A 71,322-nucleotide genomic window follows, 5' to 3' on the forward strand; every position below is an offset into this window, starting at 1 on the left:
AGAGCAAGGTAAAGGGTAAGAGAAGGCAGGAGGTGAGACGCTGCAGTCTCTGGGGAAGGAGAGGCTGAAGATGGCAAGCACTTTTAAGCTTCTATAGCAGCAGTGCCATGGGGAGATGAAACACAACAGGCTCCTTCAGACACCTGGGATGTCTTCTCAAATGTCTTTTGGCTTTGAAGAAATTAGCAAGATTCCAAGTTGGAGAGCATTTTGAGCAAAAAACACTGGATTCAGCCACAGGACCAGAAAGATGGAAGAACAGAAGTAGAAAAAGATAAAATACTTGCTTTGTTTGATTGATTATTTTTTTAACCTATGTCCACTGGACCCATGCATTAATTACTGAAGAAAAACAAGATCACGTAAGGGAGTTCACAGCCAAAAATAAGGTTATGTTCATGTAGATTGGCTCAGTCACAACAAAGATAATCCTTTATGCTGCTTTATTCACCATCCAGATTCATTGGGTGTTATCCAGCTAAGAATTATTAGTTTTAAAACTAATCCAGATTTAAGGAAGCCAATAGTAAAACTTCAAAGGATTAGATCAGCCCCTTTAATGAAATATCTGAGTGCAACCCTATCAAAAGAACTGAAAAAGCAAAATGTAGGTATTGACTCCACCATAAACAAGTGGCTATTTTGTGAATCACCTTGTTCGGGAACAAAAGAAGAACACTGGGAAGTGAATGCCTGTGTAATAATCACCATCTCCCCAGTTAAAACTAATTATTTGGAAAGAAGTTAAGACAAGAAAGGAAAAACACTTCTGTGATTAATTGCATTTGCAGTGTGTTAGCTAGCATACAAGCAAAAACCTTTCGTACATGGAAAGTACAAAAATAAGTGTAGGGCGTTTGTAGCCATTTTGATTCAAAATACTTTTTAATAAATGCAGCAGTGACTAGAATGAGTAAAAACACAAGAGTGTCTTCCATTAAGATATTTAGAATGAGATCTGTTAAAGCTGTTAAGGTTTCCAGTGAAATGTACTCTGAACAGCTAACAGGGCCATGCAGAACCAGATACGGCTTTCAAATGTGCACGAAGCTCATACATAAAGCTCATTCTTCTATTCATGCAACAACATAAGTAAAAAATTTGTAGTCTCTCAGTCATGGAAATACATGGTACTTAATTCTAAGGGCTATATGGAGGTGTATTTTAAATGGTCATCCTTATAAAGTCCTATTATGGAATATCCATAGCTGACTGCTAAAGCTGACCATTAATTTACTGATTATCACATTAATAAATCCTTTTCCAGCCTACTTTCAAGCAAACCGCGCACAATACATAGTCTTAATCCTCCCTGCATACATACACACACCTATTTTCTGGTTTTATTAAATTAGTAATCAGCAGACTACACACCACTCTGATCTGTTATAGCAGTCTCTTCTCCCCAGACTGCTTGGCTCAAATCCTCTGTAAACATTATTTAGATGGTGTCTTTCAATGTCTTTATTTTTCTAGGTGAGGCAGCAAACCCAATCCTTTAATAAAGTCAACAGATTTCATGGACCACAGAGTCAATGTCAGCTAACCAGGTAAAGTAATACAGGCAGGTGTCACTGATGACTTCCAACTATATTCAAGGCTAAAAAGGTGTGCCATATCTCACTAGGCAGTCAACTGGCTCACTTCCACCTGAAATTCAAATTGGTCACTAAGAAAAAAGACTCACAGTGTCTGGAAACTTAATCCTCATGTCTCTGGTTTGTCAGGTCAAAGAGAACAAACAACAGTGTCATTAAGTGTGAATAGATGCAGGTCATTTGCAGAAAGATACAGACTGCTGCTACATAGCTGCAAAATTAAATGACTTCTGGATGTCATGCCAGGGGTTTAGATTTACACCATGAAGGAATAAAAGACATCCTAATGCTTCTCTCTTGAATTCCCTGCTAGGTCAGCTTGATTTGATTTTTAAAACAAATTTTTGGAAACAGGGATTGAGAAACAAAACAATGCCATTTTTTTTAATTTATCCCTTTTCATTTCTCTTCAGCCCACATATCATAGGACTGACATACAAGGTCAAAGAAGTTGAAAAGCTGACTGTTTCTTCAGTGCATGCCAAGAACAGTGCCTTATTCTGTGAGGATTACTAGAGTGGTGATGTACATGAGAGTACTGGAACATAAACCCCACTGCTACAAGTCAGTCCCAGTTCTTCCCGCCTCTGATGATTGTTGTGGTAAGGTGCAGGATCCTCCACCAGCATCTATGCCAGAATAGACATCACATCTAATCTCCTGGCTGTAGTGAACTGAAGCATCCCACGTTTGATCAGATGAAGCTTGAAGAAAGTTTAGAGTACAAAAGAATAATAAATATTTAACTGTGATGATAATGGAAGGTAAGTACCTGTCAAGGTAATTAAAACTAAGACCTTTTACCAAGAGCTGCGATGACTTCTCCGGTAATGGACCTTTGTAAATTCAGGTCAGGTTTTTTTCTCCTCCCCTTTCCTAAATGTGCACCTGTGGTCAAAATAGAGTCAATTCAGGAGTACAGTTTAATGGCTGTGTGATGTAGAAAGTCAGAAAAGATGACTACGGAGTCTCTGTACAACCTATGAATCAGTCCAGGACAGAGATCCCTAACACAACTTTTCCCTAGCTTCTCTGCAGTCGTTCTGGTTCACAAGTCTCTCTTGGAGCTGTTTGCCCATGTTTGGGTGAAGTTTCACTCAGAGCTTGCACAGCAGCATTAATATTGCCCTGTCTTCACCAGAAATCCCAAAGTACATGCCTAAATAACAAATACTAGGCACAGGAGTGGAGGAGTGGTGACAATGCTTGACTCGCTGCCAGGAGATCTGCGTAAAAGCAGGGCGGCTTAAGGGTATTCTGATTTAAATTAGAACTCAAGCATAATTTTTCTTAATTAACTAAAAATACTCTCTTTGTTTCCAAAGTCTGACCCTGGCCCTCATCCCAACCCATAAAATGACCAAAAACCCCCACGATAGGCCAAATAAGCAATAGTGATGTAAGCTAATCATTACCCATTTACAAGGATTTTCTCCATGCACATTTCATTACCTTCACACAAATACCTTGTGGCTTCTGCAACTGTAAAAGGAATACTAACAGTGGTTTCCCTTCCTACCATGCACTGAACATCCCAGTTTCTATGTGGGTGTCAATCAAGGCAATGAGTAGCAGCCATCAAGCACTTACGGTGTTTCTTTGAAAGGCACAGCACACGCACAATGCCATTCAGGTGTTCCAGAGGCACTGTCCTCCAGTAAAACTGGGTCCCATAGCAGTAGTGCTCCAGGTTAAAAACCTCCCAGTGAGTCAACAGCATGAGCTGTCAGGCCAAAGGAACTCCCTGACAAGTGAAATTGCTGTTTGTGTTCTGCTCAGCACGCCACACCCAGTCTATGTTACTTGGAAAAGACCGTGTGAGCAGGAGATCACATTGCCTGGGTACGAAGGTGGTGGTGGAAAACAAGGTAAGAAGGTCAAGAGTACAGCCAAGCAAATGTTACTTTCTTTGTGTCTCAAAAAGGGGGTTTTGAATGCAAGGAATTCTACAAAGAGCCTTGCTTGCATGCCAAGAGGTTGGAGAGAGTAATGTTAATCAGATGGAGAAAAAAAGCTAGCAGCAGATAGGATCACTAAATGTTCCTTTCTAGCCCACTTACAGTGACTGGCACTTGGCAAGCATTTCACCTTCTGCATAGGTCACTTCATGGAACTACATGTTCCATGGGCTCATCCTCCATATAACTTCTGTTTTCAAGAGAAAAAGGACAGAAAGATAAAGGTAAGCAGTAAGTTGAGGAGAACTATGCTTGCTGCCTCCCTAGACCATAGTAACAGAAAATGTGGATTCTGAATGATCTCTGGAGATCATCTGCTACAAACCCTGTTCAACATAGGGAAAAACACAGAGTTAGATGAAGGCACTCACTGGAGAAGGTTGCTGTGTACAACTGAGTTTCACCTCCAAGGATGGCAATTTCTCAGCTGTCCTGGGCACATGCTTCAGCACTGACCCACCATTGCTACCTGTTTGGTAGTTTAAGAACACAGTCTGTACAGCTGAGGAAAATACAGTGTATAAATGGGATGGGGAGGTAAGTTTATGTACAGTGTGCTCCCCAGCAGGTTGGTCTCCAGCCTGTGCTGATGCCTGGATTGTTCTGCCCCAGGTGCTGAACCCTGCACTTCTTGGTGAGTTTCAAGAGGTTTCCACTGGCCCAGCCCTCAGGTTTTTCGCTGCTGCTCTACCATCCAGCTTAGCCTTCTCCTGCCCAGCACACAATTTAATGCCATCCACAAAAATGGCTGAAGGTGCGCTCTGGCTCATCATCCGAGATCAGTGATGAACATACCAAATAATACTGACCCTTTGCATTGACCTTAGGACACTCTTTTTACTATGCTTTGCCACCTGGACATTGAGTCATTGATTATTACCTTTGAGTCTGGCAATCTGGACAATTTCTAATCCAACTTCCCACTCCCTCACCCACCCTGCATTTCATTAGGAGAGTCCTGTGGGACACCACATCAAAAGACATTTTAGAGACAAGATAAACGATACCCACTGCTCTCCCCTTGTTTCCAGAGCCAGCTGTTCCTGCACATCCAGGCTGACCAGGTGTGACATGCATGTGGTGAAGCCATGCTGACTGGTCCTGACTGGCCACCCGGTACTTCATGAGTCTGAAAATGGATTCCCAGGGCATGTGCTGTGTGATTCTTGCCACCCAAGGGACGGAGAGAGGCTGCTCACCCTGCTGCTCCCTAGATCCTAATTCACTAGCATTAGTCTTTTTCCCCATCATCAGAGAGGTCTCCATGATTTTCCACCAATGATCAGCAGCAGTCTTATACTCACACCACCCTCCAGCCCCAAGTATTTGTGAGGAAAACTCATGCAGTGTATGAAGACTTGTGGAGTGCATTAATGCACGTACCATAACAGACTCACAGAGACAAATCCTTCCTGGAATTCAGATTGAGATGAATGGCAGCCCTGGCATCTTTCACAGGTTCTTAATGCAAGTCTTCTTGCACAGTCAGTCCCTTGCTTCTCCTCCATCTCCCACCCTGTTGGATTTCAGTCCTGTTATTTTTCTCTCCCAAGCTTTCCTGAAGTGGTCAGTCTCCTTATCTATGCCTATATCCCAGATTCTGTACTGTGGCTCTGGTGCATGCCCTTCACGTATTCACCACCAGAGCAAACTAGTGTGACTGGCCCTTAAGAAATACCCTGAGCCCATGCCCACTGGTGTACATCCTTATTCATACCAGCCCCCTTTTCCCCAAAACCTGAGTATCAAGGGTGCAAAGCCAAGGTCAAAAGTTCAGTAGCACTGAAGTTAGAGTGGCCTGAACAGGTATGAATTTACTAAGAGAGATCCTAGGAGCCGATCTGCAGAGCCAAGGGCGCTGGGGACACTACATCCATACTCGAGGGGTTTCTGTTCAGCATGGTATGTTAGATGCTCACATGCATCTGAGGAGCCCAGTTCTTGTGCCCCAGGAACAAGACATTTGAACCACAGCATCAAAGGAATGGCCAGTCAGACCTTTATTTCACAGGAATGCTCCTGACCCACACTGTAACTTCTATCATGAAGTGATAGATAGTCTGTGGATAGATTGCTCTGGATATCTGTGATTTCATAGCCAACATTAATACCAGCAACCCTGGGCTCCAGGGAAATGTGCCTGCTAGTCCTGGCTCCCTTTCACCTTACAGCTATGCATTATGCCTGGTTCTCCTCCTTCATGGCTGAGCAGCTTTTCTCTGCTTAGTTTTGTCCTTTCAGGGCATGTTTATATGACACTGCTCAGAGCAGGACTGAGAAACTCCCCATCTTCTCTTTTTCCAGCCAGTAATTATTTTTCCAAAATGCCTGTTATCTGCTGCACAGAAGGCCTTAAGAAAGAAAAGCCACCCATTTTGGAGTGTCAGCTGATGTACCTAAACCCAAGTGTCTTATTGAGACTCAAGCCTTGCCTGACTTCAGTTGCAGCTGTGAACAAACAGAGCTCATACATATCATATCTGAAGGTTTGTGGTTAAAGAATGAGGAACCTGTAACCAGTGACACGATTTGTGAGAGTCAGGGTTTGGTGACATAATAAGCATTATGCAAAACTTTTGCAGCAACTGCTGGCAGATTGTAAGATCATAATTTTTCTTCATGCAGTTCTCCCCTCTCTTAGTATCCACCTTCTATTTTCTGAGAGAGGTAACAAAGCAGAACCACAGGCATTTTACTTATCTTCAAGACCTGCTCAAGCCAGGAGCCTCATTTCTCCAGTACAATGAATGAGACATGAATTCTGTGGAAAAAATAATGTGACAATAGAATGAAAATAACTTTTATGCTAAGAAGTGTGGGCAAGAGGGGCACAGGGGAAGCCTCTAATATTGACATTTCCCAGCCTTTTGTACCAGCTGTTGCAAACTCATCACTTCCTGAATGTAAATTTCTAGACATAGGCTAAAACAAACAAACAAAACAACCACACAAACCACCACCACCAAAAAACCAAGCAAACAAATAAAAAATAAAACAACTTCCCCTCCTCCCAAAAAATCCACAACAGAAAAAGCAAAGTAAATCCCATCAGCTTCAGCATCATTCACAGGTTCTTAGTGCAAGTCTTCTTGCACAGTCAATCCCTTACTTCTCGTCCACCTCCCACTCTGTGGAATTTCAGGCCTGATTTGTTTTACCTCAAGTAACAGGTGTTAAACAAAGCAAAACTCAAGTAACTGCACAGAAGTCCAGGTTCCCTGACTCTCAGGTAGAGCAGACTACACTAAATCTTTCTGTTCCTTTAGCTCAAGTAAAGTGCCTAGCAGACTCAGTATGTTTCAGAATAAAACTTTACAAAGCAAGCCCTCAAATACATCTTAGAAGTTTCAGATGGCAAATGAAAGTACCATTCGCAGTCTGGAGCATTAAGTTGCTGCACCCATGGCAAACACATACACCTCAGATGGTTTGTGTGTCAGGGAAAAACTAAAACAATGCATCAGATTAAGCTCCTGACAGTATTTGGTGTACCCTGTGTTAGCTGTAAGCACTGGCAGGCTACATGCTAAGTTCACTCTGCATGACTGAACCCAGAGGTTACAATTCTCTTTAAAGGGTATCTGCTGATAATAAAGCCATAAATATTTTAGTCCTGCTCTGTCTCCTACGGGAACTTTTCACCTTTTCTAAACATGTTACAAATACCTTCAGCACTCTTACCCTCATAGCACAAGTTTTGTTTATAGGATTCAGTCATCAATAAAGCTTATTTAATATGCTGTCCCCCAGCGACAGCTTCTTCATGTCTGATGATGGCAGTTCCACTCTGCAGAAAGTGCTCCTTATTCTCCCCTTCAGGGACGGGAAAGAGGAGGTGGCTTGAAGCTTCATGATTCATTTTCTGGAGGGGATACCTGTTTGAGTGGGATCAGAGGAGCCTGCAGCAGTGATGCCTTGTAGAGGTCCTTCCAAGCTACGACACCTGCCTGTACTGTGCCATGCTGACATTCAAGTCAGTCTGGCCAGTTAGAGATGGCATATCTGGACTTGGAGCAGAAGTCTAGTTTTAGCACACAGCCTCTCCCTTGGATTAGGAAGGGAGAGAGACCGGGGATCCCAAAAATGAAGAAGTTACTCCATGAGACTCTTTACCTTCTGTCTTGTGTCCTACCAAGTCACTTCAGTTTGTCAGACATCAACTCAGACATGGACAGGGGGAAGCACTGTAAGCTTTTCACAAAAACCATAAACTTTTCACCAAAAAACAAAGCCAGGGAATTGACTCTGTGCTCCTGGGTCCTTTGAAAATTTGACATTTCTTTCATCATTTTCAAATGTGATGAACAAGAGCTAAAGATGATGAGGCAGGAGATGGCAACATCTCTTCATATATATATATCTCCAGATATATAACCCATCCCTTGGCATACAAGACTGAACTGAATGTACATGGCTGTGTGAGATTGGCCCCACTTGCCTCTGCTGATCCTTTTCCTCCCAGCTGGATCACCCAGCACACACACCAATGCTGCTTTGCTGTCCTCTCACAGCCACAGATCACTGGGCCTCACTCTGCAACTACATGAAAGGAGGCTGCAGTGAGGTATTGGTCTCTTTTCCCACCTAACAATGACAAGACAAGAGGAAGTGGCCTCAATTTGTGCCAGGGGACGTTTAGGATGAATACTAGGAAAAAAATTCTTCACTGAAAGGGTTGTCAAGCATGGGAACGGACTGCCCAGGGAAGTACTGGAGTTACCATCCCTGGAGGTATTTAAAAGCCATGTAGATGTGGCACTCATGGACGTGGTTTAGTAATGACCTGGCAGTGTTAGGTTAATGGCTGGACATGACCTTAGAGATCTTTTCCAACCTAAATGATTCTATGATTCTATGAAGTCAAGGCCTCTGCTGCTTGAATACAGTGGCACAGCAGCCTGTTATTATTTTGCTTCCTTTGTATACACCAAAATGACAACACAGAGCCTCGGGATAGGAAATCTCCTCCCATTTTCCAGCTTCAGCTGGCTCCTAGCCAACTCAGACTGGTTTGTCTGTGACTGCATTGTCTTCTGGCTCCCCTCCTTCTCTGGATGTGAGCTTCTCCCACTGCTTCATTTGTCCCAGTACAGATTTAGACAGGAATTATACCCCCTCTCCTTTCTTAGGCTGAACAGTTTCTGGTTGTTCTGCTCAAATGCCAGCAGCTCTCTGCATCTCTGCTAGTTCCCCCTGGTCACACCTGATGAGAACTGGAAATGAGGTCAAGGCAAGGCCTCTCCACAGCCTTAGTCACCTTATTCATATTTACTGGCCACTACTGGAATTATTTATCTGGATGCATGTGGAATTGAGTTGTAACTTTCTCACAGCCATGTTACACTGTTGGCTTGTAGTTCTTCATGAAAGCCTTCAAACTGCCCTTCTGGTGTACCTATAGTCCAGTTACATACTTTTCAATGCAAAGTGTTTAAACCTGAAACAGCTCCAACTAGTAGCTGAAGAAAGAGGCCCTAAAATAATGGAGGTATGAAATCTCTGCCAGTATTACTTTAGAACAGGAGAAGACTGCACAAGACAAATCTACCATGCTCTATCTTAAAGACTCAAATCCACAAGTAAGAGGATTACAATAAAAAAATATCACTATCTAATGAAGTAATTTTTTTCTGACTGGCAAGCAATCATATGACAGACCCTTACATGGAGATAGTAGCAATGCAATTAAGTTGTTTTCCATCAGAATGGCATTTCCAATGATCTATTAAGTCAACTCTAAACCCACAAAAACCAATTGCAATTTACTGCAGTACCTTGCTGTCACACACAGATAGACGTATTTAAACAGTGTGCTGAGATTAAAACCTGATTAAAACACTGCTGTTATCACTTGTCATCTTCCAAAAAAGCAAAATTATGTTTATGCTGTCTAGTAGTCAAGAGAAGTAAAACAACACACTGGTACTGGTCAGAAAGTGAGGAAACAACACCTTTGCTCCATCTTTGCTATGCAGTGCTGTAACGCTTGATGGGACAAAGGTCTCGCCTATGAGAACCTATCTGGCTTCTACCAGGGAAAAGCAAGCGTGTGCATGTGTGCTACTAAGAAAGACACCAATGGGAAACACACCTACAGTACCCACTACACTTGACCATAAGGCCAAGAACCCAGGTCCTAAAAGCAGTCAAACAAGAGTATACATGATGGAGCAAAAGGTATGTGAAAAAAAACTGTGAAAGGGAGTGTGGAAGCCCCTTACTCGTGCTATTTCTTTCTTGCTGCAACTCTGTTCCTAATCCCTTTCCTCTCACGCATTTCTAAATCTGTAATCTTAACCACAGATATATACCCCAGTGGGTTTTACAGCAAAGAGCTAGACTGAAAAGATAATGAAAGGAAAGCAGATGCTGGCAGACGAAAGCAGCATACAAATAAAAGTCCACTTTGGAGTCCTGTTCTCTCCAGAGTATTTGCTGAGCCTTCTTACTTTTCACAAGTACAAATGCTACAGCATTGCAAAGAACAGTCAGAAATCAAGAGTAAGTGCAAAGAGTCAACTCTTATTCTACAAAATGCTTAAAGTAGAATGAGACCAAAATAAGTGGATCCAAAGGGAAGATTTGTGATGGCAGACTTCAAATTTTACTTGCTGTAAAACCTTACTGGGAGCTATTCAAAACATAAGAACAAAGATTCCAAATACAGAACAGAACAGTGATAATTTTTCCATAAGTGAACTCCTTCCCAACTCATGAAACATCTAAGAAGTAGGTCATGCAATCTTGATATTCCACAGTCACCACAGGTCATTCATGATTGATAACAACTCCCTCAATTTTCTCTTTGTATTCCTCAAAATTATGGAGGACATTTTGTATTTCCTACAGCCTCTTCCGCCCTTCTGACAAGAGAAAAATGACATGTCATACTGTGCTATCATCCAAAGACCTCTCTGGGAAAGAAAACTGAATAAAACAGAACGGCTGTAGACAAGAGGGAAAAAAAAAGATGTACAAGACAAAATGTTCCTATGTCTTAAATCACAGCAGGTGCATAACACTTAGTTGTTGAGAGAACCAGTTGTCCCACAAGAGCTTTTTCTTCTCTCCTTGTATGCTTCCAGCATAGCTATACATTTTTCCTAGATGAGATCCATTTACTTATGCACAATTGGGAGCCTTGGCCAGGTTCTCAGTATTAAATCACTTTCCAGAGCATGTACAGATGCCCTATGATCCATGTTTACTCTCCCATTTGCAGATTTGCATTTGTCCCTCAAACTGCTCAGAAATTATTTGTACACATTTAGGGCAGTGTGTTTCTGGCAGTTAGGAGTAGGTATTGTATTTCCATGGGTGCAACCTTCAGGAATATTTTTTCATTACTTCCTTCCCACCTTCTTTTTTTAATCCTTTCTGTGATTTCAAACAGACACCCATACCAGATGCTTCATGCTTTCAGCCTGCCATGTGCATGCTGTTCCATCAGCATCTGCTCCTCTGGCATGCACACATATCATATGGGGGAGCACACTTGCTCCTCTGACACCTCCCATAAAGCTTCGGCAACCTTCCTTCAGCATGGAGTCCAGCATCTCTGGGGGCTTTGAAACAACTGCCCATAGCTTTTGTCAGCATTGCTCTCCCAGACATCATGGCCTTGCCTGGGTTTTCCAGTCTGGAATTTCTATCAGCATGGCTCTTTTTTATGACTCAAAGCAAACACACATCTTTCTTTCCCTTTCACTCCTGCCTGGGTTAAAAGGGAAAATGATGATTTTACAGCAGGAAGCCCCAAATAGCCCCAAAAACCATTTCGTGCTTTCACCAGCCAGCTGCGACCAGCTGCATGGCTGCAGGCTTAATGCTGCTCACTTCATAAGGGAAACATCTCCTGCTGCACAGCAAAACAGGCTGCAGGCCTATCAAAGCTGCTCTGGTGGCGATGAGACAAGGCACCTCAGGCTACTGCCACACACAGGAACGAAGCTGACAGCTCAGCTGCACACAATTGCATTAAAAGCACAAAAATAGAGATTTATACAAGGCTGCACCAAAGCTGGCTGCACACATTAGCAGGTGCCCAACTCACTCCTCCTCCAGGAGGGAGGCACTCCACTCACCAGCCCAAGCACTGCAGGCTTTGCTGCTAATAGGATCATTTCCTTCTAAAACCTTCCCCAAGGCAGCAGCCCAGGAACACGCACAGCTAACTTGGGCTGAAAGGGAATTTTCCACCACCCACAAGCCTGTTTCTACCTTCCATAAATCTTCTCAAGCACAGGCCACAAAGAATCCACATCAGCCTCTGCAGATGACATGTAACAAGTAATTGGACATGTTAAATATTCAGGAACCAAGTTTCCTTTACAGCTTCATGTTTAAATTAAGCACACTTTGAATTTACACTTCCTTCCAGATCCCTTCACGTTTCTGTAATAATAGGATGGGGGCTTAGCGTAAATCACTACAGGACCATTAAGGAGAAAGATCATTCACACTCTCTCTGTCAATTAAGAGATATCAGATACAGGCAGATATACTGACAAGACATCCCTTTTCATCTGAGAAAATGAGCTTAAGCAATCCCTATACAATCACTCTTTTTCTCAGCAAACTTTCTGGAGCACAGATAAGATCAAAGGCGGCTTTCCCAACCAACAAAGTTATTAAGACCTCAAGGAAAAAGTAATGTTGCAGAAAATCCAGAGCTGTCTGATGGCTTCCTTGATCTGAAGATGGAGACACATGGAGCAGCAGGTAGCCAGTACAAAGAGGGCAGCAGCTGCGCATGAATCAGAAAATAACATTTTTTTTGTGAGAAATATACATTTTCAGGACATTTTTTAATTACTACTTGTTTGGCAGAACAGATCCCAAACTTAAAAAATGCATATATATTTTTAACTACAGAAAAACATCTTTGTGGCATGCAACCAGAAAGCACGCCAGTGGTAATGCATTGTGTGCTGAAGTTAAAAGAAAAGGGGACAGGTATTGCCATAAAGTTGTTTCACAAGCAAGTGAACTCTGGATCCATTTTCACAAGGAAGACAAACCCCCACCATCAAGATACCAAAAAAACCCCCAATCAGTTCAATTTTATTAGGAATGTCAAGATAACAGACCCAAGGAATACATTTTGATTTAATGTTTGTCTTTGTTAGCTGATATAAGAGGCCAAACTGAGCACTAGCGAAGGGAGTCCATTAGAAACAAGGAGCTCCATATGAGCAGATACAGTAAAACTGTTTCCTGTCTATATTTTACCTAGAGCTAACATATAGCATGGACTCTGTGATGTACAAAGAATTTTCAAGAAAATTGCTGCAACTCACTATCCTTCGACTTTCCTCTGTAAAATGTGGTTAAAATGGGCCAAAGGAGAGACAATGAAGAGACAGAGATGCACAAAGTCAAGAGATGAATTTGTTTTCTGAAGCAGTAACAATAAAAAAAGAGAAGGAACAATCCGGGCCGGCAGTTCAAAGAATATGACATAAATATCATCTGAAAGTGGTATGCAAATGGCATCTGAACAGGCAAAAGACATTCATGCATGCCACTGAGACTACTTTTCTAAAAGCCTTGTGTAGAGTACAGTCAAGCTAAAACAAACCACAAGGACCTAATTCATCATAACTATCATGGCAAGAGCCTCTTCCCCAACACAGTGTGCTCTGACCACCCTACCTGAACTGGAACGACTTAAGGAGAACTCCACCATACCTTGGCAAGGACCTTCGTGGTATCCAAGTTTCCTTAAGACTCACACGAAAATTGTGCCATTGTTACTTCAGCCATGTAAGGAAAAAAGCCCCGCACTTCTAGAAAGAAAACATAGCTCAGGAAGGTATCATTGAAAGGAGAAACTCTGCATTTGAATTGAAGAAACGATAACAAGCGTTGCAGCCTGAAAAGTGTGGGAACACAGAGAAGGGAGAGCAGTACACACCTCTGCCTAGGTCAGTCCATAGCTCTCTTCATAGATGTCCAAGAGAACTCAGTGCAGAAAAAGCTATTAGTAAAAAATATTATTACTTAATATTTATGTAGCACTTTCCACCTGGCAATTTTTAAGCAATCAATACATTAAGTAATTTACCAAGAAAAATAAAAACATACATTGGCATTCTGTGTGATCAGTAGCTTACGCTTTCAAAGGAAAAGAAGTCTATTTTATCTTTATTAGAATTAAACTTTAAGGCCTGAATTTACTATACATTATTTACTGTTACATTTTGAATTGGCAGCGAGGTAATCAGTCAGGTCATTAGCTCCAAAATGCATTTAACAGTGCATTTTGCTAAGTTCCCATATTAAGAAAACCACAGAAAAACCTGGAGATGTTATCATTGGTTAAGAACTAACAAGTTAGGGCACTGTAATTGTCGCGGGTTTTTTGTTTTTTTTTTTTAAAAACCCTCACGAAAAATATCCTACCTTCCAGCTTTGCCACCCTGGACTATTCTCATGCTAATGATGCCCAGTTAATGATTCTCCCTTATTTCAATTTGTCTTTTGAGATCTTTCCTAAATCATTTCCAGCTCCAACAGGGCTTCCTTTTTGTGGGTAGCAGCACATGTCAGCTTGGCACAGCTTTCCTTTTACACAAGTGCAAGATGTTTCCTTGTGTTAATACAGGAAGCTATCAAAGACATACTATGGCTGGATATAAAAGCAGATTCCATAGCACTGGCCATCATTAGCATTTCTAGCCACCAACATTATGCTGATCTGCGAACAACTCTATTGGGACTATGATTTCAAAAATACATTCACATGCTCACTGCGACAGAGCAATTCCTGTATTTCAGATCTCTCTCTCTCTCATGGCCTGCAGGATGAGGGGGCAGCACACCAATTTTTCTTGCTGGTGAACTCAAACAAGAATCTGCTCTTTATGAGACATAATGCAAGCACAGGCAAATATGATGGCTGCATCCACTCAGTTCTGGGTGGGTTTTTTTTAACACATAAAATGGGTACGCAAATTTAAGTGACATTCAAACTCCTGGCAAATACCCAACCCACGCCACTGGTAACACAGATGTTGGGCATTTTTGAGTTGGGACATCGTGGCAGTGAATCACTGAAAAAAATCAGTGATTCATCCTGTCTTCTTTTCTCCCTTAGCAGTAGGGAGATGGATTTTCAGAGAGGGATAAACTTTCTATTCTCTGAGGTACTGAACATTGAACAAGGCTGGATATAAGAAAAAGGCAGATGGTTAATCCAAGTAACTCTAGCAGCTCTTTAATATGACATCTTGCTTTTGTGACTTCTTTATTAATCTTAACTGTTAAAAATAAAAACAAGTTATATTGTGTGAGAGCATCTCGTGATTACTATATGTGCTCCCACAAATACAGTGGATACTTTATTTTTCCTTGAAGTTTCCCTTGCAGTTTCATATTTCCTCTATGTTCCATTTGCATCTGGTGTTCTCAGATAACTTACACAGCCAGGAATTATATAATATCTCGAAAATCAAAAGCAGAATTATGAGGCTCAATAGATCAGTAGTAAGTACAGTAAACACTTGACAAAAATACGGAGACAACTGGGGTCTGGAACCAGTCCCATTTTTAACACCTCTAAAGGGTCTGTCTAATTAGGTTCATTTTTTGACAAACAAGAGTGGGATTAGATCAGCATTGCAGTTATAGCAGCCACATGACAGAACCTAGACAATTTTGTCAATTTTTAGTCCTATACTGGCCTCTCATTTACAAAGCTCACGGGAGACTACACTACTTCCTCATGAGCATGAATCATCATGTTTACCCACATGTCAGAGTTAATCTACAGTGAAACTGCCATCTTTATAAATACTTCACAACATTTCAAAAATGGCATTCTGTCTGGGAGAAGGAGAGCAAGATCACAGCCCATTTATTCTCCCTCTTTTTTTCCTGGAGGGGAGAAGGGCAAAGTGAAATTCTGTATTTCAGATAACAGAGACACCATTCCTAACATATTGCAATGTCATATACTGAAAACATGGTCAGTAAACAACAACTGTAAGCCCCTACTTGTTCATATGACAAATATTTCACTGAAAAATGGAGCAACATCAAAAAGCTAGAAAACAAATGGTCATTCTCTGTCAACGTTGCAGCTGGTATTCACGCAGGTTTAGATGAATCCATGAGACACTTCTTCAGAGCTTATCCCAGGTGTCAGTTAAGCAAGAAATCTGGCTCTCGATAACCAAAGAGTTTAAAATCACCTTCAAATCGTGCATAGAGGCGTCTTATGTCTCTCTTGCTAATTCCTGAAAAATACCGCTCTACTTTTGTTCTGTTGTACACTGTTATGCCTGGTGGAATGGTGGGGTATGATACCAGGTGGTCTATGCCGGCTGCTTTCAAGATATACGGAGCATCGTCCTCCAGGGTTTCATGGTGTCCAATCACACTGTATGTGATTTCACAGGGAGCACAAAGTTCCACATATGTTACCCAATGAATGATGTGGTCACCAAACTGAACATCCAACCATCGGTGATTGGGATCACCTAGGTAGCGCACAAAATCCTCAAACTGCAGCCCTTTGGTCTCTGTGCGGTTCTTTCTGTATTTACGAATGATGCCTGGAGCAATTTCATGCCGGTACCAAGGTTCAAACCGAGGATTGTGCACAAACTTGTCTTTAAATGCAGAAATAAGTCTTTCAAATGGATCTCTAACAATAAAAAACTTGAAGTATAAATTCAGTCTAAACAGAGGAAGAAAAAAAAAGAAATAATTAAGGAACGTGTTTAGCTAAGTGTTTAAGTTCTGTTTAGCATATACTTACAAAACATACATAAACTGACCACACACATGGCAATGTGAATCATACACTACTTGCATAGTCTAGCAATATTATAATCAATAGGACTAGAAATACAATTTGTGTCTTCTTACAAACAGTTTTTGTATACAGTACAAAGAGGAAATAGTTTATCCTAGTTTTCACATTTTATTCAACTGGAGGAGATTAGCTTATCTCAGAACATAAACAGGAGATAAAAGATGCTGAAAGCTCCAAGTCAAAGGTATTTTTAATGCCATGTGATTAAGCTCAAAAAGCAAAATACACAAAGACAAGGGGAAAAGTCCCTTGGTGCAGCTGAATGCATACAGAGGGCTGCATTTTTCACTGGTAGGCAATAAGACAAATCGCTACTTAAGTAAAAAAAAATCTACCATTTTATTTACTGTTTTGTCATGCTTTCAGTAATGACTGACAACATCACTGAAACATGAGACTACAGTTTTCAATAGAATTTCACATTATTATTGTGATACTGTAATATGTAATATTCTGTAATCAGAGATTATCTGTAAAAATACATTGAAAACAAGGTTTACCTTAGTAAATAGCCGAAAAAGGAGACTGAGAGCCCAGCCCTCACTGAAATAAGTGGATGGACTCTTTCCAGCCTCTACAGGCACTTAAATCAGTCTTCAGGTTCTCCTGACTTATTCCTAGCCAGGCAGGGCTAGAGGTTAGCAAACTAAATCAACAAATCCACACCATCCCCTCTCTCTACACTTAAATTCTCTGATAAATTCAGAATTCCCAACCAATCCCACGTTATGCATCTCCAGCACAGCTTCTGTCATAAGCTGAATGCAACAACCCAAATCATAATGGCATTCAACTTCAAATATCCTAACTATGGCTCATCCTGCAGATGAACAGTTACTTTTATGCAGGGCTGTTCACAGGGAGGGAGAATGATCCATGTTCTCAAGAACTTAGTGACAATATTTTCTCTTGCACAGTATCAACACAAGCAAGTGATCCCAATTCCACAGGTACTGCTGTGATAAATGTATTTGTGCCACTGCATGCAACAAACCTTGCACTGAGCTCTACTGGCAGCTGACGCATGTATAAGGGGCTGACTCTTCAAAATGGCTTAATACACACAAACCCCCTATAAGCACATATTTACAAGTGTCCACTGCCATCTTAGGTCCTGTTCTCTCCATGTTGCCACCCCTCACAGGGATTATATATGGCATAGGCTCTAGTAGAGGTGAGAGCAGAGAGAGTTAAAAATCTAGCCAAAGTAATGTAGAAGGTTCTACTGCAGAGTATTTTTTTGGCTCTGAAAATAACTAGAAGCATCCAAACAGGAAGACAAAGTGGTTCAGCTGAACAGACAATACTCTCAGGCTAAGGAGCACTAACATTTCAAATCTAATTAGTTCAATCCCAATAAGTCTGCCTGCAGTGACAATCTTGCCTGTAAGCAGTAATCATCCAAGGCATCATCCATCCTTATCATCCAAGGCATCAGGATGGACCTTCCAACTAAACCTTCCCTTCTGAAAGCCAACTATCTAACAATTACGTATGCATTGAACTACAGAAACCCTACATGCAGAAGGAGTTGGTTGGCTCACCTATCTGTATCACAAATTACACTGGTGTTCTCTTTCAAAGCCAGGAGAAAAGTAGACACAGCAACATCTGTGAGGATAATGGAATAGTGCTATAATACAACTGGTGGAGCAGAAACCCTGCTGTCCTCAATTCCAGATGGAGACTTCAGCTGTAGCCCTGACTGCTCCTACCACCACTGACTCCAAACTCTGCCCACGCCCATCGGAAGCCACCACTTACCGTTTTTTAATTTCAGAGTCACTGAAAGAGGACAAACGTGGAAGGCCATTCTTCTCATGATCATGTACAATATTTTCTGGGATCTCTTCTATGGATGAAAATGCTCCTAGACAAATCAAATCAGAGAGCAAGTTATTCTTTCAAGGGAAAAAACAGTGAGTAAAAGCAAGCGTGTGTGCCTTTGGCTGACACATTTATGTCTTTCTCTTTTCTGTATTTTTACCATTTACAGTTACTATGTGTAAAACTGTTAAATTATGAGAGATTCTGACTGCAAAGCTAGAACCTGTTAAAATTCTTTAGGGTATGTGACATCAAGATCCAAGACTACATCTGCATTTCCCCATCCTGAACCTCCAAATAACTACTTATGTATTACTCCCCCTCAAGTATCAGTCCTGCCTGCTGAAACCACCCAAAGAGGAGAAAGTTGGGTCAACTGCAGCAGTAGCCTTCATCAGCAGATACTGGTACACTGGCAGCTTAAGGCAGAAGAGACAAGTGTCTATGTAGAAACAATTTTCTATCATTATCTGCCATGACTGAACTAGGAAGCTCAAGGTGAAAAGTTCCCTGCTGTTAAGACATGAGTTATCCTCCACTCAGTGTAGCCAATACATCCCTGCCTGTCCTGAGGCATTCTTCACGTTATCTCCGACATGCTGATAAGAGCAGGTACTTCTAATGCACTCACATAATTCCATATTTAGTACTTTCTTTGTGTGTGGCTTTCAGAGGTATTATGACACATGCACGCACATAGATATAGGCATATTTCTGCTCAATTTTTACCTCCCATTCATATATCAAAGATGAAAATAATATTAAAGTTTTTAAACACATACTCCTTGCTATAAAGGTCTTGCTGAGGGACACAGTTCATTTGCCAATTTGTGACTGTTTCCTTCTCTCTGGGTGCACAAACTAGTTCACATAAGGTACAGAAAACAAAAACTCAAGTGCAGAGCTGGCTGTTTGCAGGGCGCTTCTAACAGGAAAGCTGGGTTTACAATGTTCAGGTTTTGCCTAGATTTTGGAAAATTATGCCACCTGCAAAACAACAGGAGGACATCAACTGATGCAAATATCTGTAGCAAATTCGCTGCCCTGGTCCACAGACAGGCAAGATGGTCTCATGTCAAACAAGGGTGTGTTAAATATGATCATGTTAAGTTTACATATACAGACAGTGGTACAGCAGAAAACCCTGAGGAAATGTGTTATTTTGATTGGCATACCAGGCTACTAGAAGAGGATGGTAGGCTACATGTAGACAGGCACTGTTCACCTTGTAGATAATTTTTCAAACACACTAGTCCCTTTACTCCTTTTTTTACAGTCTTTTATAACATACCTTTGTTGACTAAAGTGTTGCCTTAAGCACCTCAGAATCTTCATAATTCTTATAATGGTTCACTGATAGAACATACACAAGATTTCAGCAGTACAGACTAATGGCAGCTGCCAAGTTTTAAGTAGCTTTCCTCATGGCTAAAAAACTCTAATTGAAGTCAGTGGCCTTTAGTTAGAAATTTCTTATTATTGTTAATTAGGAATTATGATACCTTGTAATACTTTCAAATTTTATAAATTAGTGCCACCCCTTCAAAGATAAGAAACCTGCCTACCACATGCATGTGGGTACTCTGTCATGACTCAAATCCCTTTTGATTCAAGTAATAACAATATTTATTTTCACAGAAAGAACAGGTCTATCTTATTTTAAAGGGATGTTTTGAAAGGACTAGAAGCAACTGTGATGAATGAAAGGCTGAAATTGAGTATCACTGTACAGAAATGCAGAAAGAATCCATTTTTGTGTTGCCCCAATTAGACCAATTCTGTTCTCTCTTTCTCCTCCTCAAAGAAACCCACACACCCACAATAGAGTAGATACCATTTAAAACAATCAAGACTTTTTTCCACTGAGTGTTGCCCACTTTTGGCGTCTGACAAAACAGGATCTTGTGCTTGTCACACACAAATATTCGGTCCAAGACGAATTTGGAAACTGCAGTGTGAGAGAGGTCTCTCAATGCAGTGTCTCTGCAGATGTTCCTGAGAAGCTCAAGTCTTTCCATATGAACCAGGGGCTGGCGGATCAGATTTCCAGAAAAAGCTTTTCCAGTTGGCTTTATGAAATGCAGAGGGAAAAGAAAAAACAAAAGCGAAAGAATTTAGTTTTCAGATCAAATTCTAAAAAGCCCCAAATAGTGCACTCTAATGACCCCCAGATTCAATTAAAACAATGCTATGTATTAAATAAAGGAGTAGCCCACAGTTCTTCCTGTCCTTCCTGTGCTGCTGCTGTTGGTTCTGTACTTGTTGGTTCATATCTTAACTCATTAGGTAGTAGGATACAGTAGTAAGAGCTTTTCCATACAATAATTTAAGTCTGCTGCAGAGCAGGAGGGTCTTATCTGTGTGCATAAAACATGCCTTGACCAAATACTGGAACTCCCACAAAGCTTCAACAGCCCCAAGGAAAGCTGCTGAGGAGTTGGGGAAAGGAATTTCAACATAAATTATGCTTTAAACTCTGAGGAGATGGGGCTGACCCATGGTGTGATTCTTGGGGATGTCCTGTGCAGGGCTAAGAGTTGGACTTGGTGAACCTTGTGGGTCCCTTCCAACTCAGAATATTCTGTGATTCTGTGACCCATGTGGCTGGAAAAGAATTTAGGATAAAAGTTCTGTGTTGTTTTCTAGCACCTCTATGCATTCAGTGTTTTTATTTATCCAAGTTGAAATAAAATTAAGTGGACAATGAGCATCAGTGCTTACTGTGGCAAATAAAATAAGTAGGCAGGATACCTCTCCCCAAAGATGAATGAACTGTTTCATATGTCTCATTTTTCTGAGACTAAGACAGGAACCGCAACCACCTCTCGCTGCACAATTAACGGGGAGAGAGGAAAAAGATGATTCTCTGATTAAGAGGTGATGGGAAATTTTAAATTTCTGACAAATTTTCACCCTTCCACTAACTGATTTACATAGCTGGCAATCCCCAACATCAATACAGACTAGAGGATGAACTGATTGAGGGCAACCCTGTTGAGAAGGACTTGGGGATACTGATGAATGAAAAACTGGATACGTGCTGGCACTGCATACTTGCAACCTGGAAAGCCAAATGCATCCCAAACCACATAAAAAAGCAGTGTGGCCATCAGGTCAGAGGAGATGATTCTCCCCCTCTACTCTGCTCTACTGCCACCTGGAGTACTGCATCCAGCCCTGGGGCCCCAGCACAGGAAAGACATACACCTGTTAGAAAAGGCCCAGAGGAAGGCCATGAAGATGGTCAGAGGGACAGAGCACCTCTCCTATGAAGACAGGCTGTGAGAACCGGGGTTGTTCAGCCTGGAGAAAAGAAGGCTCCAGGGAAACCTCACTGCAGCCTTTCAATGCTTACAAAGGGTTTATAAGAAAGATAAAGACAGACTTTTTTCCAGGACCTTTAGTGACAGGACAAGAGATAATGGTTTACAACTAAAAAAAGATAGGTTTAGATTAAACATTTAGAAATCTTTTCCTACAAGGGGGAAGCATTGGAACAGTTTGCTCAGAGAACCTGTGGATGCCCCATCCATGGAAGTGTTCAAGGCCAGGCTGGATGGGGCTTTGAGCAACCTGGTCTAGTGAAAGGTGTCCCTGCCCATGGCAGGGGTGTTGGGACTATATGGTCTTCAAAGGTCCCTTCCAACCCAAACCATTCTGTGATTCTATGATTTTAGGCAGTGTCCAAGCTATAGATGAAAAAGAAATGATTTTACTTTTTGTCCCAATACTCCTTAAGGAAAAAATAATCTCATTCTACTTTTTCTGTTTGTCACTCTTCTCCAAGAATGTAATCTGAACAGTTTGTCAGATTGTTTATCTTTCAAAACAATTCCTTTTGCATGCAACTAGAATTAATGCTGTTATTCTACATTTCATGCTGCCAAGAAGTCAAGAGGGAATAGTTTTAGATCCAGGAACCTTATTATTCTCTTCCATACAAGTAAAGGAAGATATTAAAACTGACTACACAGATCTGCCAGCCTTCCACTGAACAAAGTGTTTTTTCCAAACCTAAATTTCATGGTTTTTACGTATGAAAACAGAAAGTGTCATACTTGTATAGTTAACCTACCTTCTATGCTGCATCACAAAAATACTTTAAACATAAGATGACTTATGTCATTAAGGTACCAATGCAAAAAAAATTGGATTTTGCCCACTGTGCAACTGGTCTCAAATTTACATTTGCATAAGGGATTTTCAGAGTTTCCTTGTCAATTAGCAAGTACTACTTTATTGCTGAAGGCACAGAACTATGCATCTAAAGGATCAACTTGTATTGATTACTATTGTGTTCACAATCTACTTTGGAAAAATGCTGAAATGGAAAGCACAAAGAGCATAAAACATGAAAAAGAAATAGAGACTGATAAAAAGAAACAGAGAGTTTTGGCAGAGGACTAAGAGAATAGACAAGATAAAGGCTTGCCCTCAACAACCACAAACCTGATGGTTATGGCAAGGCAGAATACAAGTAATCCAAAACTGGGCCATTATATTAAAAAAAATGACAAAAAATTAACAAAAATTACTCTCCTGACTTGATAAAGGAGTACTGTAACAATTTTCTCCTAGAAATGGAAACACAGTAAGTTGAATCATTCAGATGAAACAAGACAGCAGGTTACTGAAACAAACTAGCTTTGTGAAGTTAAAATGAATTCTGTCAGCTCTATCTAAATAGAACAGTCTGAAAATAATTCATGTCTAGCAATTCATTCTAACAACAGGAAGTCCTTACTTAATCTCTTATTTTCACCTACTCTTTAATACATGTAACCCTTATCTCAACAGTATGCACCTGGAATTCTTCAGGCCAATGTTTTTCCTCCGGCACATGTACCTCCTCCACTTTTGTCACAGCTGTCAGTATCAATGACTCTTGCCTGACACCGTAGCCTAAAGAAGGAAGACAGATAAGAGCATTACAGAAGGTGAGGGGAAGGCAACTACTTCTGCTTTACAGCTAACACAAATGAACATTACTTTCTGTATTAAGCTTACAAAACATTAGGATTTGTTTCTACATGGAAAGGTATTGGACAAGACACGAGACAGACTATGAATATATTAAAGGATGCACACCGTAGGAATTTTGGATGCAATTTCAGCTGAGTTTTACCAAACATGCCCATTATCTTTTACTTGGGATTTTTTTCTTGTTTGTTTTTTTTTAAAACAAACTGTGCAAAAAGACATTGAAATCTTGAGTTCAAATGTCGCAGTTGACAGACAATTTGGTAAAATTATATGGACTTGTGTGTAGCTTTTTATTTTTCAATAAACTTCCCAGAGCATGTCCAAATAAAAAACTTAATCTATAAGGTTTCTCTCTCCCTTATATTAGTAGATAGGTTTCTTCTGCTGTAAACTCCTAAACTTATCAGAAGAAAAGTGTCATTAAGGACCACCTTTTATTTCTGTGGTACTTTAAGTAAATAACTCTAACCAGCAATAAATAAAGATCCCCTCTTCCCTTATTACTGGAATGATGGCCTTCCTATGACAGTACCCTTAATAACAAACTTAGCTGATACTCTTGTTATCTTTTAGTGATTTTAGGGCAGCTAATATTTTGAGACCAAATTAAAGCATGTAAGGCAAGAACCCTTTTCATCTTTTGCATTTGGTGTGGTACAGAAAAACTGAAAAATAACACAAGGCTGTAGCTTTAGTCTACACAGTGCAGAAAGATCAAAAATAATTTCAAGCAGATTTCTCTTATTACAAAGCAAAAAATATTTCTCCCTGAAAATTTATGTACATCCACATTGGACTACTTTTCCCTTCATACATCTTCTTCAGTGAATAATGTTTCTTCGTCTGCATCGACAGGGGCTTTCTGTTTTATGGTTGAGAAAATATGTGTATTTCCTGTATTCTCTACTTAAGGGAGTACTCTGTTCTGCCCACACTGGATTTTAACAAAGGGCACGCAAGTTAGAAATGAAAGCAACATAACATGCAGCCAATCAGATACTGTAATTACTGTTGTGCGCAGACTTACTTCATGGTATTCTTTTGTAAAATAATTTGATTCAGTGGAAGAGCAGGTCAAGTATTTTTCATTATCATTGTGTAAAAGCATGCCTGCAGATGCTACTAGCAATGATGGACAGAAACTTCCTCTTTCTCATTAAGAAGTTCCTATTGCTCATGCTACCCAAGACATCGGTAAAAGGCTTAAGCAAAAGAACACTGATTCCTTGATCATCTGCCAGTTTTATTCTATCTGCTAAAAAGATACATCCAAATAAGGAAAATTTCTGACAAGCCATAGTTTATTTAGTCTGGAAGAGTTTCTCCAGGATTTGCCATCCTGTTTGGACTTCCTCCAAAATTCTGTTGGTATATTCAGAGTACATCCTTTTATTAGTTCTGTTACAAGCACTGGTATCTCCAATACATACATACACTTAACCACAGTCATGCCTTTGCAGGGCAAGTTTGAGAGTTTATACATCTTCTGCTCAGAGAACTATTCAAAAAGGGAGGAAGATTCAGTACAGAGAAAAAAAAATGGGCAAGCTAAGGTAATAAAAATCAAGTAAATGCAGAGGGTATAATCTAATAATTAATTTTTTTAAAAATACATTTTAATCTTCTTGACAAATTCTGGAGGAAAGGACCACTCAATGAATAAGTGAACTGTGAAACAATAGTTGGTATAGAATGAAATACTGGAAGATACAACTACCTAACATAAGGCCAGCTGATTTGCAGATGTGCTAGGGCTCAAAAACAGCTGGGTCCAAGGAAAGCTAAGTTAGGCTACAGTTCTCCTCTGTAAGACTTTCTGAACACATCTCCAAATAGCAGCATGCTGTTTATAAAGGTACACCTGATATATTTATCCAGTTACATAATATGTTATCAAGTTACTGAAACATGGCACCAGTGATGTCAGCGCTTCAAAAATTACACATTTTTTCACATATCTCAGGAAGATGCAGAAACACAAATCTCTTAAGGCTGTCATATCATCACCTTCACCCAAAACTCTCTGTAGGATGACTTTGTAACAGCAGCTCCTTAGCAGACAGAAAACTGTGCTATGTGGTGTCATCAAATGGCTTAAATTCCTCATCAGCTTAATAACATCTGCGCTACTTAAGCTAAGCAAAAGCCCATAAGCTGTTTGCAAGTCAAACAGCAGAGGATAACACTGAATGCAAGAAGCAGGGCAGAGGTGGCTACACAGTGCACTGCAAAGGAAATAAAACTTTCCACAAGTTTTACATAATACCTCAGTCACAAGACAAGCAGCCACCAAAGGACAGAAACTAATATCACGTGAAATGAACTCTTCAATACCTTGTGAGTCTCCTTTGACTTCAAGCAGGTAATTGTGCTCTCTTGTTTTGCACATGACATCTACCTAGTAGATGAAGCTACTGAAACTAAATATACTTGAAAAAGCTGACCTAAAAGACAGTACTTGCAAACATGATCCCTTCTGTTCTTAAACACCAAAGAAAAGACATGATGTTAGTTTTCCAGAATTATAGCAAGAAAAGCAGGAACTTAATATCAGCCCTGTCACTTCTAGAAACTTAGTTGTTCTGTTCTCAGTCCTACTGAAAAGTGGTAAACATGCCAAGAGCTACTTTTCACAGAAAAGGGTATTTGTGTGAAGCACTACTCAATTTTCTGTTTCCCATCAAAGTTGAACTTACCATCTGGGTCTTTAAAAGTCAATGTGATAAACTTGCTAGCAACCATGAACATGAATATCACCCAAAAGCATGCAGCTAGCAGCAGCCACTGGTGGTGCATGTTGTCAGGCATGAGCCATATAAAGTTGATGCTTCCTGTTCGAAAGAGGAAAGATTGACACATTAATTATTTTTGTCCCAGTTTAGAAAAATACTTTCCATAACCAAAATGCAAAAACTCTAATGTGCATGTATGTCATAAAACAGCAGTAGATTTCACTTTTTGCCTATTCAGCTGGGTTTTCAACCAGTGTTAAGGCTGAGGCAATGTAACCCACCAGCTGCTACCAAAGGGAGGCTTTGCTCCTCCTTCACCCCTACATATACATTCCCAGCCCCCCCTTGTGCTGGCAATAGCACTGTCTATCTCTCTGGGGAGACAGATCAGCAAAACCCCTGATTAGTTTATTTTTCAATTTTTTCAATATTAGTTTATTTTTCAATTTAAGTTAGCAAGACAGGTCATTGTAGGAAAGGCAGGGAGAATGAAGAAAGCTGCGCTCTCAGTGCTAGATGTAACATTAATACTATACTTCGTTATCCCAAGTCAGCTCAGGACATATAACACTTAGCACCATCCACGCAAATAGTAAAAAGGGTTTCCTTGCAGCAGTGCCTCCTACCTGTAGCTGCATCCCTGCAGGTAAGCCTCACAGACAGGACTTCCCCAGGACAGCAGGAAGAGCTACCCAAACAGTTGAGACTGCAGATTTAATGTGCAAAGAAATCACCCACAGGAACTGACAGAATCCAAGCAGAGTGAGCATGAGGATACTGCACAGTATTATGAATGCAGCATCTACCCTGCCTCGCAGCTTTAAAGTCTGCTGTACTGCTCTAAGCACTTCTATCCTGATTTTTCAAACTGTAACCCTAATAAATTATTTTTTTACTATTAGAAATTAAGATTAAATATAAGGAAACCCATGACAAAAAAGTCCCCAGCCATTAAGAGAAATGTATAATTTTAAGCTACATCTTTCACTGAATTTCCAGCTTCTGATGGGCAATAGACACAGGGGCTGCCACCAAGTATCTGTGAAAGCTCCACTGCAAAAAAACCCCAACAACCCACAACAAAAACCTAACAGCAAACATCATCACTTACATACCAAAACCTGAGACTTCTCAGGTTTGAATATTTATCCTGCAAAAATACAGCACCATTGTCCCTACTGTTGCTGGAGACAGACACCTGAGGGCCTGAACTCAGGTGCTGGAAAGTTATAATGTAAGTGAATGCTTCCTTTTGAGGACACATACAACACAACATCAAAACACTTAACCAAAGGGGATCTAATACAAAAAATCTCATACAATGACATCCTCACAACAATCCTGTGAGATTTGTGTTTGTAGCCTCAGGAAGAACAAAAATCCAAAACCACGCATGCAACTATCAATAGGATCAAACTCACTCCTAAAGTAGCCACATGCAATTTCAAAGAGAGTCACGTCTGCACGGTTTGTGATCACAATTTCTATACAGCCATTTGAGTCAATTGCCAGGGAATAAGCCACATGCCCTCATTCCCATTTAAGATGCTAAAAATGTGCCGATTAATACTTCTAAGGAAATTTATATTGAGTTTTTCAGTCATATACCAGTATTCCACCTTCTTTGTTCCCACAAAGCTTCAAAACCAGAAGTAAGCCTGGTTTTGACATTGTTTCAGCATGTCCATCTGCAACATCAGTACTACTGCTACAGGTGCCAATCACTTTTCCAACTAGCTTTTGCCTTCCAGCAATGCAAATGTTTCCAGGAAGGGTTCTCACTGTAGCAGACAGAAGTGAAATGTCTTCAGGGTATGTTGAAAGCCTGTGCGGGCAGACAAGCAGATCAAAACAGATTTAGGACCAGAGGGGTGTATGCAAAATGGGTAAGAAGAGGAAAATAGCAGAATATCACCAATAAAAAAAAAAAATCATAATTTTTAGCAAGGATGGCAGTGTTCAGGCCTAATTTCATTTTCTCAGCTTGGTTTTTGAAAGGTCCTTTTTTCCCTCCTCTTTTATGGTTTCATTCTCCTATAAGCACCGCACTTAGGTAAAAAGATGCATCAACTGTCTTAAAAAGATGCATCAACTGTCTTTTGGACAATTACAGGTGCTGTGACTTCCATGAAGACAACGTTTGTCATCGCCTGTTTTCTGATGCAATTCCCCAACTGCCAGTTGAGCATGCACGAATTCCAGAGGACTGACCTCCTTCCTAAGTGGTTCAAAAGTTATTCTCTGTCTACCACTGCACTTGTATAAAACTTGCCCTAAGATTCATGCTGACAACCACTAGGTCTCAAAGGTCCTCATTTTTCAGTCTGCCATGACATCCACCATATCACACTTTAAGCACTGATATTTATCTTTCAGACTAATGATCATTTGAAAAATTTTCCAACTCTCACAGATGAGGGAAATTTAGATCAGATATCAAGACACGAAAATGTAGTAATGACATTTTTGTTTTTAGGTAGCTCTGCTAAAACCATGAGAACCATTCAACACTCAAAAAACAACGGAACCTCAGTTCAAGGCAGCAGACTTAGGACACTCTGCAGGAGGAAATTTCTTTCTAACCATCAGCTATGGGCTTTTCAGACATATAATGAAAGGTCTGGGCCAGACCTTTCTGTCCAACTCAGTATATTTGTTCTGCATTAAGAAGGGTAGAAACAGCCTCCAACATTCATAGCATCCCTGCTAGTCTGCCCACTTTTATAATGGTGATGGATGCATACCATTCAGTAAGGCCTATTGATCTATATCCCCTTATGTAATTTATGTATTGGATTTCTAAGAAATTGCGTTAAATGACATGGGAAAAGCAATTAGCATACACAGGACTGTGCTGGCAGGTCCTGTGCTGTAGGGATAGAACATTTCAGCCAAAATCACCCAGAAGCATCTCTGGACTCAGAGACCAGAAAGGAGGTAGAATTGCAGTCACATCCATAACAACCACCACTATTACCTTTCAATATGTTGATGCTGAGAGGAAAATGTAAAGCAGCTTTGTCTACTTTTTTTTTTTATGCACACAGCAACTCTGCAACCATACTTATCAAAGTAATAGTCTTGTCAGAGGATCTCTCATAATGTAACTACAATGCCTGGCACTGTTACTCACTTCCAGCATCCTACACTACATCTGTATCAGCAGCTTATCACTGATCTCAAGAAGCAGGACTATTCAAAATTATATATAGGAGTACCTCAACCATTACACTCACTTAAATGCAATGATCAGTAATTTTTTTTTAATAATGTGTTTATGTCTCCCTTTCTCTACCTTCTTTAATATTTTTATTGTTTTCATGTAGGGTAATTGCACTTCCTGCTTTATTCTGATATTACTGTATTTCTGTTGCCTCTCCTGTTACTTATTTTCTAATGAATACATGTATTAGCTACTGTTTTTTCTCTATAATAGTTTCCTTCTGCTTCCAAAAGTGTCTTTTACTTCTTGTTGTCTAAAACATTTTTTTCTTTACAAGTAGAAGAAGCAAAAAACATGTTGAAGGTGTAGTCCATTTGCTCACAATGAAATACACAGTGAGTTTTCCAGTTACTCCTTCTCCCGCTTATTACAATTCTACACTTTTTAGGAGCACAGGATCCCCAAAACTCCTCTCTCCATCCATTACTCTGTCCTTCCCTCTCAGGGCTACTTACCACAAACTGTCACATAACCCTCAGGTTAGCCAGATGCCAGTTTTGCAAGAGAAAAAAAATGGGACCGCGAACACAAATAAGAACCAAAGATCAAGACACAGAGTTTCAGGCTTGACCCGTGGCTCACGAGTAACCTGCTACCTCAAATAAACACTCATTCTTTGCCAAAGACTGCTGTCTTCATGGGAATGATGGGATAAAGTGCAGAACATTTAAGCAACATTAAAACTCGGTGCACGGTCTCTGCTCTGCAGCTTGTGCTGCTTGGACTGGGGCTCCTTGGCAGGACAGTGCCTGGAGGAATCATGACTGGCAGCAGCATGCCAGTAGTCCCAAACTCCCAACTGCTTGCCCATCTGCAAATGACTAATGATGTCATTTGAAATGGAACTGGTCATAAAGGCCAAACAACAGCTAGCTGGGATAACTAATCCATTTTCATCAATGCCTCCTTTGTGCTATCTTAGAGGTGAGAGATCTGGCTAATTTATTACACTTTAAAAAAATCTTGGATCAAAATCTGTCACACAGGCTCCTTTGGCAAGTTGTGTGGTGCAACTAAACAATGTTACATTATACCAGGCCTTTCTGGAAACTGGTAATTTCCTAAGGTTTTTCTCCTCCCGACGGCACGAACAGGCCCGTGGCTCTGCTCTTCCAGCTCCTGCTGGAGAGGGGAGCCCTCCCTGCGAACGCACAGGTCACCTGTCAGCGGGATGGGAATCAACTATAGGAGCATCAGCGCCTGCACCGCTGCGTGACCCACCTCGGCCCGGGGCAGGCTCGGGAACGGGACCCTCCTCCACCCCAGCACGCCGGGCCCTGTCTGACAGACACCAGCTCCCACTCCAGCCGGCACCCCACGCTCTTCACAGCCGGGAACGGCAGCAGCTCCTCTTTCCCCGGCGTCGGGGCTTCCTGGGCGCTCCACTCATTCCGTAAAAACAAGGGGGTCCCCGCCAGGAAGCCGAGACACGGCCGTGATGTGACAGGCAGGGGACGAACCGAGGCAATGCTCGCCCCCAGCCCCGGCTCCGGGCGCAAGGACCTGGGCTGAAGAGGCGTAAACTTTTCCCGTTCCGGAGGAGGAAGCAAGGCGGGCTTCTCCTCACCCCCGGCAGGAACGGATAACCCATGTCCGCAGCGCCCGCCGCCTTCCTCGCCCGATCCGGGGTGCCGGAGGAGCCTCTCCCGGGGGCTGCCGGCCGCCAGGCCTCCCCCGCCCGGGCCCCTGCCCGGCCCTCCCCGGCTTACCGGCCCTCCAGCGCCGCTCCCCGCAGCGCCGGGGTCCCGCCTCACTCGGCGGCACGGCCGGCCCGCTCGGGCGTCCCCGGCTGCCGGCACATCCCCCCCGCCCGGCTGGGGGCGGCGGCGGCGCCTCCCCGGGCCCGCTCAGCCCGTGCTGCCGCCGCCCGGCCCTGCCATCACCGCCTCCATTTCCTCCCGAGGCCGCGGGCAGGCCCCAGCCCCGCCGCCGGGAAGGGGAGGAAGGTGAAGGCCGCCACAGGAACGGCTCGGCTCGGCTGCGAGAAGATGCAGCGCCGCACCCGGCCGCCCAGAGGCGGGAGGGGGAGGGATGGAGGACGGGCTGGGCGGCTCTGTCCTTCCCTCTCTTGCCCTCCCGTCCCCGCCTCGCCTCGCCTCGGCCTGGCGGGAGCGGGGCGTGCGAGCCCGACTCGCGTAAATACACGTGTATGCGTGTGCTTGGTTTAGTTTGTTTTTTTTTTATTTACTGTTCAAAAAACCTTTAATAGGTCCCTAAGACTCGTGTTTAAAAAAAACAAAAAAAAAACCAACCAAACAAACAAAAAACCCACAACCCCCCCCACCACCAACAACAAAAAAAACCCTGAAAATGACAGAATCACAGAATCATTTTCGTTGGAAAAGACCTTTAATACTCCTCTTCCCGGCATGGCAGACGCAGGGGGGGTTTAGGCTCCAGGAGGAGAGGAAAGGTGCCGTAAAACATGGGAAGAACAGCAATAGTGAGAAGGCAGGTGTCTGAGCTCTGCTGTGCAGCCCATAGCCCTGCCCGGGCTCCTTTCCCCCCAAAGACACGATGTAGTAGTGCACACACAGTCACTGCACACAGCACTCTCCTCACTGGACCAGAGAGATGCTCACCTGCTGGACTCTGATACCCACAAATCCCATCAAAACCAAGTGCTGGTGATGGGTCTCTTTTCAACAACTATTTAAACAAGTCCTCTTGGGCACATTTTGCAGTTTCATAGTGCACTCCTCCCTGTTAGAGGAGGATTTAGAGCCTCTGATCCATGCATTTTCAGACTTGACTACCATGCTGCACTATGCTAAAGCCCAACCAAGTAAGTCCAAGGATGATGTTGTTGGTATGGATGCCACGGCCAACCTCTGGAGCAAATGTCTTAGCAGCCATGTGTTCAGTGCTATGTTGAAGGCTGCTAGCCCTCAGTGAGGCAGCAAAAGCGTAGGTCTCACTGGGAACCAATGGCCAAAAGCCAGTAATCAGAAAACCAATTCTCTACCTGACTCTATGTTTGTTTGTAACAGCACCTTGGGACACCACATTCTTGTGCCTCCCTTCCTCTACCTGTGAAGTAGAAATGGTGATAAGCGACAGTTACTTTGTTGGCAAAGCATGTTGGAAATCTGTGGCTGTCACCAGTTTGAGTCTTGAACAGCCTAGAAAGTTGCTCCTTTCTTCAGGCTTCAGAGCGATGACTACAACTGCAGCCATGCAGATTTATTAATAAGCTGTCTCCAGCTGTGGAACTAATTCCTGCCAGATTATCAGTCTCAGCTCAAGAATTTTAACCTTTCAAGTATGTTGTTACTGACATGTGTAATAATTAATCCAGTACAAAAGAAACCAATTTTCCAAACTAAGCACAGTTAATAAGCTTTGTTGTCAGTAATTGGGCCTGAAAGTGTCTGATGAAGTTGAAGAATGTGTTGCATAGGCAACTGTACTGTTGGATTATGCAGTTGCTAGTTCAGGCCGACAGGATTCTTGTTACTAATAATGTTAAACTGTTAAGTTTAGTGCTTTAAATAGGCAGAAAAGTCAACAGTTGAGTGTGAGTTCTTCTTAATACTAGAGAACTTTTACATTGTCAGAGCAATGCAAAGGATAATTGAGTTGGTGAAAAGTCACCCTCCCCTCTCTGGGACATTCTAGAGTGACTTCTTGAGAGATATGCCTCCGTACCCAATGGAAGTGATGCATCCATTTTTTCTTTAAGGACATGAGCCTAAACCTAAAAAATTCATCTTAATAACATGTTCAGTGTTTATGCCATTAAAAAAAGATTTGTATGTCCTAATAAAATATGTCTTATATATCTCTATTCCAGGTTTGACATTTCTCCTGGAAGAGTCTTACTTGCAAGAGATTAGCATTTGCAACTTGGCCAGTCAGGGAGGACTGAGGTGGTACTGGACATCTGAGCTGCAGGAACACATTCAAGCATTTTAGAAGTTGTTATCTGTCAGTGGCAGGCTGTCTTGACTGCTCTTGGTATGAGTTAATTCCAAATAGCATTTAAGCATAGCAAAAATGTTTAAATGAGCCCCTGTTGTGGACAAGATAAGTAATCATACATAGTGCAGTTTGTATTTGAACACTCCAGCCTAATCACACTGAAAGAATCCTCATTTTCCTTGACCTTCCAAGCTTATCCTATTCAGCAGAAGCCTAGGCTTGCCAATACTGTTCAACTTACACTATGTTTATTTTTCACCCTTTGGTGTTATTTCAGGTTTTAATCCCATGCCAATTACTAGGATTAGTCTTGGTAGCCCTTTTTGCTTTGTTTCCTTAAGAGCTGACCTTAAGACAAGTCACTTGGTTCAGCATCAAGTACTCAGGAAGAACAAATCTTATTTAAATCAGCAGGAAGACATGCTTTTCCTAGTGCAGTGCCATTATTAGTGAATTCATCAATCTGCTTCATGACTGTATTTCTGAGGCATAATCGATCACTAAAGGAGATCTCTTATGTACAAGTATCTTGCCTTGCAGCTGGTCAGACATGGCATCTTTGGTATGTAATACATTTATTAAGATGTGATAGTCACCAGCAGATTCTTTTTCTGGAACATAAGGGAGCTTATTTAAATGTAGTTCTGGTTGATATAAATTAGAACATATAGAATACCTTGTGGCCTCTATAGTCATTAAGAAACACATCAGAAATAAAAAAAAAATCAGGCCAAGGAATACAAGAATATACAGCCTCATACAGATGTAGGATTTGCTAATATGGCCTAAATATAATACATAAAGTAGTATGTATTTCCTGGATTATTTTTTATATAAAGCAATTTCAACTGGCAATGACCTATAAAGTGCATGTCAAACAGAGCTGGTGCGTAGAAATGACTGAGGTGTGTGGAGAGAGTGGGGGGCCTTAGGGCTGATATCTGTAGTAAAATCATACTGGCTGCAGTAGGGGCAAGATTAGATCCATAAGCAGCAAATTAGATGTGTTCATTTGAAGACCAAGTTCTCTTCTTATTTCAGGGTAGAAGCAAATTTTACTCCATGATAAGTGCCTTGGAATTATTAAATCTTTTCATATCATTACACCATTTGTTGCCCTTTGAGGAGGACACAAAAAGTATAGACTGAGGTAAGTAGGTCATTAGCTGAACCATCTAATTTATCTTGCATTCTTCAGACACTAACTCTGAGCTGACAGTTTGAAAAGGAAAAACAGCTTTGTGGGGTTTGTTAATAGCAATGAACCAAACGTGCTGCTAGGACTGGGCTAGAGCAGCTAAGAACTACATTTAATTATCAAATCAATGGCAATTAAAATTGAACTCAATGATTCAAAATTAATTATATAGGTCACGAAATGAGTGCAGCCAAAAAGCAAATTATCATGTCAATGTATCGAGGTAAGTCAATTCTTTAAATAAAAATCAGAAATAACAATAGAGTTTTAAGTCCCAGTTATGGGTGTTTTCCAAAGTAGAGAAATTAAGAAAATTGACTTAATCAATTAGTGTTCAAAACAAGATACTATACTTCAAAGTAACCTGCTACCTTCTTTTAACCCTCTCCTTTCCCCATAGCCTGAATCAGACAGCTGGATTTACCAACTTTCATTTCTCTCTATAGCTGGCAGAGTCAAACTGGCAAGCAGCTGAGTCTTAAGTTCACCTGCTGCATTCACCAAGATACAATTTCCAGGTGACAAAGTTGCTGTGATACTGCAGGTACAGTGTTGCATCTGTGACTTAGACTCCAGTGAGGGCAAGCTGCATGTACTCATGCACTGTTCTGTGCCTCAACACAGACAGAGAGTGCCAGAACTGCTCTGGGCACAGATAAAGAAGCAAACCAGGTTTTTAAGGGGATTTTTTTTGTCGTTGTTTCTCAAAAGAGAGTGTTGGGTGGAGACAGCTGTGCTACTCTAAGCCAATACTTTTCTTTGCCAGTGTCTGAGATCACATTCTCAAATGTTGAAAAAACACATGAGGACAACATGGTAAGACACAACTCCTGACTGACCTGATACCAGTGGTGCTACATTAGCAAGAGTTGGGAGAGCTGTTGTCTTCTGTTTGATTATCACCGCCTTAGAAAACTGATCAGTTTTGGGGTAAGCAGAAATAAATACCTTAAGGAAGATGAGGGGTGACTTGGGTCATGGGAGTGTGAGGATAAAAAAAGAGGTGGAGGCAGGCACAGAACCCGGGTTCCATTTGCTAATGAATGCATGTAGGATCAGAGTATTTTACATTAAGTGGAACATCTTTCACAGGGATATTGAGTGCTTAAAATAATGTATAACTTGCTGGTTGGGGCTGGCTCCTGGGAGGTGGCAGTTGTGGTATCTATCAGGAGAAATTTGAACATTTGTTTCCCGTATACCAGTAGCTCCATAATTAACTAAGAACAGCACCACTCTCGTGAAGGCAAGAAAAAAATGTTTGTGCCACAAATTCTAGGAGATGCAAGTCTAGAGGGGTTATCCTAAAATGACAGGCATCGCTCTACAATCCAAACTGAGGAAGGCAAGTCAGCGAGTGCTGGGACTTCACAGCTCTTGGCATGTCCTCCTGGCCAAGGCAGTGCAAAGGCAGACTGTGCTCTGGCAACAGGGAGTCACTCCCCAGGGAGGGCACACGTCCTCCTGCACGGTGCAGCCTCTGTGCTATGCTCCAGACTATGGTCCTCTGGGGGCATGCTCCTCCACCAAGAATAATTTTGGAGCTATTTATGTCTGACTGTTTCCAGTGGAAATTAAGGGTCTATCATTTTACAGAATCTGGAGCTTAGTCCATAGTTTCCTTGATTCTTTATTTAAAAATAAAAAGAGAAACACAAAGTGAAAATGTCTTGTGTTTTTAGGGGGTTATTTTGCTGCCTTCCTGAATGAGAGTTAATGATATTACCACGTGTCCTGTAATTCACCATACATGTTTGCATGACACAATACTAAAAAAAAAAAAAAAAGGGAGAAGGAAGTTCCCCAGTCAACATGTAGACAGAAATAGGGATAGGAGGAAGAATTAAGAGGGAGAAGTTGGATTGTTTAGAAGAACAGGCCTTTGGAGTTGCAATACCAAGGTCAACAGAATTCTTCAGTCACTGAAACTTATGTTGAAGTTTCTTGCCCTTGAAAAAAAGACATCAGGCCCACAAGACCTACCTTTGCCTTGATTCTCTCTGGTAAATTTTATTTCCTTCAGCTTAATGTTTCCCAAGATATTAGTCCACAGTCAGTCTGGGGCTGCAACAATAAAATCTTGTTCTCACTAAGGTGAGAACACGTGGGAGATTGTCTATTTGAAAATTCTTATTTCTAAAATTAGTGTATTTTAAGCAGCTTTGGCAACCACCACCAAGAAGAGCCCTGAAAATATGAGGGGCTGGGTAAACAGAAAGTTTTATTGACACAGCTTTCAGCCTTACTACAAGGAAAAGGCTTGAGAGTATAAGATTATTTCAACATGTAATGTAAAGCTTTGACATCCCCCAAAGTATAACTGATGGTTATCAACCAGCTTCTCCATTTATTCAGCTCACTCGAAGAGCAGTTGATGTTTTGGAACTGCATGACCATCAGCCATTCATCAAACCTTATGTCAGCACTGGCCATGATAGCTCAACCATGAGAAGCGTTATGGCTTATCTCCAGGAGTTTCTTCATCTAAAAAGAGGGAGAATGATTTTACATCTTCTTGCTATGTATTCAACTTAAATGAAAGAAGATTAACAAGATGAAATCTGTGTTCACAGACAATCTCTGACAAGTATTATAATATACTCAGTTACAAAGTACACAGTTAAATGAATAAGTCACTGTTGCTATTGCAATAGGTATTTGATAAATGGCAATACTGAAGGTGCCAGCTTTATACTTCAAACAAAGTAATTGTTGTTTAATGTTTAATGCTCTATATCCATCACTGTAGCATTCAAGAAAGTATCATGATGTGTTTTTTCAGGTGATGTTGCTCTAAATTGCAAAATCTACAACTGAGCTCAAAATGATGAAATGAAATAAAAAATGAGCAAGCCAAGGCAAGATGTGTTTTTCAAATGTGAACTAAATATTATCTCAAAAAGCAGAGTTTTTTGGTGGTTCAGGATACCATCTTGTAGCAGAGATCCTACTGACAGGACTCTTTTCTCAGTTCCTTTATAAATATTGTGGGTATTCCAGATCAACTGTATTAAGCATTCCTCCCCTTGCCATCTAACATCATAAATTCTTATTCCATACAATCTTTTCTGACCATTCAGAGCCAAACCTTTCCTTTTCTTAGGCTGTCAGTACTTGTTCCAGGGCACTAGATCCTCTGTTCATCTTCAGGCTCAGCTCACAAGAGTCTCTGAGAATCACTATTTCTTTTTTTAGCAAAAGGGACACCCCAACCCTGCATTTGGAAGCATTGCACCATTTAGGCATGTTTCCACAGCAACACTGTCTATTTTAAGTTGTATCACCAGAAAAGAAGGAGTCTGCCATCCATCCACCCACTTACCATCTCCCTCTAGACATTCTGTCCTTTCGTATTTTACATCATTTAACTAGCGGGCTTTCCCTGGTTTGAAAAAAAACCCACAACAAACCCAACACCAGAGCAGTTAGCATGTACTTTGTTGTGACATCATTCTGGACAAATCCTTAATGAAAGCTCAACCCCAGATATTGATTGAGTTATCACATGGGTTGCCTAAGCAGAAGAACATACTGCTTCCTTGTCCAGCTGGAGCAACACCGAATAAAATTAGGCCAAGTCAGAGTTCTAGGTTGAAGATCTTTTCAAATGTCTTGACATGTACTAATTATACTGAACTTTCAGCTCAGTGTAGCCCATTGCCACAGTACTACTTCCACACAGCACAACCTGATAGGTGCAAATTGCTTCATTTCAAAGGATTTTATACTTCTCTGTCTCAATGTAGCAGACATAAAATCATGTTTCTCCAAGAAATTAAACAAGAAACTATCCAAAAGAGTACAAATGTTGAGATTCCTGATGTAGTTTCCTAACTTCCCCATTAGCATCCATTCTCCATTTTGATGCTCTTGGTTAACTTCTTGTCTTTGAACTCCTACTCTGTGAGACAGACTTTTACTGATCCCCTTCAAATATCTACTTGTTGGCGTACTCAACTTTAAGACTGTGGCTTTATATTTGTAAAGTACAACAACACACTAAACTCAGCCTTGTATTCAGCGTAAGTAGGCACTGTCATGTTTAATAGAAGATGAGTAGTGGGAGATCTCTGCAGGCTTTGTGGCAGGTTTGCTTAATAAATACCCTCTGGTTTCTTCAGGTTTCCTCATCTTTCCAAACAGGTCATGGGTGAGGTATAAAAAGCCCTCAGAGCAGGATAAGGCTTTGTACCGAGCACTGCTGAGCTGCGGAGGGGGAGACGCATGAGCAAGCAGAAGGAGCCAGCTGGGATGCCATTTTGCAGGCTCTGTCCTTGCTGTCTGTGATAACTGCTGATTTCATTGCAGAGATCATTTACAAAAAGGAAGAAAGCCCTTCACCCTTTTTACCCACTGACGCCAAATTTTCTTGTTATTAATTTATCAATCACAGCATGTTTTATACTAAAATTATGGGTGTCATAATATTGCTGCTGCTAAATATATGCCAAGCCTCCTTACCATAAAAAACCCTCATTGACCCCCCACTAAAGCTTAATTTTTAACTCATTTGTGAATCACTGTGGGCACTGAAACTCACCCTATTTCTCTCTCTTTACGTGAGGAGCCCAAGACCTTAAAGCAGAAATTTTATTTGTGCAGTAAAAGTGTGGCTCATTAATGTGGCTTGGTGTTGATATATCCATTGGGAGAGCTGCATCTTAGCTGACACCTTTGAAATGAAATGTACAGCAGCAGAGGAAGTTCTGATTTAAGGAAGCTGAATGTGTTCATAATACGACATCCTTATCTCTTTGAAATTTTGTTTTTAAACACTTTTCCCATTCTTCTCTCATACTGCACAGACTGTGATAAAATACTATTTTCAGTTTGGTGATAGGTTGTACTGGTTTTTTTTTAATGGAACTTGACTGAGTTAATTTTTATCTCATCTTAAATATAAGCCTCATGTGATGCAAATCCACAGGCTTCACTGGACCACCATATAGACGAAATTTGCTGAAGGAAGACACAGAGTACACATAGGGTACTCCCTGGGAAAGGGTGAATTAAAGCAGCAGATTGTTTATTGTGCATGAGAAGGAAGAAGGAAAGGTTCAGGTAGCATCCAGTATTTTATGTCAGGGAGAGGTAGATTTTACCCACCCAACATGATCACACGCCTCTTTCCCTATGCTATTACAAAAAATCCCACTACTAAACTCAGATATGTTTAAATACTTTGAAAGGGTCTACTATATAACTGGCTGCGTGGGAAAGAAGTGGGAATTTAAGCAGATAATGAGTTGCCTGAGAAAGAAAGCAACAGACTGTGCCTTTCTTACCAGACAGGGAAACCAGAGAACCACATCCCATTACAGTGAATAATCAGTGGCAATCTTAATCTGGTAATAATTTAATAGTATTCTCTAGAAAAAGGTAGAAAATATTTAGAATTTAAAAGTATTGCTATCTCATATGCTAATAGTAAAAAAATAGTAGCAAACAGTGAATCTATAATGACTCTCTATGATCCTGCATTTCTGCTGCATGGCAGTGAATTGGATGCAAAATCTGTGATAAGCATGGCAAGAGAAACACTGTTGGTGAAAAATAATTTTCAGTTTGGTTAAAGTGTCAAAAGACAGAAAGAAGACAGTTAATATGAAAATGTACAATCCTTCAGAGTATATTCTCTCACTGTCTACCTCTGATGTGTTCAGCTCACACTCAGCTCTGCTTTCACATTTCTGTGACTACATTGGCTTAAATGAAATTACACCAAACACGAACCTGCTTCTTGCTGCCATGAAAAATAAATCGCCATCCTCCTTTCACTCTAGGATTTCATGGGCTTGGATAGAAAGCAGGGTCATTGCAGAATGGAGCTATGGGCTTCTTGGAACCCTGCATCTCCCTGTTACTGAAAGCCTGGGAGGATTTGCTGTGGGAAACCATCATCACAAAACTTGCTGCAATCTGCTTAGCTCCCACAGAGGACAAAAATTATACAGTCAGAGGGAATAATCTTTTCTAATACTATCCTGTCTTGAAACTCCCATTTCCAGTTAAAACAGTGAAAAGCTGACAGCTGAGTGTCTGCTATAGGAATATCTGATCTCTCCTGAGAGCTTCTCGCTCAGATTATTGCCCCCAGAGGGCTGAGGAGGCGAAGACCTCTCTCTCCCAGGAGAAGGAACAAAGGGTGAACTAATGATGCTGGGGTCACTCGGCTCCTCCTACACCTCTTTATGTGCTCAGGACACACAGCTGTGCAGCTGACAAAGTCACATGAAGTCTGGCTCCCCTTTTCTTTGTGAGAAAGCAGGTGCATCTCCTCTCTCACTGCTCTGAAATGTTTCCACCAGGAACAGTCCTGCCGTCATCCTTTTAGTGTGCAGCACAGCCATTGAGGGACATTATGAGATAAGGTGGGCTGCTGTGACAATAATACCTTCTGCAGCTTTTTATGTCTTACATCCCACATTGGAGCCATTGCCTCCCAAGCATCTCTAGCACAGAGAATCATAGAATGATTAGGGTCTTGGAAGGGACTTTAAAGATCATCAAATTCCGATATGTTAGAAGCTGGAGAACTGACTATGTATTTGCTTTAGCACACCCGAAGTCTATGAAAAAAGTGTCTGGGAGGACTCTGCCTTTTTCAGACTGTGACCTGTTTAGAAAGCATTACCCTGAGAACTCTCACAGAGAAACCTAGGAAGTTTTCCATAGTCAAACCCAAGGATTAAATCGGGAAGAACAGAGAATCACTTTCTGTTGTGAGCAGATCTATGTCCTGTCTACAACCATATCCACTCTGAAATTAAATAAGAGGTGGATGGCTTTCCTTATTTCACATGAAGGTAAATGTAGTAAGATTGGCCAGGACTTGTTCAATATGAAAGTTCACATCCCTTTTAATTAGAATGAAAATTTTGTTTTCCAAACTGTCACGAGGAGAAATATTTTTTAAACACTCAGCAAGCCCTACTACAAAACTGAATTTTTTACTTAAAATGAAAATACCAGCAGCTCTGTCACTTGACCACGCATAGCGTCTTCTTTTCTTCTCTCCCTCCTTCCTCTGTGTCACCTCTTCCAGAAAAGCAGCTCTGATGGAGAGTTCCAGAGGGCAGAGGACGGGATGTCTAACGCTTACCTTCCGCGGGCGGGCCGGTCCAGAGGGGCGGCAGGGGGTGGCAGCGCCGTGTCCGGCAGAGGGAGCGACAGTGGCAGCCGTGCTTGGGACCGCCCCGGCGCCCATTGGCTCGGCGGCTCCATATGGGGCTCGGCGCGGCTCCATAAAGGCAGCCCGTCCGCCCGTCCGTCCGTCTGTCCCCGCCCGGCCATGCCCTCGCCACCGCCTGCCCTGCCCTTGCTCCTGGCCGCCTGCTGCCTCTGCGCCCTCCCGCGGGGCTCAGGTACGTCCCGGCACCGAGAGGCGGGGGCGGAGAGGGGGAACACGGCAGAACCCCGAAACATTGAAAGGGTCGTCTCCCCTTGAGGGGCGCCGTCGGGGCTGGGCTCCGCGGCATCCTAACGCTGCCGTGTCCCCGCAGGGTTCCCGCAGCCTTTCTCGCGCTACTGGGACGGTGTGGAGCTGCCCCAAAACCAGGTACGTCTGTCGCTGCCGTCTGACAGCGATGCACGGTGGACGGGTAGGGCAGAGACGGTCCAACCCGGGACGGGCTGACCGGGAGAGGTGGGAAACGAGACTCCCCCGTGGCAGGGAAATGAGGAAGGAAATGAGCAACGGACTGGGAATACCTTATGAAATCCCTGGGGGAGGAGGGAGGTTGGCGCCCTTTGCTGCTCGCAGAAGTAGGTGGGACAGGTGTGGGCAGGGGTGTGATGTGCATCAGGGTGCAGAATAGGATACTTGGGTAACCAAAAGCCGGGCAGGCTAATAACCAGCCAGTCCCGACTCCCTCAGTGAAAACACAGATCCTAAGGTATGATAGACACACTGCTAATGTCTAATCTTTACTTTTTAAAGCAACTGGCACTGTGTTTCAGTCAGTGGATGGAAATGTCCAATGAACCTCAGGTAAATTGACTCTAGTAATGTGTTTGATCTCTCTTCCAGACATAGTAATTGTCCTCTATAACCCAGAGCACTGATGTCTGCTGGTCGCAGAGCCTCTGCCAGAGAGCCAGTGGCTCTGGAGAGCAGGGCGAGTTTGCTGGTGTATGTGCTCTCCTCCCTGTGGAGCTAACACAGACCTAGAGAAAGAAAAAAAAGTGCTTTTCTTGCCATCCCAGTCGTAGCTAACACTGAAGCAATGCTGGACAGTGCTGCAGGAGTTATAGGTCCTGTCCGGTCCCCTGGGTGCTTGGTGGGTTGATGGGTTTTCTCTGGGGTGCTCAGAGGAGAGAGGAGTGAGAGGAAATTTTCACAGCTCGTTTCTGCTCTAGTGCCTCTGGCCCAGAACTTGCAAACACTTTGAAAAAAAAAAATCAGTATCTGAAAGCTCAGCCCCACTGCATTTGATATTGAGCCCAAGGGTCATTTTCAAAGAGGAGAGAAAAATATTTGCAGGATCAGGAAGTATCTGGAAATTTTAAACATTTTGTGCTGGGTTTTTTTTTCTGAAATCTTTCAGTTTTGTAAACCAAAAACTGAGGAAAACAGTTCCCAGAGTCCATTGTTCAGGTGTCTTACACTTCACTTCCTTTGGAGCTGTAGTTCTTTCTCATCTAATGTGATTGCATGCATAAGCAAACCACTCTCCTGTGGCAATGAGTATGGGACAGTATATTTCAGTATACAGTTAAAGATTATAGAATTGATTGGCTGAAATGCTTGTAGATAAAAATGAGCATAGATTAAAAATGCCAAACCCCAAAGCTATTCCTAGAACTATTAGCATAGAAAAATGTATTTTAAATGTAAGAGGTTGATTTAGGTCTCTTTATAGCACAAGACTGTATTGACAACAGTAGTATTGTGTGTATTCTCCTCATACAAAATACTAGTTTTTCAGCTCATAATAGCATCAGTAGATCTTTCCCTGCTCTGAATGGTTTTAGTGAATCTAAATTGTGCTGGGATCAGAATCAAGCCTGGAGAAGAGGAGACTGAGGGGAGACATTGCAATCTACAGTTTCCTCGTGAGGGGAAGAAGGAGGGTAGACAGTGATCTCTTCTCTGTGGTGACCAGGAGCCCGAGGGAATGGCCTGAAGTTGTGTCAGGGGAAGTTTAGGTTGGATATTAGAAAAAGGTTCTTCACCCAGAGGGTAATTGGGTACTGAAACAGGCTTCCCAGAGAAGTGGTCACAGCACCAAGCCTGACAGAGTTCAAGAAGCATTTGAACAATTCTCTCAGGCACATGATGTGATTCTTGAGGTGTCTTGTGCAGGGCCAGGAGTTGGACTCGATGATCCTTGGGGGTCCCTTCCAACTTGGCAGATTCTGTGATTCTGTGAAAACTTGTACACCACATCCTTCCAGTAAATGTATTAAAGTGCTGTTTGGGGTTTTTTTCAGATCTCCAGCTCTGTTTTGGATCTCTGTTATTCCATATTCAACAGCATGCATAAAAATGAGGTAGGCTGTAATTGCTTTTGTTTCAAAGCACCCACGCCTTAAAATTAAAAAGCAAGCCCTCCAAAACCAACTTTTTGACATTTCTCTCCAAACAAATGTTTTAAGAGATCTAGGAGAGTATATAAAAGATTATTTCTTCTTGTTAGTAGTTTGTGTGTAATTCTGAACTACATTAAACTATATATGAAATTGCTGGTTTTCACCAATTCAGAGCTCAAGAACCAAAACATTCTCTTACAGCCAGTCAGTACTTAAACCTGACCCTCACATTTTAATAATACAGGGTTAAATATGCTAAAAATATACATAAAATTGGATCAATAGCATAACTTAAATCATGCTGAACATGGAGGTGTATGATTTGCTTTACCAATTTTAATAGTCTATTTGAGCTTGAGGGTTTTTTTGTGTTTCTGACTCAGATTAAAAAGATTAAATTGAGGAGTTATTGAGTATAGCTTTTTCGCTGGTGCAGTCATATTAGGTCCCAGCTCAGTGTCAGCTCTGCTTTATATCACTTTTTTATTATCACCACTCTATTAAGAACCTTTTCCATAAAATTTACTCAGCCTCTAGGTATGTTAAAAAGGCCAGTTTAATTGTGGAGTTTGAGTTCTCTGTTGTCTCAAAACGGGAGTAGATTGTTCAAGACAAAAATAGAAAGTATTTTGACGTGTTTCAGTATCTCTTCTTGCCAGTGTCTTTAGCTTATTATAATTCCAAGCATACTTTCCTAAAGCAACCATAAAACTCTGTCATATTGAACTTGGTTGTATAAAAAATTCTAATATTTCAGTCATAAATGTCTAATAAATGTTTTTGAGTTTGGTATTGACTCCTGTGCTTCCACAGCTTAGCTAATGAGGGAACATACAGAATCATCTGGTAACTTTGAACAGAGTCCTATTCCTGGTTACTATTTTAGTTATTACCTTTCAAAAAATTCACCCTCTGTTATGTGCCCTCAAGACTGGGAGCTGAATCTCATAAAATATCCTTTCAAAAAATATGACTAATATCAGCTATATATCTGCAATATGATTTCTAGGTGTGGTCTAAGTGAAGTGGAAGATTGAATATAAATGTGAAATATGGAAAAAGAACTATGTAAAGTTTTACCCAGCTGATCAAATCTATTACATGAAGTTGTACTTTCTTAGCCCACAAGGAATCTTGTGTCTATATAAGACTCAAACATGAGTCTATTTGTAGCGCACCCAATGAAACTGTTATGAAATCCTACTGATTTCAGCTGAACTTCAACTTTCACCATCATACTGTATTTATGTGAATTTAAAAAAATTACTCAATTAGAGTTATAGATTATGTAGAGAATGTAGGTGGTGCTTCAAGAGAAGGAATGAGGCCTAAGCACTATGAAAGGCAAAGTCAATGGCAATTTGGGTATTAATGGGACTTGAACTCCACCTGGGGAACTTAAAATATTTTGTGAGAACTAAGACTATTTAACATCAATGTCTAATGACACTTATAAAGAAAGCAAAAAGAGCTATCTAAACCTAGCTACATCACAATCACCTCACTGAACATTTGCCTAAAGTCAAACCAAGACACTGTTTAGAAGCTCAGTTTTCACCATGTTTCTCCCACATAGTAACCTCTCACTGTTATAAATTAGCTAGGATAGTTGACACTGCAGGCTAAGTCATGAGTCAGTCTCTATCTTTGCTTGGTATGTAATAATCATATCAGAACAACGGTAGCATTCACACTGTCTCTTTGATGTACTCTTCTTCTTTGCATCCTTAAAGCACCTTGATTGAGGAAGCACTTTTTTCTTCTGTAGTGTTTTATAGCCCTGTAAGTTGATGTCAATTGCTCTATAAATTGTCTTGAGGCTTGAACCAAAGAAATCCTCTTCTCATACCGTGACTCAATGATCCTTGTGGGTCCCTTCCAACTCAGCATATTCTGTGATTCTGTGAAATGTGATTCCCTCCTTCTTGCTTGTGTATTTTGTCTTTAAAATTCCTTCTCTTCAGTTTCCCATCTGCATGTTTTCCTGTTTTCACCCCCTGTCTTCATGTCCTTGCTCATTTTATGTGCTTGTTTTTCAAGCCCACCCCAAGTAACTAAACCCAACTATGCCTATGGCACACAAAGCCATCCCATTCCTGGCTGGCTGTGAGCATGCAGCCTGGCAGCCATGTCATGGGCAGGATGGCTCCCAAACCAGGCTGCAAGTTCAGGGGTGTGTTAGATGAGGAGCTTAGTCATGAAGTCATGGGCAAAGTTTCTATTCCTTGATGTAAGGCTGAGTAGAAAAATGAGCAATTTTCTGAAGAATAAAGATTTTAGAGGAAGGCTTAAAACCAGCAATCATTCTTGGGCAGTCTTAAAGGTGAGGAGCAGCCACATTTTAACAAGGTAAGAGCTATCAGTACAATTCAAGCCTGAGGAGTAGAGCTGCTGCATTTGCTCCAGGGTGAGCTCTGCTTCCCCTACCAGAGCACAACTGCATTTTGCTGTACAGCTAGGGAAGCATATTGAATGATGGTAATGAATGCAGTAACATTGATTAAGGCAAGGCTTGAAATCAATCTTTAGAAAGATCCGTTTGCTGCTGTTCCAATATCTGTGACAAGTGTAAGGTTATCTCTCTTCTCACATGGAGTGCACCAGCCTCATCAGTAATAGAGGGTCTGTACCAAACCAAAGAAAAGCTGGCACGTTGATTAATTTACACTGTCTGCTTGCAGGAATCACAGATTGCTTCTGCGAAGTTTACAAAGAAGGTATGTAAATGTGAAGACAAGCAAGTAGCAGTGGGCAGGGAAGTATGTCCCTTTCCTTGTTTCTTTTGCTGCTTTTTTAAAGTCAGCTAGGGTTTTTTTTCAGTGGTTGGGAAGTGATCTGTGCTGACCCTGCTTATACTTACCCTATGTGTAAAGATTTCTTTTATACCTTTTCTAAACCCTGGGAATCTTTAATTTTGATAATTTAGTATATTTACACTAGACAGAATGGATAAGTTCTTGACAATGCCCTTTGGGCATTAATTTTTAATCAGCATTCCAGATGAATGGGCATTGGGGACTATCAACATCTTGTTTGCATGCTGCTGAAAAAGGCTTGAATTATCAATATTCTGATATGATGGTACCAAAATCGGTCAACAGATCTATTGAACTGAGTTTAAAGTACTTTGTTATTATGTTTTATTTTACAGGACAGTCATGGGACTCTGGGACGGCCTTTTTTCCTTTTCAGGGTATCTGAATCTCTTACCTTTTAAAGATTCTGAATCACAGACAATGATATATGTCCATATAACAGGAAAGCTGTTTCCTTTCACCAGTTCTTACTGCAGTTGTTTTGAGTAGAAGCCAAATATCCCTTGCTTGAAAGCTGAGGGAGCCATTTGCTTAAAAAGCTCTGATCTGACTAAAAAACCCCAAGATAATGAGATGTTGGGTAGTAATGGATTACACACATTTTTTTGTTTGAAGATATGCTGCTGCAAGTGTTTTATCTTGAACCAAATTATCCATGTGGCTTGTATCTCCAAGACTGCCAAGGTGCACTGATGGTAAATGCATTAGATAAAATGTGCCTGAGCTGACTGTCCACTTGGCCTGAAAGGTCCAGCCAGTAAGCGATGTCACACTGCATAACAGAGTGAAAAGCCAAAGCAAAATTATCATAATTTCTCTCATGTCTTTCACCCATTGGCTTGCTGAGCTATTACATGGTCTAATGCCAAATGAGCTGGTTTGGACACACTGATTAACAAAAAACTAACTTCTAGGAATATCTCCAACATATTTAAAAAAATTAAAAATATTATCAAGTAGGTCATATCAGGTAACCGGAGTCCCAATTAACTGTCATTTGCATTTTAGCTTACTTCAAGTGTGTCCAGCCAGGTTCTCTCTGTGCTGGTATTTGTATATTCTTTCTTAGGCATGTGCAATTCCCCAAGGGATTGAGACCAAAACCTTGAATGAGAATAATTAAAGCCAGAATTTTGGCTGTTTGGACAGAGGCTGAATGAATATTTCTCAAATTCAAACGCACAACCCACCCTGCATGGATCCCCTGAAATTTGATATAGGAAATCTTACTGCAATCTTCTTATACAGTACTCTGTCTGCATGATGGTGATTTATTTTGGTGGGCTTATAAATCTGGTATCTAGTACTTCTGCACAGTAATCTAATTAATATATTTTTCAGCCTCGAAATGGAAGAACTATCAAAGGCAGTGGTAAGTGGACATCCAAAAGTGACAAGAATTTGTTCTGATTTTTTCGATAATGATGGTCCTCGTGACAGAAGGAGTTACTGAGAAGCATTACAAACCTAGTACAAACCTAGATACACACGTGGATGTTTCATATGGTCACTAGGAGATGTCTTGACAGAAATGTGATTTTTAAGGCTCAGAGCCTTGGAGCGTACGCTCTTGACAAAGGGATTGTTTTCTTGTCTCTTTAAGGTTGAGTATGAAGGAACTTTCATCCTCTGCAAAATGATAGAAATGGTACAGAAACTGTAAAGTTTAAAGACAGAGGGTGTAAATGGTACTTGAAACACAAAAGCTAGACTTTTTTTGTTCAAAGCCACCTTCAGTCACCCAATCCTACATGAGATCTCCCTAACACTGAATCTGCACATGCAGGTCCTCATATCGTAATTAGGACCTTTTTGAGGGTAAACATTCTCTATGAAGAGCAGGGCTGGGGATGTAAGGGAGGAAGAAAATGAGATCTAATAATATCACCTAGCACTTACATATCCATCTTTGAAAGTATCTACTTAAGGTCTAAGTGAGCTTTACTAGGAAATGGACAATATAGTCAATATACCCGTGTACCCTCCTTCAGTCCTTTTATCCCACAATAAAAGATCACCATTTTTGTTTGCAATCTAAGAATTATTTCCAGCTGTTGACTGAAAGGGGTTTGGTTGGTTTTTCTTTCATTTTGGTTTGGGGGTTTTTTTGTTGTTGTTGTTTTTGGGTGGGGGGTGTTTGTTTGCTTGGTTTTCTATGATAGAACCTGCAAAAAACCCCCACAAGTAAAGAATACTCTTGCTGTATATTCAGGATGAAACTATTTTGGAAAGAAAGGAACTAAAGATTTAGGAGTGTTGTAGAGCAACATTTCTACTTGCTTGCTCTGGTCTTAGGCATTGTCCTGGGCAATCTGTTGCTTCTTATAGATGAAAGGAACATGAGGAACTACATGGATCTCTGGTTTGAGCTGGTGCAGCTGTTCTTGTTGTTAGGTCCACATGTGTGTGGGAAATGTTTCATAGCTCAGTAGCATGTTGGTGTAGAAGCCACTATTCTATACTCATGCCCTAGCCTAACGTACAGCAGTAAATTTCATCCACAGCTCAGCCCCCTGAGCCAACCTGGTTGCAAGATGCATTCCATGCTTCCATACTCTAAAAGGTCAGCAGAGTTAGGACATGGAGAAGAGAAGAACCGTGTGAGGAGGGAGGATTCATGTTTGAGTACAAATAACAGATTTGGGCACTTAACTGAAGTTTCAGACATCTGAATCTTCTGGTATCAGAATTTGAAGCTATTTAATTTCTAACTTTGAGGAGGACTAGATGTACAGAAGTGAAACTAAGTCATATTCATCTCAACATAAAACATGACACTGTTTTAATTTGTTTCAGAATACCATGGAATATGAAGTTCATGGGTTGATTTACCAGCTTGATGACTTGGTTTACATAAAGAAAGGAGACTTCCCATTGCACTGGTTGTCTATTATGTGACTCAGTTGAATTTGCTGTTCCATGTAATAAATTTGCAATCATTAATTCTTCTTGTTGTCTCTTTCTTACTGAAGCCTGTCCTAGACTTCATTGGGCTAGAGTGTAGCATTGTCTGGTGCCAGCTGTAATCAAAGGAAAGCAATCATCTCAATATCGACAATTTTCAAAACCAACAGTGCATTTTATAACATCTTCTTTAATAGGGTCATAAACTAAGCTTGTCCTTTTGACTAGATAATGTATTTCCCCAGAATTTCAGAGTGTGCATCCTGAACAACACGGTACTAAAATCATCATGGACATTTTAATGATTTATTTCTTATTTTGAATAACTAAGGGCTTGAGTGTGATGATTGATGAATCCAAAACAATTTAAAAGAAGGGGAATAAGTACTGCTGCTACATACAGACATTATTTGGTCAAATGATGTATTTTTTTCAGCCTTGCCTTATTGGCTGTCATAAAGCACAAATGAGGTAGTTTTGAGAGATATTCTGAACATCTGCCCTTTTTCTCTGAAATCATACACTTAAACCTGTGGTGTAGCCAATTGTGCTTGCACTGCACAGAGTGTTTTGGTAGGTGAAGACATTTATGGGCACAAAACTTCAAGTACTAAGCAGTTACTTCCTTAGGAAGAAAAGAGCACAGTAAAAGCCAGAATCTGGGGATACAAACAAGGCTGCAATTCCTGAACACAGCATTGGCATCCTCAAGCCCTTTGTTATCTTTCTGTCTCCTCTTTGGCTACTCAGTCATAGTACCATGGCATAATACCCTCTCAATTACCCTGGCACAGCCACACGTGAACTGGATGGGGAGACACCTTTGTCTTTAAAAACAAACCCTGAGAAACCTGTATTTTGTTGTTTTGTGGGGGGGTTGGGGGGTTTTTAACTGGATAGGTTCCCAATTTGGGCTGTATTAACACAAGTTTGGCTGGTAGGTAGAGGGAAGTGATGAGTTACTTGGCAATTGTTAGGCCACATCTAGGGTGGATTGTTCAGTTTTGGGCCCCACAATACAGGAAGGGCATGGACAAACTGGAGGGAGCTCATGGAGGGCCTCCAAGGTGATGAGGACTGTATCTCTTACCCCTGAGGAGGGGTGAGGTTCAGCCTGCAGGAGGGATGCCTTCAGGGACACCTAATAGACTTTCCAATGCCTATGAGGGTCATCAAGGAGACAGCTGGGCTGCTCACAGAGTGGAGTGGGAGGACAAGTAGCAATGGGCGTAAGTTGAAGCAAGAGAGGTCGAAGTGTCCAGGCAGCGCAACCAGTTGTCCAGAGAGGTTGTGCAGTCTCCAGTCCTTGAAGATTTTCAAGACCAGAGTAGACAAAACCTAGTCTGAATTTCTGCTTGGGATCAGACTAGAGACCTCCTGAGGTCCCTGCCAGCCTCAGTTATTCTGTGACGTGAGTACAATTTTATGCTATGTATTTCAGCCTCTAACAGGGTCGAGACCTGGCTGTATTATACCTCCTGTGCCTCCACCTGAGCAGAGGGTGCTGGTGGGGTGGGGTTCCCAGAGAGGCTGGTCAGTTAGGGCCTGTTTGTGCTTTCACAGCACCCTATTGCTGTTGTTCAGTGTGTTGTCAATTCCTGTTGGAAATTATTAGCCCTTGGAAAGACTACCAAAGGGATGCTGGCTCCTCTGGCTTCTCAGGTATTTGGAGCCAGCTTGGATATCCCTTTGGAAGAAACAACTAAGCCAAATACAAGTGGTGGAGGTGCACTGTGGTAATGCAAATAAATATGAGATGATACAAAAGCACAGCAATGGCATTCCTAGCTTATTTCATCTCAGAGGCCAAAGCTGAAGAATATAACTTTTTGCACAGTTCTGCATAAATATTTGTACTGGTTTTGTCTGGGATAGAGTTTTCTTCATAGCAGTTTTTATGATGCTATGTTTTGGATCTGTGACCAAAGCACTGTTGATAACACAGGAATGTTTTAGCTATTGCCTAGCAGTGCTTGCACAACCTCAAGTCCTGTTTCCCACCCCACCAGCCATGAGGCTGGGGATGCACAAGGACTTGGGAGGCGACACAGCTGGGAAAGCTGACCCCAACTGCCAAAGACATATCCCAGACCATATGGTGTTGTGCTCTGCAATAGAAGTTGGGGGAATGAGAAAGGGACACACACACACACACGTTTGAATGGTGTTTGTCTTCCCAAGTCACAGTTAGCAGTGATGGAGCCCAGCTTTCCTAGAGATGGCCATCACTGCTGATGTAAAGCAGTGAATGAATTCCATGTTCTGCTTTGCTTTACCTATTGAACTGTCTTTATCTCAGCCCATGACTTTTCTCATTTTTACCCTTTGAATTCTCTCCCCTATCCCACTGGGGGAAGCGATCAAGACAATTGAAGTTAAACGACAGCAGTACTGTACCATAGGTAGCTCATGCTGTGCTCTCACAATCAGCAGTGGCTTTCTCCACCCACAAGAGGTTTCAGGAATAACATCTATTGGGGCACTAAAACTGGTTAATAAGACTGATAATAATAGGTGGCAATTTGCAGGCGAGAACCTATCTTACGTTCCTCAGTCATATTCCTGTAGTAACTGTGACTCCTCTGTAAAAAGCACGGAAGAGCTCTTGTTCACTGCTCAGTGCAAATCTTTGCTCCCTAGAGCAATACAAATGTCATGTGTGAAATGGGAGAGATTAAAAATATTGAAATGTAAAGGTCATCCCTGGCCTGAAACTCTTTATGGACATCCCACTGCAAAACCCACAACAGAAATTGAGGAGTGCAGACACAGGTGACAACAACAATTAGAAGCACAGAAATATTTCTGAAATAAAAAAAGAGGTGAAAGCTCAGTTCCCATTGTCAGCCAGAGAAGAGACAAATCAAGAGTGACATGACAAGGTATACAAAGTAATGAGTGAGTTTAGAAGAGTAAATTGGGTGCTTATCCATTCTCTGGTAATAAAAAGCACCAAGGAGAGACACTCAATTACACTGAGAGGCAACACATTCCAGCTGCACAGGGGAATTTTTTTTCTAACAATCAACTCTTGAAACCAGTTGCTGCAGCTTAGAGCATGTGTTTAGAGACAGCTCTGTTGGCTCCTAGGAAGGCAGGCATGTTCAGGAGTGCACACCTTCGTGCTGCCTAACTTGACTTGAAAATCACTTCATGCTGGCCCAGGACCTTAAAAGCCTGGCCTGGTGGAGCTGGGCTCAGCAAGGCATTGCTCAGCAGAGCGCACAGCAAGGGACCTGGAAATGCAGTCACCTGTGGGGGAGCAAGTGCTGCCCGGCCTCACGACATGCCACTCACCAAAGAGCCAGAGCACGAAGCACAAGAGGAAAGCCTTCTTGGTGTTTTATGTCACTCTGTCTGGTCCCTTCATGATCTTGTGCCTTGGACAGCCTTACTCCCTTCTCAGCTCCCACAGGGAAGACTCACTTACTAAATCTTCAGGTGATGGCAAGCTGGGAGGGATGACAAGCGCTGGAGGACAAAGTCAGCATTCAGAATGGTCTTGGCAAAGACTCATATGGAAAAAAATACATACAGCTCACATGAATGAAAGGAAGTTATTACATGTACTGAAGAAAAACCAGTTGCAGCTTTGCAGCAAAGGGAATGGGTAACTGTAGACAGTCAAATATCATAGTATTGAGGAGAGCACAGAAATACAATGTGGAATGAATAAGGAGCTGTAGGAACTATCACATGGGAGGTGCTGCACTGCTGACTATAGGTAAGACTTCATGTACAGAGCAATACAGGAGAAGAAAGAGGGAAACAAACAGCAGAGAGGAAAGGCAGAGGTCAAGGAAAGATGGCACTCTGAATAAAGGGTGGTTGCTTTGCAAGAAGGAAAGTGTGAGGAGGGGAATGATAAAATGCTTCATTTTAAGCTCACCACTCCCAGCAGCATCCATCCATGCCCATGGATGGATACTGCTGGGAGAGGTGAGCTTAAAATGAAAACAGGTTCATATTAAATCTGACAAATGGGAGAATGAAGTGCTGACTGATAGGCAGAGTTATCTTTTCTTGGTCATAAAAATTTTCCAGGGGAACTGACACCTCACTTGAACTCTTAAGTTACAAAAGTCCCAGCTCTGAAATAGCTGCAAGCAGCATTTTCTCTCTTCAGTGTTATGTCATGGTGCAGTGTTTATTCCTATGTTTCATTTGATGAAAGATTAGTACCATTGTATTGCTGAACATAGAATAATAGAATCATTTGGGTTGGAAAAGATCTTGAAGATCATCAAGTCCAACTGTTAATCTAGCACCACCATGTTCACCACTAAATCACATACCAAAGTGCCACATCTACATGTCTTATAAATACCTCCAGGGATGGTGACTTAACCACTCACTTTGGGCAGCCTGCTCCCATACGTGACAACCCTTTTGATGAAGAAATTTTTTCCTAATGTCTAGCATACTTCAGATAGAAATTGCTCTGGCTGCTTCTGGAGAAGTGGAAGTTTCAACCTTGAAGAGCCCAGCCCTTACACTTTACATACTTCTAATTCATGATAACACCTGTCACACTAACAGCTGTGAGAAGTGACCCTTGACTCCCAGAGCTGCAGGGCGGTCCTGGGAAGCTTAGTGTCTTTGCTTCTGAAATGCTTGTGTAAAACAAGAGAAAAAATCCCAGCATGGAAAAGAAAGTACATGGATTACAGGATCAATGGAAAAGCTCATTTGTGACCTGTGAACTCAGACTGCACACAAACTGAAGTCCTTTAAAAACACATTGAGAGGATTCAAATGATTGGCAATGACGGCTGACCAACAGCCACTGAGGTAACTGCCATGTATGCATGACAGGCAATTCTGTCTAGAAACTAGAACCACATCAGCTGACTGCTTGTCTCCACAACTCTCAGCAGGTAATGTGACAGAAGTAGCTGCAGAAATTGAAAATTTGCCCATTGGAGTTTAAAAACCATAGCCAGTTGGGCAGAAGATATGTAACTGCCTGACAGGTTGGCCAGAAGCTGCCAGCATCCCATTCGAGTTTCTCTAATGCATGTTAGGCTGTCAAATGAAGTCCAGCTACAAGATGGATATGTTAATTATTCTAAACATAGCAATGAAATGTTTGTTTATTTGCTGGAATTTTAGAGTCAAGCAGTGATCCCAAAATATCTACTGGATGCTTATGTGGAGATCCCTCTGAAGACTTATCTTACTTACCTGTTCCAGACAACTCACACATTGCAATTATCACCCCTCTACCTTGGCCTAGTGGTTAGCGTGCAGGACTTTCACTGCTGCGTCCACGGGTTCAAGTCCCGGTCTCCTGGCCTGATGGAGGTCGTTAGCCCTGTGTGGCCATCCATCTATGAGAAGGTCACTCTAAACAAACCTACGTCCTGAGGACCTCACTGCCATTGTCCAAGCTTGCTTGGCCCCGGCAGATGAACCTTAGGATTAAAGGGTGGGCTCAGTTCAGCGCAGGCTGTGTCTCACCTAAAAAATCCATTGCGCAGGCTGGAAAGGTAAAAGACCTTTCCCAAAATCTTCGTTCGCGAAGATGGGCCATTATTATTATTACCTTATTAAACAGAGTAAAAACATATCTTTGACTGGGCTGGACTGCATAAACTGTCTTAATCCATACAACTATCACTCCGACAGATTTCTCCATTGAACAACTAGAAGGAGCTGCTAAGTCTCCTTCTCCAGTCATTTCTGGATCTACTTTTCCCACAGTGCATAAACAAAAATATGACTGATCTTACAACTGGTTATGATTCACCACCTAAATTTTGAAATTTCTTTGGGGCAAAGAACCTTGTACACCAAACGCCATCTATCTATTAGCCTGCAGCCTGCTGCGAGATCAATACAGGAAGCCTGAATGTGAATGTAGAGCAAACTCGAAAGAAAAATAATTTGCATATCTTTACCACAAAGCTTCTGCACCCAGGGGTTTCTACACAGCAGTTCAGATAGTACCTGCTGGATTACTGCATGGGGGAGATGCATACACATAAATACAGGCTTCTGGATATAGCTTTCTAAACATTAACCATAAAAATACCTAAACATGGACTAAAACTTCCAACAGAAAAGGCAAAAATGCAGAATACACATGAACGGACCTCAGAGCACAGACAGGCAATCACATGTGACCCATTGTAAAAGAAGCAAAATCCAGCAGCCTCATTCAGTGTAGCACGAAAGTCATATTTTCTCTCAGGATCCCGGAGTGAATTGACATGCTGCAGCCACCCACCCTGCGGGGCAGCGTGACCTCCCCAGGGACTACACCAGAGACTCTGCTACGTGAACAAACACCAAAACCAGCCTTTGATTATAACCTGGTAGTCTTATACCACATCTTTTCCTTCATTTTCACAGCTCTGTATAGTCTGCATAGTTCCACAGCCTGTGTATAATCTCAAATACAACTCAAATTCACAATTTTATGACTTGTAATAGAGCACACACTTCCAAGAGAACAAGGGTGTTTAGGAATTGCAATATTGGGACCGGTCAGCAGAGGGCAACGCCAAGATCAAATTTGGGATGGTTAAAGCAGAGGCACTCCCGGCCCTACCCCGCTGCACTGTGCACTGGGCTTGACCCGCTCCCAGCTCGGGTGATGGATGAGTTCAGCATCCCTTGCACTCACTATGACAAGACTCTCTGAGGCCATAACTAGGGATGTTTCCTCTCCTTACAAAGAAAGTGAAGGTGACAGAAGATAGCAAGCTTATAAACACACAGATTTGAGCTCAAAGTGAACTACAAGCACTCTGCCCAGCTGAGACATCTGTCAACAGCACCCAGTCCTCTAGACAGGTAAAAGAACAAGAGCTTTTCCAGGCATCATTCCACCTCCATGCTTCCATCTGCCCACAGCTTCATTGAATTGTGGAGCAGCATGTACGCGCATTTTCTAATGGGTGTTACTGAAAACATCTATTTTCCTTGACAGACAGTTATGCCATGCCATAACTGAGTTAGGAAAGTAACGCTACATCAAGATAAACGTGTTTTGCAGTATCAGTAACAAGAGAGATGCCAGAGGAGCTATGTTTTGAATTTTGTTTTGCTTTAATTTGCACTGTTACATGCCAGCCTCAGCTACAGGTGACTGAGCTAAGGTGAAACCTGTAGCATGAGATATAAGAGAATTAGTCATGTGCAGAAGTACCATGCAATTAATGTCTTGCTTTAAAAGTAAATGAGCACTTTGGTGGTCAACAGGACAAGCAAAATTATTTCTGTTAGATTGTACTTTAAGGAGTATTTTGTATTAAATGAAAGACAGTTTTTATTACCATTTCATTAGTATAATTTCATGTTTTGCCTTTATTTCAGTCAGGGCATATATGAGAGCTCTTTCTTTTACAGAGCTACCTATTTCCATGTTACTGGTAGGAATCAGCTCGTGGTTTCAGCTCTCCTTCATATCTCCCTAGAACTGCAGATATGAAGTTAATAGATGACAGATGGATAAGCAAGAAAACGGTGTCCTGACATAAATACTGTTTTCTTAGGAGAAAGGCCAAAAACTGAAGGGAGTAAGGCAGCTGAGTAGGGAATGTGTAAAATGGGAAATAGTATTTCTGAGCTCTAGTTCTGGCTCTCTTCATATGTAACAGTACCCTTACATTTCAGTGAGTCACCTAAGGGTATGATTTCCATACTTACCAAGTGCTTTATTGAACGGGGGCTTACACGTGGGTATGAAGCTAAGCATATACTCTACTAAGAAGGCACCCTTCTACCTTCCTCCTTTGTGAAAAAAGGGTATGGTTACTTAGTCTCAAAGTTTTGCTGTGCATTTCTGTTCACAAATACTTCAAAATCATCCAGAGTACATATTAGTCAACCTGGATACAGCCCCAACTTTCCAAGGAAGTCAAATGCTGATGATCTGGATATTTGAATTTGTTCCCAATCCCTATGTTTAGAATAAATAATGACATTAATTACCATAATAGATTAGTAATATTTTTTCACAGAGTTTACCTTATAATCAACTAAGAGAATTTATGGTCAAATAAAACTTGTTTTCTGCTTATTTTAATGCATCATTATTTATCAGTGCAATCAGTGCTACTCTAGTAAATGTTTAAGTACTCCTCAGTGTACGTTTTGCAAAACTGGTTCAAAACCGAGCTCTGCATTTTTCCTTTTCAGACTGGGAACACCTCTAGAAAAAAAAGTAAAAAATAACCCCAAAAACTTTTCTCATTGTTCAATCCCCATATTTCTTGGTATCTATACTTTTTCTGCTGATGTGTTGTAAGGCAGCAGTGAAGTGCCCTAACTCTGTTACCACTTCAGCAGCAAAACATTCGATGCCGAGTGAGTTGCATCCACTTTTAAAAAGTGCTGTGGAAGGAAGAACACGTCTAGAAAATATCAGTGATTCTGTTGTGTCAGTGTGACATCAAGTATAAATGCACAGCAAGAATGGCCAGAAAGTATCCTGACATTCCTCTTGCTTGACAAACTTTATAGCATAAATGAAAGAATATCACTCAGTAATTCCTGCCACAAAGGGAATAATTCTTTCTTTATACTGTTGTGAAATGCTACCTCACACAATAAATTTTATATTCACTTCCTGCTGAAATTTATCCTGATCTTACCTTCATGGTCTATATCTCTCATTCTATTTTTACAGTATTTTCATCTCTGTTGTCATGTTTCAGTTTCACACCCCTTCAGAACTATTTCTCCCAACAACAGCTTCTACTTTACCCTTTCCTCCTCTGGTTGCCCTAGCACAGAGCATCCTGGTACAGAGGAAGGAGGCAATGAATATGCTCTGAGGAGGAACATGCCATGAAGCAGACACTAGAGTAAATTTCCTTTGAGAGGAACTGTAGCTGTTAATGCTCTCAAAGTAAGTTAAATGCTCCTGGAGAGGGAAAAGTCATTTTACTTTTTTAAAAAGCTGCAAAAATGACTATTCCCATATGGGCCATTCACTTAAGAGTTGGACTTGATGATCCTTGTGGTCCCTTCCACCTCAGAATGTACTGTGAAATTTAAAGAAGTATATGGATTCATAGACGAAAAAAGATGGATTGGGGGGGATAGGAGGAGTAAGGGGAAGTACACCCCTTCTTAAGTTCTTGATAACTTTCATACTCATTTGTACTATGGACAAAAACTGAATTTGTAATCTGTGTTGAGAGAAGACATGGCTTCACCAGTTTCTGTATCCTTTGCCATAATAGAGACTTAGTGTCATGATGGAGCACTCTAAAGAGTCAGATGTTCACTATAGTTTTATGAGCAATAAGGCTTTAAAACAGAGGGTTACTAACTTCTAAACCAGAGTGAAACAACCTCCGAGGCACTGAACTAATTGCACTATGAATCTGTGATAGAAGAAAAGTTCACACAAACAGCAGTGTGTCTTGACTCCTCTGCTTGCTTCACAACTGTTACCTGTAACATTTTCAAAATTAAGGATGTATTTTACTTTGTGAAAAAAAGTTAAAAAGTTTTTTTTTAATCTTTTCTGTTCCTCCATCTCTGAGAAAAGAAGACCAGTGTTGCATTCTAGAAACTTTATTGCAAGCTTTAAAAATGTCTTAATATTAGCAGGAAAAATACTTGACAAAGAAGCAAAATGCATACAAATTAGTGCTACTGAGTCCCATCATCCATAAGTGCACAGACAAGACCAGGAAAAGCAAGTGTCACTGGCTACCATCTCATTCCTGAGAAGGAGCAGCATTTCTGCTAGCTTTCTTGGGAAGGAGCTGGGGAAGGATGTTTGGCATAACCCCGCCTTGAGCAATGGTCACATTGGCACAGAACTTGTCCAGCTCATTATCAATTCTCACAGCCAGCACAATGTGCCTGGGCAGGATCCTTGTTTTCTTATTTTCATGTGCAGCAACCCCTGCCGCCTCCAGGACCTCTGCTGTCAAGTACTCAATTACTGCAGTCAGGTAGATGGCAGCGCCAGAACTAATCCTTTCAGCGTAATTCCCTCTTTGGAGGAGTCTATGGACACGACCCACAGGAAACAGCAGACCTGCCTTCGCTGATTTGCTTCTCCTTGATGCAGTTCCAGGTTTGTCAGCTACTGCTTTTTTCTTTCCATGTCCAGACATTCTGATGGGTGAAGAGACACAGAGGGTCAGAGGTCTTCAAATACTCGGGTTCTTGGGCTACAGCTAATGGATAGCAAGAGGAGATAACAGAAGGTCAGTTACCCTTTCTCCTCTTCCACATCAAGAAGAAAGCTCATTCTTTTCTTGAGAAAAGAGCACACCACAGTTCATCAATGGCAGAGCTAAAATTATAATTACTACTACCCTTTTACAGCCTGCCTTTTAGGGGAAGGACCTCATTGCCAAACCTGTCAAGAAAGGCTTATTGAAGCAGATATGAAGAGCTCAAAAGAAGAGAGGCTTTACCCTGCTACTTAGAATATATTTGGAATTGAAGCACAAAGTGTCTTCTTCAGTAAGATTTTTTCAAACACTTACCTCAAAACTAACTTGAGGCCAAGCCTGCCTTTTCTTCCAAAAGTAATCTGTATGCTAACTTCTTCTATTATCAAGTTACATCTCCCTTTCATTTTAAATCTAACAATTGAAAAATTCCTGCAGCCCACAGCATCTTATACCCCAAACACTCAAAGATATTTTCTACAGAGTACTAAATTAACTCCTCAAGTAGTATTCTCCAGCAGCTATGAGAGTACTACTGGAGGTGCTCTGAACCAGGAAGAGGACAAATTGACTTGGACAGCACAATGCAGACTGAAGAATAGAAAATACCAGCTGCATCCTCAAGACAAATGAAATTCAGCCCATGAATGAAACTCTTACAATGGGAAGGGAAAAAATACTCATTTAAATAACATGCCTAGTCTGAGTAAATAGGGCAGTTACCTTCCACCACAGCTGTTTGCAATACACAAGAACATCACTAGATTATTATGTGGGATTTCTTTGGGTAGTTTTTATAGAGAAGTTTAAATATTTCAGAAAAATCAGAAAAAGCTTTGAGTGGAAGGAAAAAAAACACAAACCAAAAGCCAGCCCCTAAGCAGCTCTGGCAAATCAAGCCACAACTCCTTCTGCCTATTACCAGACAATTTTCCTACTTGGATTACTCACAGTACAGACATACTGTGCTATAAAAGCAACTAACTTACAAAGTAGCACAAAGTCCACAAGAACCCCAAATATGTCACGGTGCATTATGAATGAAAAGTATACCCTATTACCTTCAAAAATTCTTATTTTGGCCTAGTCTGTGCCTTGCTGTAGCCTGCACTCAACCACAAATAAGTCACATGAGATCACTCCCTCTGCCCCTGGAGCAAAACCTTTTATATGAACTTTTTCTCCTCATCAGTGGGCCACCTGGATAATGATTGAATCATTTGCACATGTGCTTCATCTTTCTTCGCCTACCCCCTGATTTGGGAGAAAAGGAAGAAATACATTACAGCTGCTCGGAAGCAAATTCTCTGGAGTGAGGAGGAAGAAGGCAGGTTTTTTCCAAGGGCTGAGCCACAGCTATGTTTCAATCCCACTGTGACACTGCCAGCTCTCACCCATACTGGCTGGAGTATTTCTGTCTGTACACCATGTGTAAAAACAGTCCTCTCCTTCCTGCTGAAGCTTGATAAAAAGAGTACATAGGGAAAATGGGTTTTATAAATACAATGTATTTTTAGTTGGGTGGGAGGGGGAAACCATGTATTGTTTTATGTGTGTCCTGGGCATAGTTATGCTTGGTTCACATTGTGTCTGAGCCCCACCAAGTGATTGGATGTGGCTGCTCCTAAGATTTAGGCTTCTGCCCCCTCTCCCAGTAACTCACTGTTCCAAATGGGGCTCAGGGTTTACTGTGGGAACAGGGGAGTCTTGGTGCCAGGGGTGCTTGGCTAGTTTCTCTCATTTCACCTGGGCAAAAATCTCACCTAATGCAAAGGAATATTTGCACCTTTTAAAAAATAAGTGCTCACTTTCTGCTCATGCTCTTTTGGTGTTTGTTTTCTGGCATTCAAAATAGGTTACAACCAGCGACAAACAAGAGCCATAGGTGTGAACAGTGTTTTAGTCATAGAAGATAACTATTTAAACCAGCAGGTCCTCCTGAAAGCCCAGCTCTGGCAAAACATTCAGACAGCAAAACTGGCATTTCAGAAGCAAAACTTCGGTTCTGCGTGCCAGGTACTGGGCAAGAACTTCACAGCATCTGTATTTGTAGCTGCATGTGCTGCACTCATCCACTTTTCCCACAAGGATGAGCATTTAGTCCAAGCTGAGTGAGGTTGAGTTTCCCACCACCTCAGGTCACTAAACAAGCAGTAAGGGACACCCTCTGAGCATCCAAATACTCACTATAAGGACTGATATCCTCTCAAACCACAATTGTTTCTTCTAATTCAGAGACATAAAAGTTGGCTTTTCCTTCCCTTCAGTAACCCAGACTTAGCACAGGGTAAATGCCCCAGCAGACTTCAGGATATCTGGATGTTAATGGGATGCCTGTGATGTTATAGAGTGCTGCAGTGGGGCTTCTGAATTTTCATTTCAGGCCTTTGTAAAACTCGTTTCTCCACATGTCCAGAGCAAACACACTCTTAGAGTGTGTCTGCTGGCAGATTATGTGAAGTCCTTTTCCAAGGACTCAGAGCTGGGCTGTCCCTTTCTGGGTGAGCATGCTGTCCATTGGGCTAGAGCATAAAAGGAGGGGGAGGGAGGTGGGAGCAGGTCTCTTCCCTCCTCTCCTCTTCTGCATGTTTTTGAGAAGCTCAAAAGGTCTGCTCAATTCTTTGAAAGGGCAGAAGTGTCCATTTGTGTGGAATGGGGTCACCACACTCAATGCACTCCTCAGTGTTTATATGGACTCAAAATAAAAGTAACTATCTAGAGACAAATTCCTTGTAATGCTAATTAGCTAAGACCCAATCCTAACAATATTTGAAGTACTTCTAATTACGCCTTTTAAGAATAGATAATATAGGTTTGATTGCATATTTTATTTTATTTTATTTTATTTTAATTTTTAACAGAGCAGGGAAAGAAAAATAAGAGAAAAGTCAATGGAAAAATAAACCAGGGTATGAAAAGCAAACAGATAAAAAGGCTCAATGAAGTGGAAAGAGAAGAATCACAGAATGGGTAAGGTTGGAAGGGACCACAGTGGGTCAGCTGGTCCAACCTCCCTGCTCAAGCAGGGTTGTCCTAGAGCACATTGCACAGGATTGCATCCAGACAGTTCTGGAATATCTCCAGTGAAGGAGACTCCAGAACCTCTCTGGACAACCTGTTACAGTGCACAGTCACCCGCACAGTAAAGTTCTCTCTCATGTTCAGGTGGAACTTCCATGTTCCAGTTTCTGCTTGTTGCTTCTCATCCTATTGCTTGGCACCACTGAGAAGAGCCTGGCTGCATCCTTTTGACACCCTCCCTTCAGATACTGAGAGACATTGATGAGGTCCCCTCTCAGTCATCTCTTCTCAAGGCTGAACAGGCCCAGCTCAGTCTTTCCTCTTATGAGAGATGCTCCAGTTCCCTCATCATCTTTGTAGCCCTCCCGGGCCTGCTCCAAGAGCTCCATGTCTCTCTTGTACTGAGGAGCCCAGAACTGGACACAGCACTCAAATGTGGCCTCACAGGGCTGAGCAGAGAGGCAGGATCACCCCCCTTGACCTGCTGGCAATGCTCTTCCTAATGCACCCCAGGATCCCACTGGCCTTCTTGGCCCCAAAGGGCACGCTGCTGGCTCATGGACAGCTTTTGTCCATGAGGATCCCCAGGTCCTTCACCACAGAGCTGCTTTACAGCAGGTCAGCTTCCAGCCTGTGCATGGGGTTATTCCTCCCCAGGTGCAGGACCCAGCACTTGCCTTTGCTGATTTCAGAAGGCTCCTCTCTGCCCATCCCTCCAGCCCGTCAAGGTCCTTCTGAATGGCAGCACAGCACTCTGTGGGGTGGCACGTGGGGATGGCTGGTCACAGGTCCGGGAGAAGGGGGTTCCCACCATGGCTGCCAGAGGGACTGGAACCCATCAGCCACGGGATGCCTCATGAGGCACCCACTCCTTTGTGCCTGCAGAGGGACAGGGAGCAGTGAGGTCCTGCACAGGGGGAGGCTGGGCAGGCAGGGAAGGAGAGTTTTTAAATACAGCTGCTTTTCACAGTGAGCATGCCAGGGCTCCACTCACGGGAAATGAGGTGGGATCCCAATTAGGAGCAGGACCTGGACTTTTCTGTACTCAAAGGGAACTTAGAAAAAAGAGGGAGAGAGATGTTTACATGGGCTGATAGTGATATAATGGCGGGGAACTGTTTTAAACTAGGAGAGCTTTAGTTTAGATGTCAGGAAGAAATTCTTTGCTGTGAGGGTGGTAAGACGCTGGAACAGGTTGCCTAAAGAAGTTGTGGATGCCCCATCCCTGGAAGTGTTCAAGGCCAGGTTGGATGGGGCTACGAGCAACCTGTTCTAGTGGAAAGTGTCCCTGCCCACGGCAGGGGAATTATGATCTTTAAGACCCCTTCCAACCTAAACCATTCTGCGATGCTTTTAAATCACACGATGACTCCACCCAGCCCCACGCCGCCGGGACCAGCCTTATTAGGCGGTCCGGGAAGCAGCAGTGGCACTGAGTCCGCCCCGCCGAGGAGCGCCGCCTCCTCCGGCCGCGCCGCGCACGCCGGGACCGGCCCTGCCCGGCCTTACCCCGCCTTACCCCCGCTGCCCCTCACCGGGCCCCGGCCCCTCCGGCAGGATGCAGGTGAGCAGCCGGGGTACCCCCGCAGGCCCGGGTGCTGCGGGGGGAGCCCGGCCCGGCGAAGGGCTGGGGCCGCGCAATGGCCTCGGGCCTCGCCAGCAGCCACGGGCCGCCCTCGCCGGTCGAGTGTCTCGGGGCGGGGCACCCCGGTTTCGTCCCCTTTCTAGGGGCGGAGGTGGCGGTCAGGGGGCGGTCTTGCTCGGAAGCTCCGTGGCTGGTTTTGTGGTGATTTGTTGGTTTTTTGCTACTGCTGTGTCTAATTCGCTACTGTAGTGAGCGGGGGCGCGTTTCAGAGAGTGCATCGCTATGATGGTGAACGATAGTAGATGCAGTGAAATGCTGTGTTGAGGGAAAACTGACCACAGTCAGAGACAGGAGAAAAAAAAATAGTCCGGTGTTTTGGGTTTTTTTGCACTACTTTGTTTTCTTCCTTTTATTTTTTTTTCCCTTACCCCTCTCCTCTTCCCCACGGCCTGTAGTCCATAAGTACTGGGGTTTGGTCTGAGCAGAGATGTGGTTATATAGTTGTGAACAGATCTATTGTAAACTATACCGATACAAGTCATAGCAAAACCGTAGCTGTGTTCAGTTTTCAAAGTGGTTAGGCCAAGACAGTTAGGAACCTGTGGGTGCTTATCACTGAGATTTCATATATTTAAAAAAAAATTAAATCGCTGGCTACCTTGGAGAATCTTCTGCTGAGCAGCTCAACAATACTCAGGTGCATATTGGCCTTGTTTTGCAGGATTATTTCAACTATTTCACAGTGAAGTCTTTCTTCAATTTTCAGGAGTAGCGTAGCCATAGATTTAGATCAGATTCCCTAGAAATGGACTTGGCTGGAAGAGACTGTGCTTGCTTCTCTCTAAGCACTTAGGTAGTCACACTGACTTGAATCTACCAAGGAGACTTCCCATATACTGAGAGTTAGGTCTGGTCCCTGTGTATCTTGTCACTAGTGCTTCTCAATGCAACAACCATTGATTTGGTGGCCTGTTCTGCTGAGGCTAAGTGAGCCTTCTGGCCACTGTACTTCCCTGTCACTCAGCTGATTTCCTCCCCTTTCATTTCAGTTTGTGAGATATGGAGCAATGGTTACAATGCTTCAAACTTTGGTACTCTGCCAAGACCTCCTCTGTGTGCTGTGAGCAGAATGGAATAAAATAAAGTCACTCTTCAGGGTGACTGGTCTGCAGCTCACCTGGTCTGGGGCTGCAAAAAAGCCTCAGCATCAGGAGGATGTGCACTGTAACTTTCTGGTACCATTCATTCAGTTATCAGTTTTGCAACGTGTTGTGTCTCTCGAAGAGCCTGCCTGTGTTAAGTTCTGAAAGTGACAAAGTTCTCCTTGAACAGATGGCATTCATTTGTTGTTCTGTTCTAGGACCCAAATAAAGACACAGAGTGGAATGACATCCTGCGCAAGAAAGGTATCCTTCCTCCAAAGGAAAACGTGGAGGAACAGGAGCGTGCAAAGGAAGAGGAGCGGTTTGCCATCCTTCAGAAGTCTCTAGGTGAGTGACCAGCCAACTCAGGCACCAGCAGCAATAGGACAAGCCTTGGAATGGCTCGTGGGGGAAGCTTGTACAAAGACATGGCCATCAGCAACGTGTCGTTTTCCAAGTCTGTAGGGTTACTACAGCTTCATCCATGCAGGGTGATCATCTGTTAATGGTATTAAACAAATACATTCCTGAACACATGGATTCTTCCAGCACAGGAAGGCTTTGTACTTGATGTCAACTCTGTGTTTTTATAGAAGTCAATGTTTGAAAACTAAAATAAGAGCAGTGCACAGGTAGTCTGCCAGGTGAATGTGCAAGTAAAACCATCTCATGACGTTTCCTGTTCTATGCTTCCTCCATTGTTCAGGCCAGTGAACAACACGTGTGTGTGTGGTACATCTTTGCTGCAGCTGCCAAACTTGAAAGCTCGTGCAGGTACTTGTGTGCTAGTCTAGGCAGCCTTCAGCTCAGAGGCCTTTACATCATTGTCTTTCCATCTGTATGTCTGAAGTGTGTAACATTTTCTAAAAATCCAGTAGCAATAACAACGACAGTCTGAGAGAGTTGGGGCTGTTCAGACTGGAGAAGAGAAGGCTTCAGGGAGAACTTATGACACCTTCCAGTACCCAAAGGGGACTGACAAGAGAGCTGGAGAGGGACTTTTTAGAATCACAGAATAGAACCATAGAATATCCTATGTTAGAAGGGACCCACATGGATCATTGAAGTCTAGCTCCTAAGGGTAGCTCCCATTGTACAAGGGCATGCAGTGATAGGACAAGGGGGAATGACTGTAAGATGAAGGAGAGTAGGTTTAGAATAGATGTTAGGAAGAAATTCTTTACTGTGAGGGTGGTGAGACACTGGAACAGGTTGCCCAGAGAAGATGTGGATGCCCCATCCCTGGAAGTGTTCAAGGCCAGCTTGGATGGGGGTTTGAGCAACCTGGTCTAGTGAAAGGTGTCCCTGCCCATGGCAGGGGTGTTGGGACTAGATGATCTTTAAGTCCCTTCCAATCCAAACCATTCTATGATGCCTCATATTTCCAATTAATCTATCCTTAAAATAAATAAAGTAAATAAATTCTATTGGACTGGTAAGAGCTGATGAGTATTAATCCTGAAATGAGGTTTTGATGATTTGATGTTTCTTCCATTCTAGTGAAAACTTATGAGGACATGACTCTGGAAGAGCTAGAAGAGAATGAAGATGAATTTAATGAGGAAGATGAGAAAGCTATTGAAATGTACAGGTCAGAGCAGCAAGCAGAATTTGGCTTTAATGATAATTGGAGGGTCTTTCTTTTATATGCTTTGAGATATTGTTGAAGAGATAAAGGATGTTTTTGGGCCTGATGATGGAAAAAGGGGGCTGTATTTCTGGTCTCTTGTAGAGCTTCTAAGTGTCTTTAATAAGATAACAGCATTTGAATTCACTGTCCTTTATCTACAACCTAGTTTTGCAGAGATAATGTGCACCTGCTGAGTGCATGGCTGGGGATTCTGAAAGCTTTGAAAATCACTTCCAAGATTTCCTAATTTTTGTGTGAATGAGATTAAGGTACTGCAGATTTGAATTACAGTGTTGGTTTCCTTCTCTCTCTTAAACTGTCATGGTTTTTGCCATTTAGTTTGGTAGTGTATTATCTGCAGAAGAAATTCTGGTGAGGCCAGAAATGAGGGGAAAAAAGCGTTTCATGAAACTTAGTTGTACTTCTTTTATGTTGGTGGTTTTAAGTTACGATGCAAATACAAGAACTTCTACTATGTCATTTTGCTTTTGTTGCTCTGGGGTTTGAAGAAGTTGGTAATGTGCCTCTGAAGTCTAGGTTTCAGTCAGCTCCTTCAAGTGTTGTTCTGTTAAAAAATCCATCTATTCACAAGATGTCTTTTCCATTCCTTGCTGTTCAGGCAGCAAAGGTTAGCAGAAATGAAAGCAGCTCAAATGAAGAATAAATTTGGGGAAGTTTTGGAGATTTCAGGAAAAGATTATGTTCAAGAGGTTACAAAAGCTGGAAAAGATATATGGGTAGTCCTGCACCTCTACAAACAAGGGTAAGGATTTATTTTTAACCGTTAAACCTTTCACTGTCAATAGCTGAATATACTTTAAGATACATGTGTAGTTACTGTGGAATTAAGGAACTGATTCTGATGTTTTACAGAATAAAAAAAACTCAGTAATTTCAGTACTATCGACTCAAGACTGCTTAACTTATCCACTTCATGATAACATCATTCTAGAGCTTTTTTATACATCTATATAAGACAGCATGATGTGTACCAACCAGCTGCTATAGAGGTAGCTACTGCCACTGAAATCCCCAAGCTTTGGAAATTATTTTAGATGAAGTGCAAGGAGCTGTGAATGAGAAGGATCGCTATGTGTATTTAGGCTGGTTTCTAGTGGCATAAAAATGCAGTGAACAAGGTTTCTAGTCCTGCTGTCATGATGGAAAAACTTGTAAAAAAGGCCTGTTAAGTTGCTAGAGCTTTCTGGAAAGGGTTATAAATACTTGCTGTTGTTCATTGTCTCTAATTGATTCACAGGTCATTTGATTAGTTTCTTCCAGGAGCTCCTTTTCTCTTTATTTTGCCCTTGCTCATGCAATTTCTAAATAGCTTAAATTCATAAACAATTTTCTCTGTATGATAGAGGGGAAAGTTGCAGTACTAATATATTAAAACAAAAAAACCACAACCCACCAAAATCCACAGTGATGCTGACCTCCTTTGAATGCTGGAATACCAGACAACAAAAGTATTCAGAAGTTGCTTTTGGTATATTTATCTTTGCAGGAATGCTACTCATCATGCTGCTATTTCTGACCTTTCTTCTGGAGCAGTTTACTGTTTCATTTGTCTTTTTATTTTTTTCCTTATGTGTGTTTGTTGCTGTTCTTCACAGAATTCCACTCTGTGCCTTAATAAATCAACATATGAGTGGGCTTGCAAAAAAGTTCAGAGATGTGAAATTCATCAAGGCTATCTCTACCACCTGCATTCCCAATTACCCCGATAAGAACCTGCCTACAATATTTGTCTACCTGGAGGGAGACATAAAAGCTCAGTTCATTGGGCCCTTAGTGTTTGGTGGCATGAACCTGACAAGGGATGGTGAGTGTCTGCATCTCCAGTCTTCCAAAGGAGAAGCAAAACTGCTTTGCTGGGAATGAGAGAAGTGAGGCTTAGGAGGAGAAGGGAGGTACTAAAAATCATATTAGATTTTGTTTTTCACCCTTATGGCTCAACCACATGTGATTAAGGCTATCTTGTAAAACTAGTGAGTTGCTGATAGGCCAACATATAGATATTTATCTTACATGTGTGCAAGTATTCATGCCCTGTGTTGGGTGAAATAAATTTTGCTGAATATATTAAAGGGTAAACAGTACCCACAGATGTTCTTTGGGGCTGTTGTACATGAACTGGCCTTGCCTGCAGTGACATGATAATCTGCACTTGCTAACTGGTGCTTGCCTATTGCATTGTAGGGCTTCTTGTTTCATTTTTAAGACAATTGCATGTTTGTTGTTCCTGATTGAGCCAGCTTAATTCAGTCATCACAGAAAGCTGCACACTGAAATCTGCACTTTATTTTATTTCTTCCTTCCTTCTCCCCTGAGCCCAGGTGACTTCCACTGGAGATTAAGGAAAGTGTGAGGTGGTATTCATTATTCTGCAATATCTGAAGGAAATAAGATTTGATGATAGGGTTGTCAGCAGGAGTAGGAGAAAGGTTTTGACTGAATGTGTTATATTGACTTTCTACCACTTCTGGGAAGCAATCCAGTCCAATTTGGGCCTACTGCTGATGGTGAAGTCTCTCTTTACTGTCTTGTTAAGGAAGTAGTAATCAGTCTGTGATGTAGAGGCAGAGGAGTGAATTCTGTTTGCAGGGTACATCCCTGAAGAATACCTATAATTTAGATGTGTAGTTGAATTTCCACACTTTTTTTGCCCCTCACTAAATTTATTCCCAGCCTCTTCTGATTGTGATGAACTCAGTATATGATGGAAAAAGCTGTAATGTATGAGCAGTATTCCTTCACTGGCAATAGATGTGCAAACATGTCTTTTGTGATTAGAAGGTAGAATTCACTTTCACTGAGGTAGTTGCCTCTAAAGCTGCTGCTGTGTATCTATCACCTCTTTTGCACTGCTGGTTAGAGGGAGCAGAATGGCACTGGGGATGCCACTGGTGGGCTCCAGAGCAGTACCCTCAGACCTGTGCCAGCACTAGGGACTGTGGAAGGAGGGCTCGGCTGGAGCAGGTGTGGGTGGCAGGACTGGAGCTGGGACCTGGGCATGGAAGAAGGGGAGGAATAGAGCAGGGCCCTGGTTTAGTGGTGGTGATGGTAGGGTGATAAGAGAAGTCAGCTGGGGAATGAAGAGTGGGCTTTTGCCAGTTAGCTCCCTTGCATTCATTACTGTCTTGTTTTGCACTGCACAGAATTGGAGTGGAAGATTTCAGAGTCGGGTGCCATCAAGACAGACCTTGAGGAGAACCCCAGGAAGCAGATCCAAGACCAGCTCATGTCTTCAATCAGGGTGTGTGTCCCAGCCAGGGGAGAGAGTGACTCAGAGGATGACTAAATCCTGTGACTGCATCATGATTGATGCAGTACACTTGCAGGCAGTGTTCCCACCTCGATCACTGGAGACGATCATCAAGGCCTTGCTGAGCCCAAGAAGGGCAGCATTTCAAGACAGTCATTTATCTAGGAACTTTTAGAAACTAAAAAAGCTTTTGTTTTCTAAAAAAAAATTTATTGCAGCTTCACTTAAGATGCTGAAAGACATTTTGTATTATGAAGCCTGAGTAAATATTACTCAAAAGTTTTGAAATATAGACACGAGTTGAAACAGAGGTCTCTTGTTATTATTTTCTTAGTAGATGTCTGACTTATTTAAAAATCTGAAATATGAAGTGGCCTTAAGTACACTGTTTTTGACAAGCTTAAATTGTGGAAGTGAAATCTAAGTAGCTGATCTTAAATAACTGGTTATAGCACTTTGGGCTGTCTCTTAGCTTGTGGTGCATAGACCTCTGATCACCTGGACTTCATGGAAAGGTAGGGGAGGTGACCCATGATGTGGGTGCTACTGAAAGTGGTGTGTGGTCCTTTGCAGAGGTGCTGGCAGGAGGGACAACACAAAGCTATGAGCTGGGACTCCAGACATCTTGAGAGAGGCCAGCATCTTGGTGATGAGCATCTCTCGGGGTGTGCTGAGTCCCCTTTCACTTAGCAGTAGTAGTTTACCTTTCACAAGGACTGAACTTCCTGTACCATTTTACCTGATAACTGTGAAAGAAAATTCGAGATGGTGGTGCTCAAGTGTGGAGGAGGAGTCTGTTGGCTGACTTCTTCGCAACTCAGAACTACAATGTGTTACTACAGTGGTGTCATTGCCAGATGGGAGGGAAGATTATGATTGAAGAACTCGTGTCTTTATGAAACCCTTCCATCTTCTAGGTACAGTAATAATAATTGAGGCCTTAGAGGAGAATAAACTGAAATACCATCTTAATTATAGATCTGCTGACACTTGGAGCTGCTTGATTATTTTGAGTTGGAT

General features: G+C 42.0%; 3 protein-coding genes across 8 annotated transcripts; 2 read left to right on the forward strand and 1 right to left on the reverse strand.

The window, feature by feature from the left end:
- Positions 1–13,649: 13,649 nt before the first annotated feature.
- CHST10 (carbohydrate sulfotransferase 10) lies at positions 13,650–31,193 on the reverse strand. 6 transcript variants are annotated; one of them, XM_027674914.1, is made up of 7 exons: positions 30,851–30,936; positions 27,658–27,743; positions 25,883–26,019; positions 23,008–23,105; positions 20,038–20,272; positions 18,141–18,246; positions 13,650–16,238 (listed from the first exon to the last, which is right to left on the reverse strand). In XM_027674914.1, exons 3-7 carry the CDS (start codon positions 25,992–25,994, stop codon positions 15,701–15,703), a joined length of 1,089 nt encoding a protein of 362 aa, XP_027530715.1. In that variant the 5' UTR covers positions 25,995–26,019; positions 27,658–27,743; positions 30,851–30,936; the 3' UTR covers positions 13,650–15,700. The 6 variants fall into 6 exon arrangements, with proteins under 6 accessions (XP_027530715.1, XP_027530712.1, XP_027530714.1 ...); XM_027674911.1 differs by having other exon boundaries at positions 25,883–26,017; positions 27,538–27,743; XM_027674913.1 differs by having other exon boundaries at positions 25,883–26,017; positions 27,527–27,743.
- Positions 31,194–41,551: 10,358 nt separating this feature from the next.
- Positions 41,552–49,500, forward strand: NMS (neuromedin S). The gene is made up of 9 exons (XM_027675191.1): positions 41,552–41,624; positions 41,763–41,818; positions 42,200–42,250; positions 43,693–43,752; positions 46,473–46,508; positions 46,943–46,984; positions 47,949–47,979; positions 49,112–49,170; positions 49,404–49,500. The coding sequence occupies exons 1-8, from the start codon at positions 41,552–41,554 to the stop codon at positions 49,165–49,167; spliced, it is 405 nt and encodes a 134-aa protein (XP_027530992.1). The 3' UTR covers positions 49,168–49,170; positions 49,404–49,500.
- A 14,639-nt stretch (positions 49,501–64,139) lies between these two features.
- On the forward strand, positions 64,140–70,612 carry PDCL3 (phosducin like 3). Its single transcript, XM_027674917.1, has 6 exons — positions 64,140–64,241; positions 65,623–65,752; positions 66,905–66,995; positions 67,654–67,797; positions 68,651–68,859; positions 70,196–70,612. The coding sequence occupies exons 1-6, from the start codon at positions 64,236–64,238 to the stop codon at positions 70,336–70,338; spliced, it is 723 nt and encodes a 240-aa protein (XP_027530718.1). The 5' UTR covers positions 64,140–64,235; the 3' UTR covers positions 70,339–70,612.
- Positions 70,613–71,322: the final 710 nt, after the last annotated feature.

The sequence above is a fragment of the Neopelma chrysocephalum genome, unplaced genomic scaffold (assembly GCF_003984885.1).
Source record: "Neopelma chrysocephalum unplaced genomic scaffold, ASM398488v2 Primary Assembly neopelma1_25, whole genome shotgun sequence".
NCBI lineage: Eukaryota > Metazoa > Chordata > Aves > Passeriformes > Pipridae > Neopelma > Neopelma chrysocephalum.

Excerpts from the sequence above, each read along its gene's own strand:
- NMS (XM_027675191.1), top strand. The coding sequence starts at position 41,552 with ATGCCCTCGCCACCGCCTGCCCTGCCCTTGCTCCTGGCCGCCTGCTGC. Across the intron at positions 46,509-46,942 it reads CTGCGAAGTTTACAAAGAAG|GACAGTCATGGGACTCTGGG; the intron begins GTATGTAAATGT and ends TTTATTTTACAG. Across the intron at positions 47,980-49,111 it reads AAGAACTATCAAAGGCAGTG|CTCAGCCCCCTGAGCCAACC; the intron begins GTAAGTGGACAT and ends TTTCATCCACAG.
- PDCL3 (XM_027674917.1), top strand. Across the intron at positions 65,753-66,904 it reads CATCCTTCAGAAGTCTCTAG|TGAAAACTTATGAGGACATG; the intron begins GTGAGTGACCAG and ends CTTCCATTCTAG. Across the intron at positions 66,996-67,653 it reads AAAGCTATTGAAATGTACAG|GCAGCAAAGGTTAGCAGAAA; the intron begins GTCAGAGCAGCA and ends CTTGCTGTTCAG.
- CHST10 (XM_027674911.1), bottom strand. The coding sequence starts at position 27,589 with ATGTCAAAACCAGGCTTACTTCTGGTTTTGAAGCTTTGTGGGAACAAA. Across the intron at positions 18,247-20,037 it reads AGTCTTGATTGTTTTAAATG|GAGCATTTTCATCCATAGAA; the intron begins GTATCTACTCTA and ends TGATTTGTCTAG. Across the intron at positions 16,239-18,140 it reads GACTCTGAAATTAAAAAACG|ACTGAATTTATACTTCAAGT; the intron begins GTAAGTGGTGGC and ends TCCTCTGTTTAG.